The following is a 62,017-nucleotide window of genomic DNA, read 5'->3' as shown; positions in this document are numbered from 1 at the left end:
CTTATTAACAAAGAAAACATAATACCTTTCAGTTCCTTATTAACAAAATAATACACATCAGCAAAACAAACTCCTTCTTCTCAACACACACACCTTCCTTCTCTACCTTTCCTACAATTGAAATTGCACCACAAAGAAGTACAAAGTGCCATTCAAGCTTAGTGTATGGCATTCCCCGACAGTGGCCCCAAAAATGTGCGCGTTTATCGCATGTGTCAATGCAAGAGACTTGCCGATACACTGTGTGCGAGCCACAAATGGCTCCAAGCACGCAACTAGCCTAAACTAGTAAGCCCAAGAATCTCATGAGACCCGTTGAAGGCATGTTGATCCCCTTGTTCTGTCTCTCTAACTCAATGACCCTATGGATGACCTCACAAACTCTTTGTTGATCCTCCACATTAGTAGCACCCATTGTGGATTGTAGGACATCTAACCAACCCACGTGATAGGTGTGACCTGTGTATAGGTCTATAGAGTTTCCATTTGTAGTTCGTACTCCTAGTTCTCATTTAAGAACGCTCCATCTAGGATTGAGGTGCTAGGGGTGTCCTTTGAGCTAGATGCAATGTTGCTTTCTAGGGGTTGGCCCTTAGAGGTTGCTAAGTCAGGAGCACTCGATTGCTCTTCTAGCAAAGATATTGACATAGGAGCTTTTGCTTTTAACTCTCTTCGTTGCCCCGCCTTGCGTAAGCTCTTAATTTCCTTTTCCCTAGCCTCAATGATATATCGCTCAAACTCTTGCACTTCAGCAAGGCTTCTACCATCAGGTAATATAACCTCGAAGGCAAATAGCTCTGAAAAGTCAGGGGTTGCAGTGAATGGAGTATTCACGTGCACACTCTCTAAGGCCATAGGGTCTACGTTGGTCATGAATGGCGAATTTACTTCACCATCCCCCTCATTTACATCATTAGCTCCATGTTCGGAGTGAGTGGCTCTACTAAAGGTTTCCTTCAAGCGGCTAAGCACGCTCGGCCCAGACCGTGGACCCATGGCATATGCATGTCTTGGCTTGAGCTATCAGGATTAGGCATTGGGAAACCCTCCATGACGTCGTAGTCAGAGGAAGAGTCACTAGCCGCTATGTTTGGGTCTTGGTTTTGTACTACCTTGGGTCCCAGCCGAGGGCCCGAAACCTAAGGTAGGTGGATATTGAGAACTCACGTAAGTCGAAATTCTTTCTAGTTGCTCCGTCTCTAGCACACGACCAGAGCGTAGATGCAGGTGTCTTTGACACGCTACAAGCTTCAGCAAATAACCTCGAAGGTTAACCGCTTACTTTTTTAGGCGTGCGTTTTCACTCGTTTTTTGATATTTTTTAATGTGTTTTAATGATCGATTTTTGGATGAGAGCGTGTGATAGCTCAAAACGAGCGTATCACGCAAAGGGTCGTGGTGTGCTTTACAGCACAACGTTAGGTCACCTGAAGCTCCGTTGGTGTATGTGTATATATATTTATGTATTTATTTATTTATTTATGAGTATGTATTCACACACACACACACACACACACACACACACACACATATATATATATATATATATATATATATATATATATATATATATATATATATATATATATATATATAGCGAGAGAGAGAGAGAGAGAGAGAGATAGATAGATAGAGGGAGAGAGAGAGAGAGAGAGAGAGAGAGAGAGAGAGAGGGAGAAGTGAGAAAGCTCCCTCCTAAATCTCTCTCCACGCGAGGGAGCTTTTTGAGGGAGCTTTTTTGAATTTTTGCTACTACAAGTAAATATCTGAAAAAAAGCTCCCTAAAAAGCTCCCTCAAAAAGCTTTCTCAATTCCCATCCCCTGGGTTAGGGAGGATAAAAGAGAATGATAATTAGATTGGTTGAAAGAGAGTACAAAGAGGCTCATATATAGAGATAGAGAAGGCATCTCATATGGCATCATAAGACGATCCAAATCAGTTTAAATCCACTAGAGAACTCGTGGTTGCTCTTTTGAATTATTTTATGAACCCTTTTACTAAGTCGAAGTGAGTCCACACCATTTAGAAATTCCACTCATGGATACCTACGCACTTAGGTCTCTTTCCCATATGCTACCGTTGTGATTCACATAGGCATCCAATAGACTAGGGGTGATACATACAAAAGCATATGATATGTCATGCCAAGGTTAGGACTATAGGAGGGCACGGCCTTGGCCAACCAAGGGCCGACAGATACACATGCAGTACAGGGGCTATATATAGCTAAGAGCCAGGGGGCCAAGGGCCTATATATAGGTATGGTTCGGTGGTTATCGGCATGTCTATCTTCCCAGTCTCTCACACTGGTATCAGAGCTCATGTTAGGGAGGGTCTATGGAGGAAGGGGGAACCTTGCATGGTGTTGCAGGATCTCTCTCTCTCTCTCTCTCTCTCTCTCTCTCTCTCTCTCTCTCTCTCTCTCTCTCTCCCCCTCCCGAAGTTCCATGGAGACAGGCATGGGCAAGAGCCCTTAGAAGAAGGAGCAGTCAAGGTCAAAGACGATCGTGTGCAGAGCCGCTTAGGGCCGAGAGGGAGGAGGCATCAACCTCCACGGTTGTGTTTGCGTGAGGGCTTAACGAGTTTGCATGGACCTGCTAAGCAAGTCTCAACGCAGTGGCACGGGATGGGGAGCAAAGCATCGGCATCTCTCACTTGTTTTCCTTGCAACACAGACGACACCCTGCCATGGCTCAACTTTGAGCTTTTCTTTTCATACGCGGGCGCCTACTCTTGGCCATTTCATTAAACCATAAGCAAGCACGCATGTCCATCCGAGCCCACAACCCTTAAGATCTTAGGATCTTGATTAGCTCAAGGATACAAAGCCGTTGAGCTTCCAAATTACACGAAGCAGGTGCAACCACCTGAGGTTGCAGAATTTTTTTACCACAGGAATTATGTCAAGAAAAAGCCATCATTGTTGTTCTTTCAAATCGATTGCCATATGGGCTCACAATGACAAATTCTACCAATTGCATTCAACAAGGTTTTGAGCAAGGCTACTAGGCAACGACAATGTCGATGCTCTGTTCAAGGTTCATGGAAGCTCAAACATCCCAGCTAGGTGATCGAGATGGCACATTTATACAAGTACATTATGAGGTACGGAATCAATTTCGATTGTGTTGCCAAATTTTTCAAGTACATGCTGAATAGTTTGGCATGCAACGGCTCTGTGTGATGCCATGATTAAAAAACAAAAATTATCTCCTTGTGCAATATAAGCCCTCGTAATACAAGCAAGACTTGTGGCCGTTACTCGCATCAACGAGCAAAGATGGGTTTAATACCTACATTTCGGCAAGACACCCTTATGCAGGCTTCCTACAGTAAAGGAAGTACAAGCATGGCTTGTGGCTTGTCATATATAATTATTCGGCAAGGCCGATCGGTCCTTTTAATTCAAAAAGCCCCCAGATTCCTTCTCTCTAATTTGGAGTTCTAGATTTTCTCGAGCATGGCTCCTCAACAACTTTTTTGGACTTAGTGCATTCAGCACCGCCTATGGAGTAGGACTCTGTATGTGGCTACCCATGAGGAAGGCTTGTGTATTGCCTTACAATTTTCAAAATGTTTGAAGCTTAAATATATGGAAAAGAAAGGATTTCAAGAGCATGGCTTTGTCCCTCTATGTATGCATTGGGTGCACGGTCACTCCATCACCCTTCCAACTTGCCACAATGCGGGCACCACCCGTACATAAAGCCAATTGATTTCACCAGCTATGTTATGACTTCCAATGCCAAGGGTAGTGGTTACACAAATTAACTCATTTGACATTTGATGGCTAGCTTTTAGCCGATATCTTTTTCAATAGTGAGCAATCGCATGATTCTCAATACAATGCATTATTTGGCAAGGCCATTTTTCTATGCAAGCTCGACAAGGTTGACTCTCTTTGACATTTGTGCGTCAATAGAAGCATTGATTTTCTATAAGCACTCATGAGAGTTATGTCTCATCTTTCTGATGGACTTCTAGGAAGCAAGGCTTTATGTTAAGACATATTGCATAGTAGTTTTTTTACGTTTGGAATTTGCCATCAGCATACACACCTGTGGAAACTTTGCAACATGTTTGCATGTTTGTTCAATAGAGATCGGAATGAACCAAGCCAAGAGGGTATGCAAGAGACATCCGATAGCTCTCAAGGTATCCGCATACATGGCTATGAGCCAAATTCAAGTGAACTACCAGACACCTGGCCACAACTTGGCGACAAGGTTAGTAATTTTCAAGTTCTGTTTGTTTTTGTCTATGTTTTACTTTCGGAAAAGATCTCTTTGTTGTGCAAAGCAAAGTGCTTGGGTAGACTCCATAATGAAGCCTCTATACAAATCACAGTGCTTTCCCAATTTTTCATGCAAAGCAAGGCTTCTCTTATGTGCAAAGGTATTATCAATTGACTTTAGATCAACACTAATAGCACACATCTTTAGCACTACGTGGATATAAGCTCACAGTTTATGCAATGTTGCACTATGATGTATCCATACCAGTGTAATCGTGCAAGGCACGTATAACAAAGGCTCACATGGTTGAAACTGTCATTGACACCAAGAGCTTATTATTCTATTTTTTGCTTTGTATGCATGGCATACTAGTCAATGGCCTTTCATGGCATACGCTTCCACTATAGCACTAGCTACCCTGTCAAGTACGAGGTAAGTTGTTCAAGATGTGACTTATGGTACCTCTCTCTACAAGAGCATTGTACATGCACACTGTTGTATGCTTATCGGATAAGCTATGACACAGACATGGTCTGCACTCGAGTATATGCAAGGGGCATACAACACATTTGAATAAAGAGTTTTCCTCAGTCCAACATTCTCTCTCTCTCTCTCTCTCTCTCTCTCTCTCTCTCTCTCTCTCTCTCTCTCTCTCTCTCTCTCTCTCTCTCTCTCTCTCTCTCTCTCTCTTTCCAACTTCTATGCGGGAAAGGTGAAAGTAGGCATGATTTTATTGACATCTCTCTATGTCAATAGGGTAATAGGAAGGGCTAAGAGCCAACAGGAAGAGCTAAGCGCCATCTATTACCACCTATTTTGGAATGGCTAAGAGCCATCTGTTTGTGATCCATCAGTGATTGCTTACAAGATCAAACAATTCTATCCAGTTGAGTACCCATCGATTTTAATGGACAAGCAAGCGTCTTGCCATTACTTATTTTTTGGGCGTTATTTTAGCACTCCATATTGTACGTGTGGCGATCAAGTTGAGTTTTTGAACGTCTTAAACTCGTAATGGCTTATCTCTACGAAGGTGTATAGGTGAAGCCAGCATTTTTGATAGCATGGTTATTCACAAAACAACCCAAGATTATGGATTTTTGGATATCGAGAAGATCCAATTGTGAATACAATTCAAAGTTGAGTGAATCTCCTCTTTTATCTATAGCACTGAAAGTGTCTATACGAGTACCATTTTTGGGTAAGACCCCGGTCGTAATTACTAAATCACTTATTAAGTGTTGATGGTCAATTCTTGGAACCTTCACACTTGCACTTTCAAGAAAATAAGTCCACAAACTACCACAGCTAGTGGAAAAATTTCAACTTCAAAAGTAATGAATACGACGGGAAAACCCAAGGGGAGTCGCGGACATGGGCCAAGTGGCAGCTGCTAGTGGAGCAATTTTCCTGCAAACTTTCACCAAGGGGTTTGAAAACGTTGATTTTAACCAAGGGGTCTGGATTCCAAAGGCAACATCCAAGGTTACATGTGCAATACTACTTGCGTTTCACTAATTTTCAATTAGTGTTCCTAGGCCTTTGCAGGCGGGAACTTTGGGCAGGTGCCTTTCACTACGAATAAGTGAACACTATGTTCAACATCCAGGTACGCATTTGATTTGGTTTTATTTCTAACTAGGATGCATAAAATTCTATGTTTCCATCCATTTTTGCTCTTCAACGTGAAGACAAGGTCAGGTAAGAGCCAATGAATTTGGGCTGTAGTGTCCAAATTAAGTTTTTGCATTATGCAGTTATAGACCCACTTGTAGGGTTTATTTGGCACATGTTGTCACATGGGAAACAACATGGTCTAGGAAATCAAGGAGTTTGGTTTATCTAGTGTGGAGCAAAACTAATGAGGGTCCCTCTCACTCCCGTTGTATAGCGTTTGCAGTTACCTCCACACACAAGTACATCTTGTACTTGAAGGATGTTCTTTTTTCAGACACCCTTACATGAGACATATTCCACATATAGAGAATATGAGTCTTTGGGACTGACACTTGCGACCACGATTTCAAGTATGTGTTACGACAAAGTCCCTAGGTGTTGGTCGAATCCGTTTTATAGACCGTTTTCAGCACGATGTGTCAGGAACAATTTCATTGGCTAGAAATTGTTGGATACTCAGAATGACTTGTTACGGTACAAGTGCTACTAAACAAAATTAACGGATGGTTGTTTATTCATATAGCAAGGCTATGAGTTGTTAATGAAAAAGTTTCATTGTTTGTACCTAGAAGTGATTAATGTTTCACCTTCTATTATGGTTCAAACGTCATTTCAACAAGGCTTGCAAATGATTACAACAGAAGGTATTTAGTTTCTTTTCAGAACTTTTTACACTCCCCTTTTCATGTGTGCTAGGAGCATCACATTCGCCATAAGTATTGGCAAGTATGATCATGGATATGTAGGTTCGGATCTGTTTTTGCTAAATGCATGCACAGTAGGTGTTATGGGTCCTAGTGTTTAGCAAAGAATGATTTAGAGCAGCATGTATATTCATCACATTCGTGCTATGAGGCATTTTTCACTCTATGTACCGTATCTCTATGAGGTTATGTTTGGATCTACCAATCACCAATAGAGGTCATGGCTCGGTTTGGGTGCTTGTGGATCTTTTGAGTTAGCCACGATGGTTATTCATGACATTGTCATTTTCTTAGCAATGTTATTTGACATTGTGATCCCTATTTACTAGTCCTTTGGAGGAGTGTCTGTAAATCATATGGAATCCAAGACACTTCACTACTCTCAGTATCCAAGGGGATAGGCAAATTCCAATAGTTATGCTATTGTCAATATCCAAGGGGATAGGCAAATTAAGTAGATTACAAAGTGTAATCTTGTGCTAGAGGATATGCAAAGTGCGTACACTAGTACCAAGCAATCCAACTAGTAAGCATTTATTGCTCTACTTGGATTTTGCTTACCATCAGTTAAAGCATGTTTGCGACTAGGTTTAGTCTCTTCATGTATAAGTCAGGTTCTCAACCTTGAACATTAGTTATGGTGGGGTTGTTTACTGATGAAATTGGAGAACAAGTCAAGGACCTATACTTGACTGATGAGTTATGTCAGCAAGTTACTTTCATGAAAAGTGAAAAGAGGTACTCTTTCGGGTACATCTTTGTTGTGATAACATGTTTAGCATGCTCATGTGTGTTCTAAATGGAGTCTACACACTATGATGGATTGGAACCGGTAACACAAGATGGTTGCAAATGGACAACAATGTGCAAAATGAAGATGTTATTGGACCTCCTACTTAACCGTGTTTCGGTCAAACAGACAGCTGGATCCATGAGGGATACCACTCAAGAAAACATTAGTGTTCTTATGAAGATCCTACCACTTTTGTTTTTGCGGACAAAAACGCTTCTCCAGGGGGGGAGTAATGCAATGCCAAGGATGGGACTATAGGAGGGCACGGCCCTACCAAGGGCCGACGGATATACATGCAATATAGGTGCTATATATAGCTAAGAGCCAGAGGGCCTAGCGCCTATATATAGGTATGGTTGGGTGGTTATTGGCATGTCTATCTTCCTAGTCTCTCACATGATAAAGCTCATAGACCTAACACCATCATATTAGAGTAAGAGAAAAAGATGTATATAAAAAGGCTTTAAAGACAAGGTTTAGTCATTATGAGTATTTTAGTGATGCCTTTGGTTTTAGCTAATGCCTTGATACCTTTATGTTGTTTATGAAGGATGTTTTGCGATCATTTATGGGATATTTTGTTGTTGATTTATTGATGATCCACTTGCTTAGAGCAAGAATTTGCAAGAACATAAGCCACAATTTTTTCTATATTCCAAGCCTTATGAGAGAGACTAATTTGGATGCTATTGTGGGTAATTGAGATAGAGTACTTGGGTAATACTATTTTTGTAGAAGGGATCAAGATGGATTCCAATCACGTGACAAGTATTTTACCAAATGCCACAAAATATTATTGCTTTGAGATATTTTTTGGGTCTTTTTGGCTTCTATAAAAAAATTTGTGAGCTTATTCTTTGATAGTAGCACCTATGACAAAGATGTTGCAAGACAATGTTCCTTTGAGTGGACTAGTTTGCACCAAGAAAGGATTCAACAATTGAAGTAGATAATTTATTTTGCCTAGTGATCGTGGGGGCAAAGGTTGAGGTCAAAGTGGATGCCCAAGGCGAAATCTTGGGGGGTATTTCCAAGGGAAAGTGGGCAAGATGTGGACAAGGCCTAAAAATGCTTTCAAAGGGAGATAAAAGTGGGGAGTTAATTCTCATGCTTTCAAAGTTTTGTTCATTAGGAGAAGATTGACAAAGGGGGCATTGGGGGAAATTGAGCAACATTGATACTCAATTCAATGAATTCGACACTTATCACCCACAAATGGATATATTCAATGAATTCGACACTTAGATTTTCTAAAAGGAGGTGTCAAAAAGGCTATCAAAGAAATCAATGGGAAGAGTATCTATTGTTAGTAGAATATGCACGTAATACCATGGTGCATACCTCTATCAAAAAGTCTTCATTTGATATTGTCAAAGGAGGCCTGTAGAATTCTTCCCACCATTCTTAGAAAAATACTAAAATCTTCAAATATGATGTGTGTGTGATTTTCAAATGGCCTTCCAAAAGCTCAAAGATTCCATAAGCTACTCTGAGCAAAATATATCTACCTTTCCTCTCTCCCTCTAACCTCCCTCTCTCTCTCTCTCTCTCTCTCTCATATTCAAGTGAGTGCTAGTCTCTATCTCACTTGAATATGAGCTCGAGCATGAGAGAGAGAGAGAGAGTGCAAAATATGTGTGTGTGTGTGTGTGTGTGTGTTTACATATCTATGTTTACACACACACACACACACATTTCTCTCTCTCTCTCTCTCTCTCTCTCATATGCTTGAGCTCATATTCAAGTGAGAGAGAGACTAGCGCTCATTTGAATATGAGCTCGAGCATGAGAGAGAGAGAGAGAGAGGGAAGGTAGATATATATATATATATATATATATATATATATATATACACATACACACACACACACACACACACACATACATACATAATCATATAACCCTTGAAGGGGTTTGTATCCGACGGCACGCAGAGACAATGTAACTTCTTGTGGAATTTTCTCTACGTGCTGTTTGGCTACAAGTCCCTTTAAGGGGTTTATATATATATAAAGAAGATATATATATACATACAGATATATATATATACAAACATACATACATATATATATATATATATATATATATATATATATATATATTCATTCTTGCTCTCTCTCTCTCTCTCTCTCTCTCTCTCACACACACACACACACACATGTTCAAGTGAGCGCTAGCACTCACTTGAGAGAGAGAGAGAGAGAGAGAGAGAGAGAGAGAGAGAGAGGGTAGAGGGAGATAGCAAGAGAGAGCAAGAGGGACATATGTGTGTGTGTGTGTGTGTGTGTGTGTGTGTGAGAGAGAGAGAGAGAGAGAGAGAGAGAGAGAGAGAGATGGAGGGGAGGGAGGTACAAAGAGAGATAGAAAGATATAGATAGAGAGACGGAGGGAAAAGAGGGACACACACAGAGAGAGAGAGAGAGAGAGAAGGTTTTCTAAGGGAGCTTTCTAGAAAAAAAAAATCCTAGTGCAAGTAATTTTTTTTAAAAAAAAACCCTAAAAAGATTCTTCAAAAAGCTCTCTCCATACCTCTACTCTTACGAATGATATTCCACTTGCATGACTTCAGAATAGAATTTGTGTCAAGTGGCTCACACTTATTTTGAAAGAGTAACTCATTTCTGGACTGCCATGTAGTCCTCAATACTGTAGCTCTTATTATGCAGATGTCAGCCAATAGCTCCTCGTTGTCAATGTGTCTAGAGCCCATAGCAAGGTCGCATCTGAAGAAGGGAGTTTTTAAATGTATGAAAGCCCACCTATAGATAATACCCATGAAGATTTTGATTTTGGGACATCCCTAGAATAGGTGTGTGAAGGTTTCATTCGGATGCTTGCATCTAACACAAGAACCTTTGACTAGTCCTCTTGGTTTTGGCTTTATCTGTCTATCTATTGGAACTTTTGAGGAATAACGTTGGGTTTTCCTCAATTTATTAAAGACGAGCTTGCAACATACAATAGAAAAAAATTGGAACTTGGAGAGGAAATTGGCCGTTGACAATATTACACAAAGCTAGGCTTTGAATATTCATATTCTTGGTGATCAAGATTCGTGCAAAAATAAATGATATACCTTATAGGCTTAAGGTTCCATCTTATTGTAAGATAATGCTTTTCATGTAAGCCTATTCAAGGGTCCACCTGAATTTGATGAACTTCAATAAATGAAATGATCGAAGCAAAAATCAGCAACACAAAGACAACCTTACTCCATGGTGGTAAGGTTTTAGCCAAACCCAAAAATTGCTCTTTTGATGAACAATATTGTTTTAGCCAAACAATATGCTCCACTATTTCTTTAACTAAAGAAGTCAACGATTCCATTTCTTTAATATCTGTCTCTCCTTTGTCTTCACTTCATTCATTTATTTAAGTGTTTATACAATGCTTATACACTTGCAAGCAGCCTCTATTGTGTGTGTGTGTGTGTGTGTGTGTGTGTGTGTGTGTGTGTGTGTGAGAGAGAGAGAGAGAGAGAGAGAGAGAGAGAGAGAGAAAGAGACCCTATGAATGAAGAGTCAAAGTTTTACTTTTTTGAGAGAGAGAGAGAGAGAGAGAGAGAGAGAGGAAGGGACGTATCTCAGTGCGCAGCGACAGATGATTTAAGAAAACATGCGAGACAAACAACTTCTACACGATAGGGCCACTTGTAACAATTTAATGTATTGGGATGTTTAATAAGATGCATATGACCATTTTGTAAGTAGCTATAATACAAGAAAACAAGGGGGTGATCCTAGCCTTTGGAAAATGTAAGAACTTTGATGAATGGAATAGGTTAATTGAGACCACAGTATAACTGACTTTTATAGATAAGGGCCCTACGTGTGTCGCGGGGTGGCTTCCCTATTAGCAGATGTAACAGTGACCTCTTAGAGATGTCATGGCTTGGCACGAGCATATCAAGAATTTAATTTTTTTTGTGGTTGTCAGTATAATATACCCACCATTAGGAGTTTTGAAACAGAAGAAAGATGCATATGACCGTTTAGGAGTATAATATAACATACCCACCATTAGGAGTTTTGAAAAAGAAGCTTATATATTGTAGCACAACGTTCTCTTCTGCATAACCGTTCTGGACCACGAGGACAACCCTTTATCCCAATGTTTTTCTCTTTAAATATTTTTTGCGCTAGATTGTGTGATCGATAGTCAAGACTCCTTGATCCCGCGACTGTGACAACATGTAACTCTCTCTCTCTCTCTCTCTCTCTCTCTCTCTCTCTCTCTCTCTCTCTCTCTCTAAGGTTCTATGAGAAATAAGAGAAAATTGACTACGCTTGATTTGGAGTAATAAATAGACATGCTATTCTTTTTAAAAAGTTCATCAATGCCGTGAAATTGGACCATTTTACAGACAACTATAGAGGTAATCAATCATCACTGTATACGAAATTGTTTTCTAAACATTCATAAATGTGCTTTGTACTTTTTCTACTTCAATGCTAGATGCTTGACATCAATCTGCGTATGTCTTGTTAGGTTCTATAGCAATGCCCACCAAGGAAGACTAGTTTCCATCATACTAGTACCATATCTAGCTAGATAGTTTGGCCGGCATATTGGCAATACCCCAACTAGAAGCCCAATTTCAATTAGTTAAAGATTGGCAACAACCCAACCAGATACATATATTTAAGTAGCTAAAGATTGACATCAACAAATCTAGGTACCCAACTTCAAGTAGCTATGCATTATATCGGCAAGCCAGCTAGCCAAAATGGCTTCACTAAAAGCTCTCCTAACTCCTCTAAACACCTACTTTATCTTTGTCCTTGACTAGTTTCCTTGACTAATTGCCTTTTATAGCTAACTAATCAAAGTATGATTAACAAGCATGCTTATCTTGACCAACATTCTAGCTAGGATGACCAAAGTAAATTTAAAGAGCTGGTATAACTAACTAGCATTACCAAATAGAATTGCTAGCTAGTTACCTACAACTAATTCAACAGAGTAAGGTAGCCAAGTAGCTTGATTGGGCATGGTTTATCAGTTTGTTTTGGACAATCATCTTCTCCATTTAGGCCCTAATTTTCACAAAAAGCCTTCCTTTATGGAAACAAGCCATGCAATCCGTTCTTTGGATTTCTCCTTGTGGGATCAAAAGTGTATTGCCAATCATTTTGTAAAGGCAATTTGCATATCCCATTAATGATCTTATTCTCTTATCAAAGACAAAGTTGGGACTTGCTCGCAAATGTGATCACTATGAGCCATATCATTGTGTTCACATCTATGTTCGCAACTATACTTGCGTGGCGTTTGCATTTGTCAACCATATAAACAAAAAAAGAAAAAGGAAATAAATCCTTGGTTTTTTCAAGTCTTCTTAGTTGAGATGTGGCAAGATAAACATTTACTTCTGGCTCACATGGCCTGACTATAAGCTAGTAAAATTGTCTTCTTCTAGTGCTGCTAGCTAACAACACGTGAATTATGAGAAAGAGAACTTCAATAAGCCAAATGGTCTCTCTATTGTATTCTACTTCTACATGCAATAGCATAACCATGATGCTTCATGAAAAATTCTCTTGGTAGGGTGCCAACTACATGCGCTATGGCCCTCTTTGACGCGTGTTAATCTCTCTCTCTCTCTCTCTCTCTCTCTCTTCAAGTTTAATTGTTTCTATCCTCATTAACTTATAATTAATTTTTGGTTGTGCAATTATCAATGATCTTTAACATAGTAAATTAGCATAAATATGCATGAAATGGTTACAAAGCAATGTTAAATTAGAGACCGTTGCTAGTACCAAATCTCTATGATGGTGTCCCATTGTTGCTGTTAAAGCAATACTCGTGAGTCCCACTAATTGCTCACACACACACACACACACACACACACACACAAATAGAGTTCAGAATAATTGTATGTATGTATGTTGGCGTAGAGAGAGAGAGAGAATGCAACCGCACAATCATCGGCTAGATCTTTACAGGTTTTACAATTAGGGCTTTGCGTGTAGGGATTTTGCAATAACCAAATGTCAAACATTTACAGTTTATGGTTTAAAGGTTGAGTTGCATACCTTTGTGTTCTATCCATACAAGAGGATGAAGTATGAAGGATTTTGATCAATAGAATATTGATTGTTGTGCAAGCATACAATAACTTTGCCTTTTAGATGCCCTCAAATACCCTTTCCATTCATCTAAGGTCAAATGCAAACCCACCCCAATGTAATTTTGCTTTCTAACTTTATTACAAAAACACATGGTATGGCAAAAGATAAGTGAAAACAAAAAGCATGCATGCACACACAAGCACAATCAATCTAGGAAGAGATGCTACATTGCTTAATAGAAAACACATGGGTATGATACTTTATGTACAATTCTGATGAAAAGAATACAATTTTAACCGATAAAATAAAAAGTAAGGTTAAGCCTCAAGTGGGCATTCTAAAACAAAACGAACAGGACGCGAATGGAGGCCCTTAAATTGGATCCATTCCCTAGGTAGTAACAAGGTGAAATTGCTCTTGGTTGCGTATTGCTTAAGGTTGGGGTGGCATGTTAAAAATTAACACAATCAAAGTAAGCTGAGTGAATAGTGAGGTTAGCAGTGGGTGCCCCCCGATAAAAATCAAGCGTTTGCTGGTGAGGCCTGATAGGTTCATCATTATTGATGGAACACCGGCTATCAAGAATGTCGAAAACCACGCTACAATCCAAGGTGATGATCGATGCCGAGCAATATGGGCATTCATTAACCACCTAATTTCAAAAACAAAATCCCGTCAAAATACACACTAATCCCATATGTGAGACTTGACATACCTGATTTCAAAAACTTAATTCTGTCAAACAAATACTGATTGATTCTGTGCAAATATGTGCTATTATATTACTTGAGGGCGGTTTTGCATGAAGCTTACACTTTCAACAAATATAATGGAAGTCGTAGTGCTTAACATATATATTAATCATACACCTAATCCTTACATAGGCTTCAAAACAAAGAAACTCGGTACTAACATACCGCAAGGAAACTCTAAAGAGAAGAAAACCCTAAAGTAAAAGTAAAGAAAAAAAAGAATACCAATGTAAAACGACACACACATTGCATGCACGCTCGACCACCTCTTTACATAGGCATGCAAAGTCTTTTGACTTTCCCCTTTCACAAGGCTCTTCATTTCCAAAGACACACCCTTTCCTGATACATTTGTGATGTTTTGAAAGGAATTTTATTTTTCTGAAATTGTGGAGACTTTATAATTCCATACATAAGGCCGAACTACATATGAGAAAATTTGGAAGTAATTTGACTATATTTGAAGGTTTTCTCTGTGTTTTGCAGGGTTTCTCACCCTCAAATTTCAAATATGACGGTAAATTTCAAGAATTGTAGGTGGGATTACACTAAACTTAGGTTCTTTTCAAGCACTGGGGCCGACGGCATGTAATCCGATTAGTTAATTGTATAATAAATTCAAACTGTTTTGAATGACAATCATTTCTACCCATGCCCTTGAAAATGCAATGATAATTTCAAAAACAAAAACTCTCTCCTATGGATCTGAAGCTGACCTGAACGACCGATACATCAGTATCGATTGAACTCTTCTGTGTTACAGATTTGAGATGGCTGAGATCACATAATGTACCTCTATGTCCAGGACAACTACAATCATTCAGTTGCCCGTAGAAGTTTTTGGATAGGGAGTCACTAAATGGGTCATCCTTAAATTGGCCATCACTCCCTGTCAAAGTGGAACAATCATGTGTGAAGGAAACATGGGCTTAATTAGCAAGTTAATAGCAATTAATTAGCAGGCATATTTGTGTCATGATAGGGAAAAAGCAACGGTTTTGTATATGACAGAGTGCATACGAGAGTGTGTGTGTGTGTGTGTGTGTGTGTGTGTGCGCGTGCATGTATGCTTTGATGCAGAAACACGAGTATACATCATAATAGGGGAAAAGCAATGTGTGTGCATATGTGCAATGCATGCATGCGCATGCACGTATGCATATTGTAGGGTTTTGATGCAGAAATAGGAGTGTGCACGTGTTGTCTGTGTGTGTGCACGCGCATATTTTAGGGTTTTATTGCAGAAAAACGAGCATATGTCATGATAGGGGGAAAGCTGTGTGTGTGTTTGTGTGTGTGTGTGTGTGTGTGTGTGTGTGTGTTTGCATGGTGTCTGCGCATGCATACTGTAGGGGTTTGATGCACAAACAAGAGCAAGCCAAGGTGGGCGTGAGAAAAAGAAAACGCCTAGGCTGTTAGGGACTCACCCAGAGAAGAAAAGCGTGAACGTAACGCAGCCACGGACGAGCAGCAGCAGACGACGAGCCATAAAAACGCAGAGTGCCAAGCGCGTGCCTTCGTCTTCATCGTTGTCGAGACTCGACACAAGTATTACAATGTAGATGTCACAGACATGGAAAGATATGCATTTGATCCCGACACATCGTTCTTACAACTTCTTCTTACTAATATCCAATACAATACGATACTGCTTACACCCATACACCCTTTTTCATTACTAGTAGTAGCCTAAGGCCGGCCGCCTTTGGCGGTCTCTCTCTCTCTCTCTCTCTTTCTCTCGCCCTCTTTATCGTGTGCACACAGGCTTCTCTCAATTTTGGATTTTAGCCTTCATGTCGCAGATTTTGACATGTGTAAAGGGCTCTCCCTTCTACCATATTATGTTAGTTTAGAATTAGCTGGGGACTAAGGGTGAGCAAAAAAATAAACCTACGTCGAATATGGTTGAAACCATACCGAATTAAAAAGACTGCTATCACTTTTGTCTTCTAACGTTTGGATGCTCTAGAAGTGAGAGTTGCCACTACCATGCCGTCAGAAAGTTGCAGCTGCCACTCCCAACTTAGAAGAAGATGAGATTTTGTGGAGTGTGGATGGGTTTTTAACCGTTGCTTTGTACCGCCTCACCCTTCTTGCTTTATAAGCAATCCATATTGAGTTGAATGTTATGAAAACGATGGTAGGATTCAGATCCAGTTTCCTAAGTGTTACTGGGGGGGTTGCTTTGCTCGCTTTTCAGTGATGTTGAAGACCATGCTGCCCTATTTGTATCCTCCTCTTTGCCATCAAATTTGAGAGCTGCAAAATACAAAGCAAGAAAAGTTGACCTTGATTAGCTTTTATCTCTCTGGATGATTTCATCATTTAGTCACATTGGCTAATTTTTTTAGACTTTACGTTTGTACATTTGTCGAGTTAGGAGGAAGAATCTTGTTATTGACACTCCAAGAAGGAAGAACATACACAAGATGTGTCTAGTAGATGAGCAAGTTGTTGAAGGGGCAAAGATTGTTTGAATTTTCAAGATTTTGTTTTGAAAATTTATATTTTTGATATTTTATTTAACTCATGTTTTTTAGCTCAAGAAAATAGGAATATGTGACATATGAGGCTAAGTTACAATTGAAAGTACACTTTTGGAATTGCAATGGATACCCATGGAATGCGGGGATTGGCATGGATGAACTAACTAACAAAGCTGATGTTGTACTTCTTGTTGAAACTTAAGAGTATGATGCACAAAGGATTGATGGGAGCAAGGAATACAATGTACATTTATTGATGTTTTCAAATAATCTCAAGCAACTAAGAGGGCAAGGAGGGATAGCTTGTATGATTAATAAAGATTTGAAATATTTTGTACCAATTGTAATTCATGACAAGCACAAACGTTATATATGGCTGAAAATTATGACACCAACAAGAGCACCCATTTTGTAGCCAGTTGCTACATTCCTCACCATGATTACCCCCTTTATGTTTGCATGGATAGAGATCAACCATTTAGTGATTTGAAGGAGGACATTGCTTATTTTAAATACAATGGTGATGTTATTGCCATAGAATGTCTGCACAAAAACATAACAACATGACACACAACAATTTGATATGCCATACATTTTAAGGAAGATAAGGAAGTTTACTTGTATGATCGTACTTCGATGGATGAGAAAGATCCGGATCACTATTGAAAGCTACTTTTACACATGTGCAATAGTATGGGTGTGCTCATTGGCAATGGTATATCTTTATAGAGTGGAACCGATGGATTTACATGTACAAAACACAATGGGGATAGTGTGATTAGCCAACTATATGCTACTCTCCATAGCCATCGTGTATCACATAAAGAGTTTTACACTTGGTCAATGGACTCTAGAATCAGACAGACCATTAGACCTTATTTATTGAACTTGCATGTGGAGAAACAAATAAGCATGAAAATTTCAGCCAAAGTGAAGGAAAGTTATCTCTTTGTATGGATTTCAAATAGGCACCAATGTATATTGAAATGGTTAAGAAAAAGTTATAGATGACAAAGCTCCAATGCGATGCACCATTGGAAACTAAATGGAAAGCTTTTAAGAAAGTTATTTTTTCTTGTGCCGAAAAATGATTTGCCTTAAAGCATGTCCATGGTATCAACAAGGTAGATCACGCAAAAGGTGGTTTAGATAAAGAGTGAAAAGATGCTCAAAAGTCCTTGATAAAGCATTAAACTGATCATTTAATATGGTAAGATAAAAGGGGAACAAGATTTAGGATATAGACATGTGCTTCTAGACCTATCTCAACAAGGGACCAAAAGGAGCAATGGTTGCATCTCAATAGGGGTCCAAAAGGAGACGGTCTACCAAAGAGCAATGTGCAATAAGTGCTTCTAGATTTACCTCAGCAAGGGACCAAGAGAAGAGATGGTTACATTGATTGGGCTGAAGAGAATGACAAGCATGCAAAAGGACAAGTGGGTTTTTGTCGATGCCATAGCACCATTGATCATCTTATCACTCTTCGTGTTCTCACAGAGGAAAGTCGGTTAAAAGGCAAGAGATTGTATTTTTGTTTTGTGATGTAGTGCTTCTAGCACACACTTTAGAAGATGCACAAAAGCTTATGGTTGTCCTTGAGAACTTTTGCTTGCATAGTCGGCTGATTGTAAATGAATCCAAAACAAAGGTTATGCTTGTGAAAACCAACCATAAGGAGAAGCCATGCATTGTGTACAACAATGAGACACTTGAAGTTGTTGAGAGCTTTAAGTACCTTGGCCTTAAGGTTCCGTCCAATCACAAATGGCATGAATGTGCTATGCGTCGTTTGGAAGCGGGAAAGAGAGCATATTATGCATTTGAGAACATGTGTAATGCGGGAAACATCAAGTGTTAGGTTCTCAAGAAGTACCTTTTTGATGCATTGGTGACACCGGTTCTCCTTTATGGAGTTGAAGTGTGGGGCGGGAGCATCTCAAAGTCTACTTGGAAAGAGTTTGAGAATGTTCAAAAGTGTTTTCTTACGAACTTTCTCCAAGTTAAGACACAAACACCATATATGCTCCTACTTCTTGAGTCGGGATCTCTTCCAGTTGAGGTTATGGGCATGGAAAGGGTTGTGGAGTACATGATAAAGATGCGTCAAAACCCCTCACATCAACTTCATACAATTGCATGGGAAGCAAGCAAAAAAGTTCAAAAGACGCATAAAAGCAAGATCTTAAGCACAAGATGCACAAGATGGATGCAAGACATAAAGAAGTGGTTTGGGAGATGGGATGTATTACAATTGCTACATGGTGCTTCAATTGACTCCCAAGTGAATGAAGCTTTTCTACAACGCAAATGTATTACGGCTTGGAAGAAATCCGGTGGGTCACGCTTCATACATTACACCACCCATATTACCCTACACACTTTTCTCTCCCAACCACGGTGTGGGCTCTACATTGCGACTCTCATCACCATAATTTTGGAGCATCAAGAGTCACTCATCATCCATACACATACTCTCTCTCTCTCTCTCTCTCTCTCTCTCTCTCTCTCTCTCTCTCTCTCTCTCTCTCTCTCTCTCTCTCTCTCTCTCTCTCTCTGTGGTCAAGATGCCTGCGACTAAGGAGAAGAGCTTCAGAGCAACGAAACTGCACTAGAGGATTCGAGCCATACTATCTGGATGACATCCACAATGCAAATGAGGATAGGACCCATTATATCATCCTCTTGTACTTGGCACCCATTGTATCAATGATCACACATACCCGACCCAATTCCAGCTAATAGTACTCCTATATTCATTTTAACATCTCTTTTTTGTACCCAGACATAATATTAGATTCACCAGTTTGTAATATTTTGATCTCATAGGTCATTTTTGCCTCTTGAAGATGTCAATATACTATTTCATTCTCTGTCAACTCTCTCTCTCTCTCTCTCTCTCTCTCTCTCTCTCTCTCTCTCTCTCTCTCTCTCTCTCTCTCTCTCTCTCTCTCTCTCTCTCTCTCTCTCTCTCTATTATGCTCACTGCAAGTTCGAGAGTCTGAGTACCACACACTACTAGAGTGCTCAGCTTTTGATCACATCCGAACTTGCTTCTCTCACATTTTCAGCCATAACTTAGACCTACACACTTTCCTCTCCCAGCCAAAGTGTGGGCTCTCCATTGCGACTCTCATCACTACAATTTTGGAGCATTGAGAGTCACTCATCAGCCGTACACATACTACATCACATGTAACTTTGGTCCCATAGGTCATATTTGACCTCCGAGGACGATAATAAAATCTATCTATCTATCTATCTATCTCTCTCTCTCTCTTCCTAAAAAAAAGGGAAGCAACATTTGAAAAGTTGAAGTAGCATAGTGTAACCATCTCATATATTTTCTCGAAGACATATGTAGCAACTTTTACAATGAGGCTACCTTCCTCCATCCTGAGGGTCTTGTATTTCTTTTTTTTATCTTAGTAATTCACACTTCTACATTCCTTTAAATAAAAAAAAAAAACTTTTACAATGAGCCCTCGAGCTTTTAAAAGCTCATGGAAAGCTTGCTACAAAAGCTCATCCAATTATCACCCAAGTCACCCTGTTAGCAGTAAGCTAACCCATGTAACATTTTTCGGGAGCTTCATTGTAAAAACACTTATTCTTTTGATAAATAGGGAATATTGTAACTTCTATTGAACAAGTGGATATTGTAATCTATGAGCCACAGCTATAAGCTTCCATATTCTATCAGGTTATCCTTGGTTAGAGCTCCCAGATGATTAGTTTTTGACCTAAGAAACTTTGGCTAAGGTATAAAAGCTAATTTTGTAAAGTTATTATTAAGTTTTTGGATAAGAAATACACAGCGTGAGCTTATGGTGCTCTCTTCTCTCCTTCTCATGCTTCTATCTCCCTTGTTTGTCGTCACATTGCAGTGATGTCCGTTGCGTTGCAGTTACAGGTAAGAACTCTACGCGTTGACGTAAACATATCATGATAAATCATAGCATTTGACGTCGCCAACCTACGGCCTAATTTTATCATAAGCAAGAAAATCATGAAGTAAGTATAGGCGGGGTATTGGGGCATCATTGCTAAGCATTTAGATGCATTCGGAGTCAAAAACTACTAGGTCAAAATCTCACTGCTGTTAATAATCGTATTTTTTGCCACTCATTGAAAGTGAGATTTGAGACCATAAGCACAGTGTGCTTAGGTCTTATATACTTGTCCTAGAAGTTTCATAGCATTCGGATGATGTCGTTTGATGTTGTAACGATTATGGTTTGCTTGCCGATTAGCGACTAGCTTTTGATGACTTAGGTCATTTGAGTGTAGCTTGAGTTAGATGTGAGTTGTCTGTTGTTTTCCAAGAGATTGACACTCTCTTGTAGCCTCCAAGTTGAGTCAGCCTTGTCCCATGGATTGACAATTATATTCATGGTTCTCGCTATGTTTGCAATAAGATAAAAAACCCATCCACATTTGGCGTCATTGCCGAGTACAAGTAGACCTTAACTAGGGAAAACAAGAGCGTCTAGTGTAGTTGTCCTTTAGCTTCCTCTAGGATCACCTAGAGTTCAACTTTCTCTTTAAAATTACATAGCTTAAGAGTTTCGTCTTTTGCCGTGTAGAGGTAGCTTGGGAGTAGATTGTACTTACTAAGTACCTTGTAGGATTGTAGGATTAGGTTGGGATTGATGATTGATGGACAAGACAAGTCTTAAGATCAATGCTCAAGAAAATAGAAAAAAACAAGAAAACAAGTGTTTGTGGACACCTTCCATAACCCAATTGCAGCAGAACCTAAGAGTAGGGTAAGTAGAATCCAAGGTGGATCTCAAATCCTTGTTCACTTCAAAAGAAACATCTAGAGTTGTTTATGTGAAGTTACAGAATTTTAGGTCTACGACTTGAAACAGCATCAAAAGATTGTCAACCACTGGAATCGGTTGGAGATTATGCTCATAAAAGTTATATGAACCAGTGGGTAAGCATAAGGATGCAATTGAGGTAAATTTTCAAGAAATGACAAAAACTCAAATTATTTACATTTTCTTGAGAATTAAGGCCAAATTAAGTTTTGACTTGACTCGGAGGCTTAAAACATGTCACAGAAAGACTGAGTATTGAAAAAATTGTTGAGTTTAGGCCAAAAGTAAATAATTGCGATTATTTACATTTGGCTCAAATTGATCAAGGTTGATACCAGAGACTCTATGCATGGTTACAAACATCTTTTGTGAAGGCTCATAGAGTTTGGATCACAAAACATACCAAAAACTTGATAAAAACAGAGTTTGACTTGATAAATCTTGTTCAAATTTTATGAAACTTGACTCGGAGGCTTAGTTTAAAGAGTTTAACATGTGTGTATACTCAGATGATAAAAAATATGCTAAAAGTTTGACAATTGTAAATAATTATGATTATTTATTTTTGTCCAATTTTCAAGTATTTTTGGCCAACCAAGCATAACACAGGTTTTATCATATTGTATTGAACACTCACATCAAATTTGGTAAAATTTGGATTTGTAAAGTGAAAATTGTGGCCAGTTTTGTAAAGACAATCTGCGGACACAAAAGTATTGACAAATTGAGCAGGGTTTATCCAAACTTTGTGAAACTTTGCTAGGGAGATTAAGTTGAGATGCTTTACCTGTTTATATCATCATCTTGGCAAAAGAATGCTTTAAAATCCCATAAGTTACATCTACCCTAAATTTGAGAGTTTTTGCACAATTGAGTATGTCATAGGGTCAAGCATATCAAGTAGACTACTCATATCAAGTTTGGTGGAATTTGGATCACAAAAGTGAGACTTAAGCCAGATTCTTAAAAACTGAGACTGTGGACACTAAACAGTTGATAACTTTGACAAATCTTGCTCAAACTCATTGAAACTTGTCTAGAGACTACAACAAGGTGTCTATATGGCAAAACAAGTCTAAAAAGTAAGAAAAGTAAGAAAAGTAAATAATCTGATTATTTACTTTTGAGCCCCAGAGACAAGATTTTGGACTTTTGAGCTTGTACAGTGTTAGAGCAACAAAATACAAGGTCACTGGTCAAGTTTGGGTTCCATGGAATCCAAATTAGTACATGTTAACTTAGTTTCCACGTTGCAGATTAGTTCTTTAGGTCTTTGCAAGGGTAGAATTTGGAAATCTTATTTGTTGACTCACTTCGCTCAGATTGAAGTGATATACAGAGACCAATCACAATAGTTAGCAAAAATTGTACAATCTTTGAGAGAAAACAACTAACTTGGTTAAAACTGACAGAGGTAACAGGTTGCACATCCAAAAATGAGATGCAAATTTGATAAAAGTGAATTGACAAAAGCATAGCTTAATGAACAAATCATGGGCAAAAAAACTTGGAACGCATTGATTGATTGTTAAGTTAGATAAAAATGTATGAGTTACAATACAATTGCCATTATGCAAAAATGTAGAACTAAATTACATTGTTGTGAATCATTTACATCCTAAATATATATATATACACATACCATAAACCTAACCCTCAATCTAAACCCTAATCCTAAAGCTTAACCTAACCCTAAATCTAGATTTCTCATTCCCTCTATCTCTAGCTCTCTCGTTCTCTCTATCTCTATCTTTCTCTCTTTCTCGTTGTCTCTCTCTCTCTCTCTCTCTCTCTCTCTCTCTCTCTCTCTCTCTCTCTCTCTCTCTCTCTCTCTCTCTCACTCAGTGTGTGTGTGTGTGTGTGTGTGTGTGTGTGTGTGTGTGTGTGTGTGTGTGTGTTTTAAATCTACATATACTACCCACAAACGAACATTTATATGTTCAAAGACCGAGGAACTCATATTAAAACAAGGTTTTCTGTACAAATTACACTTAGATAGGAAATTTTGTACAAATGAATAATCTCAGGTTGGTATAAGTCACCGTTCTAGATAAGTACAAAACAACACAACATTCAGTTAGCATTGGCTCTATATACAGGTGATGCATGGGCATCCTAGTTGTTATCCATGTCACAAAGGTAAAACTTTTTAGTGAAAGTTATCTTTCATAAAAGACAAATTATATGACAACACGGCAAACATCTCAGCCAGTATTTCTCGAAAGCTCAACTCCTTATTGCAAATCTGTTACAATAACCTAATGAAAACGACACAGGATTTACAAATGAGGTATTCCTTTGCTAAAAATCTTTATAATTAATCTCCTTATTCTTGCAAACCCTTTTAAGATAGGCTCTTTTCCTAACATTTGCCACATTCTTGCCGCAAAGAAGGCCACATAGCCAGCTCTTGCTGCTTTAAGTTTTTTTGAGATCGGAGCCCTCTTGATAGGATCAAACACAATACTCATCCGTGCAGTTAGCTTATACTTCGGTTCTTCCTAGCATCAATAGACATTAGTTTTGAGTAAATAGAGTATTGTTGCCAAATAGTCACAACCCTTTTCTATATAAAAGATTGTTCAGACCCTACAGGCCTGGTTTTAGTAAAGAATCTTCAAATCATCTACTACTTAATTGAAGCAAACATCCTACCACCGCTAGATCACATGAAAGAAAATTGTTTGTATATAAACTTAGATACTACTTTGATAGCATGTCCTTAGTCAAGAGGACAACCAAGCTTCACTGCATTATCATACCCAAGCCACAACCCCATAAGGTATGTAGACCTCAACCTTTCTTATTAAGCCGAGTACAATTCAAACATGTGGCGGAATTGGATCCACCTCCCTGCCTTTAGAGAAGCTAAAGGTTGAAAGACGCATTATCACTCGGTGTGAACATAACCAATCCCATCAGACAAACCTTTATTGATGTCGAAGATTTAGCCTCATCATTTATCGAACCTTGTTTGCACTTATCCAACAACAACCAAGTATTAGCTTATGCATTCAATAAAAAACCATCCCACCCACTCAAACATGCCATTGATAACCATGGGCCAAAATCTCTCTAAGTACCTTTGGTGACAGAGTAGTGGAGACCCGACAAAAACACATGCGTTTTCTAAGATATGTCAAATCATTTCAAAGCATAATGAAACATTTACCATGCCAGCAATCCCAAGTAGATTCTATGTTAGCATAATACAGAGCAAGTTTGGGAGTACCATATCAGATACAAGAATGCATATGCAATCATTCATAGTTCCCTTAGTTGGAAACCAGCTCTACCATTCTACTATGTACCATGCATAAACCAATGAGTCCTAATGTGTTGAGTATGCCAGAACATGCCACCAGCCAAGTATTCTTCCAAAGTTTGCACATCCAGCAAGATCTCTGTTAGTCCTACACCTTAAGGAAAAACAACAAGTAATACCATCGAATCTTGCTAAATGTAGGTAGCAAAAATGGGTCTGCAGCTACACAGCCATACCTTTACCATGGTCCAAATTTTAAACTTTTAGTAGATTTGCATTAAGCATCCATAAACCCGAGAACATACCTTATAAAAAACCTCCTTTTCCATAACCATATAACAACCTAGTGTCATGCTGATACATTTGCCACAAAACCATGTTTACCAACTCTGGCAGGCAAATTTTAACCGAAACACTCTCAAACCCCATGGTAACTGAGTATAGGATTCCATGCACATCATCTGCCAAACTTTGAAAGGGTTCAACCATTATTAATGTACAGTGAACCCTTCCAGCAAGTCTATGTAGGATTCTAGCAAAAGTAAGAGAACACATGCTATCAGCAGCTTGATGATACATGCACTTATCATACATGCTTTAGTAGGAAACAATCAGTGGCATACCATAGTGTACCACACCCTACATAAGGAGTAATCAAGTATCAAGATTTTGTATTCATTATAGAAACATCTCACCCACTCAGGAAGGTCCTATAAAACCATGTAACAAAAATCCCTCTGAAAACGTGTGGTAACAAACTAACGGAGACTGAGAAAACACTCATGCATATTCTGAGATATGCTAGACCATGTCAATGTATATTAAATGATTTACCATGCTAGCAAGCACAAGCAAATTCCATGTTAAAGAGAAATTTGGGAGTACCATATCAGGAGTGAGAATGCATATGGGATCATTCATAGTTCCTTAGTAGGAAATCTATACCGCCATTCTACTACCATGCATTAACCAAAGAGTCCTATTACATTTAGTATTCCAAAACACGCCACCAGCCAAGTAATCAACCAAAGTCTGTTCATCCGGCAAGAATTATATTAGTCCTAATCAGAAAGGAAAACAAACCAAGGAACCCAAGTTATACCACTAAATCTTGCTAAGTGCAGGTATCAAAAAAGCCCCACGGCTCAACAGTCATACCTTTCCCTTGGTTCGAAAATCATCTAGTTAGTCAAATTGCATTAGGCATCCGTAAACCCAAGATCATACCTCATATCAAAATCGCGTTTTTCATAACCCTACAATTATCGAGTGTCAGGCTGATATATTTACCATTGAACATGTCTACCAACTCTGGCACGCATCTTTTTATTGAAACACTCTCAACCCCATGGTAATCAGGGTATAAGAGACCCTACAAAACATCATCAATACTCTATGAAAATGTTCACCATTAATAATGTCTAGTGAACCCTTCCTGCAAGTCTATGCGGATTCTCGACTAGAGTAATAGGGAGCAAATGTTATCGGCTACTACATTAAATATGCACTCATCCATACAAAGCTTTAGTAGGAACCGGTCAATGGCCTACTACAGAATACCAAACCGTAAAACAGGAGTCTTATTTCATTTAAACTGCCAGATCAATCCTTCCGCCAGGGATCTTGCCAAAGTTCACTCGTTGTGCCCATTCTGAGTCATCCTTAACCGGTAAGGAGAATACCCAAGAGAATAAGGAAAGTCAAAGAAACATGTTACGTACAAGTAGAAAAATTTGAATTAAATCCAGTAGCATACCCTTATATTGTATAAATTTAACAAATAATAGATTTTGCAACTATCATACAAGCTCCAAAAAAAGCATGATAGCCTATATTATTTGCATACATCACCTGGCTATCTAGTGCTTTGTTGGTACATGCACAACCAATTAATCTTTGCAGCATTAAACAAACAAAGTATAAACAGTCAACCGAATTTCAACCAAGATATACTTGGCCAAATGAGGCTCCACCCTACATCAGGTAGTTAAGGGCAACAATGAACTTGTATCTCAAGCAAACCCTCTCTGATTAGAGAAGGCACTCATCTAGTCGGGATTATACATGCAAAACAAGCACTCATTCTCTTAGATGCAAGTAAAACAATCGTGGCATCTCTCTAGTAAGTATTAAGTAACAAACTCATTTTTCACATCAAGCAGAATAGCCCATCTATCTCAGAAGAAGCCAGTGTTTGCACCTCCATAGTTGTTTGCTTATCCTTCCACTTTGCCATAATGTTACGCACACAGAGTATTGCCACCCACAATTCAAATGAAACAAAGCACAACAATTCATATGAAAACACATAAACCTACTAAATGAGGGGTATTGCTCGCCTTTAAGTAGTATTGTTTATGCAATCCCTTTCAATACAACTCAGACAATTCTTAGCATTCACAAGCCCCTCTTTGCCATCACGAGCCAGCTCATGTAGTCTCCGAAGTAGGTAGCTGGTCCCTGGTTGGCTTTAACGAGGCCCATGTGATTTGCCTAATACAGGGTTTTCACCTCTGTGTTAGTCAGATCCTCTTGTCAACTTACAGAAAAACAACCGAAATAAGGTAGATCGTAAGTGTGTAGTTATATTTAGACTAAAGCAAAAGTGGATCGGTGAAAAAAAGCTTTAAACCACATTCATCCCCGACTAACCAACCACAAGGATAATTTTACTTGAAACCTAGGGTATATCCCATTGGTTAATATTGAATGAACTATACACATTAGTGTGCTATTATGAGAGCAATACCTTAGGCCTAGGGCAAGTCAAAATTTCCAGAGTATTAGGCTAAGCATATGTGTGTGCCAAGCAAGATCAGTCTTGTGCTCACTGAGTGCTCACTATAAGAAGTCAAGGATGAAGCTTCTATTTTACCTCCGTCTGTTGTGTGTACACATGTGTGTGTGTGTGTGTGTGTGTGTGTGTGTGTGTGTGTGTGTGTGTGTGTGTGTGTGTGTGTGTGTGTGAGAGAGAGAGAGAGAGAGAGGGAGGTGAGAGCATATACTTGTTTTCGTCTTCGTTTATCCGAGAGCACCAAAACTCAGCACAGATCTAAGTTTTGGCGCTCTCTGGTTATTTTACCTCCAGAGTCACTATTGCTATAGTCGATGCTATGAGCGTCATATAGCGGCACCTATAGTGATGCTGATAGCATCACCTTGAGTTTTGAGCATCGCAGGATGAGCATCACTAAGATAACACCTCTTGTAGTGTATTTAGTGGATTCGAGATTTCACAATAATGAGGTCTTTATTTGTGATCGTGGATGGTATAAAGCTAATTTGGGAATCCAATCGTGCCTGGACTGTGGGTCTGGGGGACCTGGGGTCTCCTTGACAAGGGTTGAAAGCCCCCAAGGGAGATTTTAAGGGTATATTCCTAGAATATTCCCTATGATACTAGACAATCTATACATTCCATTAGTCATATGACCAGTGGTTGATGATTAGTGGCTAATGGCCGGTAACTACAGAGGGTGGGTTGGCATAGTCAATACCGCACATGCCACACACACACACACACTTTTATCTACCACCCACTGTAGCACTATATAAAGAGGCCATCTCCATAAACCATGACATCCTATATTGAAGGATAACCAATCTCTTGTATTCCTACTTACTAGCTCTAGTTGTCTCTATCTCCATCTAAGCTCTACCATGAGAGCGCATGGGTGGATGATGCCATCGCTTTGTTATAGTGCTTATCTAAATTTTGATTTTTTGCTAATCTACTTTGCATTGTATCTCTCTCTACTCTCCTTTCTACAAAATCCAATATTGTTCTACATTTCTTACAAATATTCTACTTGCATATTCTATTCAGGTTTGTAGTAGATTTGTTGTTGAGCCACTTGTAATGCATGGTATCTTCTTCAGCTTGTAATAAGATTCTATCCAAATCTTTGATCAGTGAGGTGCTTGTATGAACTTTGAAGCCAAGGAGTTTATCTCGTTTCCTATATGCACTTATTCACATCACATTGGTAGTAGGCAATGTACTAGTAATGCAGGAAAGAAACGTGTTTTCAAAATTTTGGCAAGAGAGTTTAAAAATGTAGCAAAATTAGAGGATTCTTTGTATGGTTGCTTTTGGAGTCCCATTACTCATAGGTGAACATGGGAGCAGTGTGTTGGTGGGTAATACAGTTTGGATGTCCATGTGTAAAGAAATAAAAGTGTATCCTTGGGCAATCTCTATTTCTTTGGTATTAGAAGATTAGTTTGTGTGTCCCTGCTAACAACAACATCCATCAAGTTTTTGTGGAGGCAGAGACTCCATCCATGGGCACGAAGAGTATTAGGAAGGCTATAGTTCAAATTTGGATTGCTCATCTAACATGTAGATTGCAATGAGCAAGTCAACCCTATTTTTAGTCTACACAAACATTCATGAACCAAAAAGTGGCTTACATGTAGCACATGATTAATCAAATTGTATAGGTGAGATGGACGAGGTAGTGCACTAGAAGCAGGAGATCTCAAGTTCGAATGCTCATTGCCTTCACAAATTTTTCAATATTTTTGTTTAATCCTAGTTGAGTCATCACACTTGGTCAAACACCCACTTGTCTGCTGGGGAACTAGATGGGCAACTACCATGATGACTGAGAAATGTAAGTATATCTCAACCCTATTTGGTGCACAAGTACCATGAACAATTGAAGAATTCTACCTCCAATAACAACCACATCATTGCATGTTGCAAGCTAGTGAAGATTGTTGTGACCTCTAGCCCATGAACTAGCGATCACTTGATATTCCTTACTATGTGAACCCTCACCATATCTAACCATGAAATAAGTTAGATTCTTTCATAAGGATCTTGACGTATCTTTAGAGGTAGAAGCGTACTAAATTTGACGGTGGCAACCATATTCTCTTACGACTAACTTGGATAAAGGCTTTCGATTATGCCTATGGATGGATCATTCTGGCATTGAAAAACTAATGTCAGATGCTACTCTACTGGCATAGGGTCCAAGAAAGTGTTCTTGTGTCCTTAGGAAAAATCTATAGTAGCAAATGATAATTTTTTGCCTTACATATTAGTCCCCAAAAAGATATGTAGAGCTTGTGGAAAATCTTGTCTCATTCGTGAACTAAAGGTTCATCTTATATATTTGCATTCCTTGGTTCCTTTTGCCATGTGCATAGGCAAGTTGAACATTTTATAATATTGTTGGTATTTTGACTTAGTCTACTTTCAACCACAACAAAGTTTAAAACATTGGTACTTGTGTGAAACTTTCCTCTTGCTATTAAATTTCTTGAGGTAAAGTACTTTAAATTTCTTATGAAAGCAAGGAGAAGGTTGCAAGAGTTATTTTAAAATGTTATCATGGGCTCACCAATGTCCTTGGCCTTTCCTTTTCTTTGTAGCAGAATTTTGGTGGTGAATTTTGGTGCATCATACTTTCTCTATTGAGTCCATTAATCAAGAAAATTCCTTGGCTCATGACTTAAACCCAAATAATTAGAAAGCTTGTATAATCCTTTTTATTTGTAATACATTCAATTAAGAACAACTTAATTTATCTGAGCACCATAAAACTCATTTACCATGAAGATTTCTCTTTTTTGTGATTTAAATCTTATAGGAGAATTCAATTCACTAGTGATCATGAAGACAGAATGGGAAGTCAATCACAATTTCAACATGACTCTTCCCAGAAATGAAAAATTAATCAGAAGTTCACTCACTCCTTTTCACACACATTATTGTGATAAGCCAAAGACAACAAGGATGGTAACAATGATAGAGACAACAAAACACAATAAGAAACTCAAGGAACTTGTTTTATTATATACAGAGTATTTACATATATGCTTCTTCTAACTAGACAATCAATCAAAACAAGAGACATTACGAACTTGAAGTTGTTCCTATTAAGAGTGTTTAAAAATCTACACATCTACGCGTTTAGCCTATTTAGCCAAGTCCATACAACTTCTTTGCATAGCAATGAGATATGATCTTCCAACTTGCAAAGTTGTACACAAGTAGCATTAACTCCGTATGTGTTGGCTGTAGCTTTCAATGTATCTATCACCTGAATGAAATCCGATCGATATAAGGGATGAATGATCACCTTGCACATTTTCAAACAACTCTCAAAATTTGTAATAGCACGTCTTCCACCCTTTCCAATTGAGGGTCTTTGATTTGGTCCAATGAATCATGTGGTTGTGTTTCATCTGCACCAACCAATTGATTATAGTCCTCTAGTCTTCGACTACAGAAATGTGAGCTAATCATTCGTCTGGTTATATCTAAGCAAAATAACACAAGATAAAAACCATGCAATCAACACATTTTCCTAAGCCACTTTTGTAACCCTGGTATGATGCAAAAATAGCAAGTATCGATCCCCTATATCAAGATGCTTCTCATCATTGTTCGGATCCTCATGCTCAACAATTCTAACCGACAGACTATTTGCAAAGGTGCTCATCAATTTATTGTTGGGAAGGCATGGCCAAGACATGGTCTCAAGTTAGCAACTATAGAAAATGGAATGGTGTTTCTAAACATACAACAACTCACCTTTTTGTTTCCTTTCAGCGAGAGTGGAACCAATCGGCCCATGGGTAGGAGTTGCCACATAGCTCATTGTTGACAAAAGTACTCACAATATCTTGGTAAGTGATCATTGGCAGGAATGCCATACACCTCCAAGAATCTTTGATTTTACTCACTAGCATTCCATGCCCTTGTGGTGGCGTTGTCCACGTAAGAGTTTCATGCTTTACCAAGGCCTTATGTAGGTTAAAAAGTGCACTTTTTTCAAAATTGAACCTTTCACCTACTATTTTAGTCTTAAAAAATGATTTGTGTGTAGTTGTTTTACTTATATAATAAGACATAAATGAACTTTTAAGCTCCAAAGATAGTTGGCTTTAGACAAGTGACAATGATTAGTACAAAAACAACTTAGTGTTAACCCTCACGGCACATGGACACCCTATGATCTATAAAGGTTGTATTATTTAGAGTCAGGTACCGGGCTTGTCGGACCAATAGGAACAGGGTAAGGGTGATCGCCGATGACAGGCGCACTCTAACTGGAATATTCAAGGAGTTAGTTGGCTAAGTATGGGCGCCCAAGTGTGAATGGGATGAGCTCATATAAAAGCCACTAAACCTAATTTTTACTCATTCTCTCATTGTGCAATAGAAGCTGCTCTTGCTCCATCTCCACCTTCTCCTTCACCATCTCCTTGTGTGTGTGCATGTGAGAGAGAGAGAGAGAGAGAGAGAGAGTGTGAGAGTGTGTGTGCGATTGAGCGTTGCGGCGGCACGACGGCGGCGAGGCGGTTGAGCGCGGCGTAGCGGCGTCTCCCTCTTCTTCGCGGCGCGGGAATCCTTCATTCGCAACTACGCAGGAAGGTGAGTGACACACCGTTCTTCCTTGTGAGCTTGTCTGTTGTATGACTGTGTGCTAGGAGCCTTTGTGGCTCGCACACGGCGCATAGCAAGTCCCAAGCCTTGACATTTTTGGCGCCGCTGCCGGGGAACTGCTGTGCGTGAAGCTCCAATGCCGACCTGTAAATTGTATTGAAGCTATTTTTTATGTAGGAAAGGCGCGGCTTAAGTTTGATTATTGTTGTTATGCAAAAACAATAGAGAAAGACACAATGTTGTTGACTGCATTCAAGTTTTCTGTGTTCTGTTAAGCTCTGTTTTGTTAGTTCTATTAAGCTCAGATTTCAGCTTACACAGTTAGCATTTCTTGCGTTTCTGCGTTTTCTGCATTTTTTGGTTTGCACTCCACAGCTATGTCAAGTTTCAATTTTCTGCATTTTCTGTGTTTTCTGGTTTGTGCACAGTTAGGCGCACAGTTAGTTAATTAAGCAGGTTAGTAATTAGGTGAACCACTGATTAGCAGGTCAGTAGGTAAGTGGGACAGTAAATAGTTAGGTGAGGTCAACGCGCACCAAAACGCGTACCAAATAATATCCCAAAAAAAATTAAAAAATTAAAAAAAAATCGGAAAAAAAAATTCGGGAAAAAAAAAATCGAAAACGTGAGTGAAAATTTCGAAAAAAAAAATCGAAAAATAAAAACGTGAGTGAGGGGGAGGTTATAAAAAAATCGAAAATATTTTAAGCGTGAGTGATTAGGGGGATCACTAAAATTTTGATCGGGATCGGACCTAAGCCCAGGCCCAGGCCTTAGTCTTATGATGTTTACTAGATTCACTCTTATATATATACCCTACCCCCTCAAGAGGGAATGAGAGCATGTGGGGCAAGTCCTCCACTCTCCTCCCTTCTCTTCCCACTTGCACCCTTAGACTTGCTATTTGGAGCCTAGTTCCCCGGCTAGGAAAAGACTGTTTCGGGCTTTTCTGGAGCAAAATAGAACCAAACGGTGGGCTGTAAAGCACAACGCGTCCCTCCTAGCGATACGCTCGTTTCGAGCTATCACACGGCCCATTCCACGACACGCTCTAAAAAATCTAGCAAAAAAACAAACAAAAAACACGCAAAAAACTAGTCACAAAGCCTCCTAGAGCAGCTTTTTGACACCTGAGGGTATCAAAAGCACATGCACTTACGCTCTGGGCGGGTGCTAGAACACGAGCATATTGAGGGTGCCTCTGTTCATACGGACACCCATTACCCATCCACGATAAGCTCTAGACCCTCAGCGGGGACACAAGGTAGCACCACCCAAGACCCTAAAATAGCCGCTAGTGATTCCTCCTCCGACTCAGAAATCATGGAAGCATACCCTACCCAAAACACTGAGAGAGAAGGCCATGCACCTCCCGAAGCTCCACAGCCTAGTACTAGTATGTTTAGCCGTTTCATGGAAACATTAGGTAGAGCTACTCGCTCGGAACCTGATGCAAATGAAGCACACGAAGGGGGTGGGGAAGTGGACTCTCCATTCACATCGCACGTGGACCCCACACCCCCAAAGAGTGTCCATGTGGATATCCTACCAACTTCTTACCAAGAAGGCCCTGTTGAGCTGCCTCCTTTAGAAGTTCCCTCTAGAGTACCGTTGGTGACAAGTAAAACCACGGGGAGCAACATTGCTTCTACCTCACAAGAAACCGTTAACACGTCGACTCTAGAAGGATTGTTCATTAATGATCATTGGACATACGACCTCCACACTGAGGTGTTGACGGATCTACACTCTGGCCACGCCTACCATGTAGGATGGATAGAGATTGTACAATCCACCTCTAGTGCCACGAGCATCGAAGATCAACAGAAAATGATCTGTAATGTTATCCATGGCATTATTCAATCAGAAAGGCAAAACCGAGGGGTAAATATACTCTCAACTGGCCCCATGAGATTTCTGGATACGAGCAAGGCTCAACAGCCTACTCTATCACAAATGGAGACTCCTCTAATGAGCCCCATGGACCCATCTTACGTCATTTCACCTGGGGTCTCTATGCAATCTGAGCCTCCGAGCGACAACTTTAGCTTCCCTAACTTGGCTCAACCCTCTATTAAGGAAAACACAGTGCTCACTCCAGGGATAAGCCTGACAGAGAATGTACCGATGACATTTACGGTTAGTGCAGTGCCACTACCTAGTGTCATAGTACCTAATATGGGGCCTCGACCGTATGTGCCTCTAGCCCCTTATGCACACATGGCCCCCACACCTCCAATTGTACCAGTTGTTTATGCTCCTCGAGTGCCGCTCCCTAGCCCTTATCCGAGTGGACCTATGCCCGGTTATGTTCCATATCCTGCATCATCCACACATATGCCAAGACCGGTACCCGTCCCTCTCCCATATATGATTCCAAGAGTACCTCCACCGGCCCTGCCTCCTCACATAGGTGACTTGGCAGCGTTTGCTCAAACCATAGGTCGATCTATCGCGGAAAATATACGTCATGCATCTGATAGAGAGCCTAGAAGTAAGGCAGTACAAATTGCCAAACTCACGCAAAAATTCAATGGGGACGAAGATGCTAGAAAACACATTGAAATGTTTGAACAAGTATGTGATTCCTTAGGGGAATGCAACGAACTACATAAGTGCAATGCCTTAAGCTTGACATTAAGTGGGAAGGCTGGAGATTGGTATAGAACCCTAAGGGTGGACGAGAAAATTATCTACCGTACCCTTCGAAGGTTGTTTCTAAAGGAGTACATACGAGAAGGTGTGCTTTGGGGTGTAGCATCTCAGCTACAGAAGGCCGAACGTAAGGAAGGAGAGTCAAAAAGGGACTTCATTAGTCGTCTAAAGCACTTAAACTCTCGCTGCCCTGTAAATGAGCGCTTCAACAATAACCAACTGCTTGATCGATTCATTCGAGGGTTGAGGAATGAAGGAATCTATAATGGACTAGTGATTAGAGGTATCACAACCTGGGAAGATGTCACTGCCAATGCAATCCAATTAGAGGACAACTTGATGATAGCAGGCATGAGGGTGTCTACTGACACGAGATCCACTAGCTCACAAGCCATTGAGTATGAACCCATGACTGCAAAGCCCATTTCCAATGAGCCAAAGGTATTTGAGACATTCTTGATAGACCTCACCAAGGCAATCCAAGAGTCTCTTAAGGATAATCGACCCCCTCAAAATAGTCACATGTATCCAAGAAGGGAGCAACAATGGTGTTCCATTTGCTTAGGTCCACATAGCACTAGTGAGTGCCCTACGTTTAGAGTAAAATTTAATGGAACTTGCAACGCATGTGGTAGGTATGGTCACCAAGCTAAGGATTGTTTAATGATCAAACGTATGATGGCAAATAGACCACCTGTAGCCTAGACGGATGCACCTCGAGCTCCTGTATTGATGCCTGCTCCACCTGTTGAGCAACTACCGCAACACATGGTCCCTAGATCTCAAAATGTTGTACAAGCTACACCACTACCACCTCCTGTGCTAGGACCGCAGCCCCCGCATCCAAGAGTCGTCCCTATGAACCAAGTGGGTTGCGAGCCATCTAATGCTTATGCAGATGGCTGTGAGGAGGAAATAGACACTAGTATTGCCTACGGACTTGATATATTGGAAGAGTGTCCTATATACTACATGGAAGATTGTTGGGGGCAAGTCAAGCCGGTTTATCAAGCTGCTGCTCTCGCATCCAGAGGTCAAAATATCAACACCCAGACTAGGAGGCCACCTCTTCAATGCTACGAGTGTGGTGGACCACATCGGGCAGCGGAGTGCCCTATTAGGCTCCAAAAGAATGCTGCACAGATGCAAATGAATCAAGGGAGCACGTCAGGAATGCCAATACTCACATGTAATCGTTGTGGCATAGATCACTTGATTGCCCAATGCCCCTATAACCCAAATGCGCTTAAAATCACACCCCTAAATTTGGTCGAAATTGCTAGAGTGACATCGCCAATACCACCCGTCGCACCCGCTTATGCGATTACACGGTCCATGCTTCAAGGGCCAGGCCATATCCTCGAAGAGAGAGATACCGCATCAGTTATCCAAGCAAAGAAAAAGAAGACACGAAGGAAGAGGTCGCAGAATACGGGAAATTCAAAGCCAAGTTCCAAAACAAACATAGGAACAGGAGATGACCCCGTGTATATGAATGACCTCGAGGATGATTTAGATTCAATCGAGACAATGGAGACTAGAACCAATACCACAAAGAGAAAGACCGACAAAAAAAACCGTAACATGGAACCAAATGAAAACCGAATAAGAGAAAACCATAAAGAGCCTCTGAAAACACCACAAGTGTTTCCAAATCCAATCCAAGACCCCCAAGATAAACTGCAGGGGCAAAAAGGGAAGAATCGTAAAAAGAAGATTGGGACGTACCCAAACCCAGTAGACGATATTCAGCAGGTGAAACATCTAAGAGGTTTAGTGGAGGAGACTCAAAGGAAACTAGAACCAGAACCCATGCATGTCAAAATTCATGACACAGTGTTTCCCACGCAAGTTCATCCACCCCACATGAACCATAGACCGTTAGCCATATCTAGTATCATCCAAGAAGGGAGTGAGGACGGGACATCAGAAAGTGAGCATACACCTTTCTTGTTGGAAAGGATGTTTAACGAAGGAATACCTAATCCCATTGAGGAATATGAGATTCCTTCCTCACCAGTTCCTAGTCAAGGACCTACACCCTGCAAAATGCGAATGAATGTTGCCAAACTAGTGGACTTCATGTCTTCTGAGGTCCGAACCACGATCATAGCAAAGCTGTATGGAGATCCTGAGTTATTCCTTGCACTTCGAGCATTCCTTAACGGAGAGCTACGAACGGGATTACCGCAGTTTGCGCAACCAAATAGGCCTGACTCGATTATGATTGATGAGGAAAATCATGTGCAATCACTTGACTTAGATGAACACGAGTCTGTGATCGAGGTACCCATTAATGAATTAGGGCAGTATTTTGAAGGAGACGAGTCTAATGCGACCCTACCCATCACTACCAAGGGATTAACTATAAAGGGGATTCTTGATGGTGGTGCGGGAGTTAGCATCGTTACAAAAGATTGTTGGGAGTCCATGGGAAAACCCCGCCTCAGTGTTACTAACATTGTGGTAAAGATGGCAAATGGTACCATAGCCAAACCTATGGGGATGCTCAAGGATCTTAGGATCAAAGTTCTAGGACACAAGGTACGACATACGTTCATTGTAATGGATTTCTCTAAACACCTTATGTCATATGAAATGATTTTAGGACGACCATTCATGAGGGAAGCACAAATGGTTCATGATTGGTCTAAAAATCATGTCTATTTTCAATTCCAAGACTCTGTCCTTAGAGTGGATTTGGTGACTGGTAAGGTACACCCCTTAGGGAGTAAAACCATTATTGATCATCGCTCTGACACCACAGTTCACTCGGCCCCACTACAATATTGTTACACTTGTAAGAAGGATACAGACATTGGCCAAGATTCTCCTTACATGGATGTGTTACCGGGTATGACGGAATCAGACAACGTAGACTGGGTACACCTAGCTGCAACCATAGATACCTGGGGAAATAGAGGAACCACTTGGGTCACACCAGAAGGGGAAGAGGTACCACAAATTGCACCTCTAAACATGATAAGTGCCATACAGGCATCTTCTAAGGGCAAGGCAATTGTAGACCAATCTGACAGTGACACCGATAGCTCAATAGAAGACTTTGACCAACACGACTCAGACACGGACTCCCAGAGTGAAACGGATTCTGAATCTCATGAATTAGAGAGTGGAGCAAGTTCATAGTCAAAGCATTCGGAAGGACCGAGCACATCAACCGATGATAGCTCCTCCGAGAGTGAAGAGGACACCAACGAGGACTCCTTTAATGAGCCAAATCTAAATGCAAATCAAAATCAGGTCTCAAATAAGAAAAAGAAAAACTTTAAGAGGCGTCGATATCGAGCCAATGTACGTGCTAGGATAAAAAAGAAGAGATCCTCAGCAGAATGGCTCAGTTATATAGGAGCATGTGATGCTCATCGTAAATTGGTAGACGATTGGGGTGAATATCTCCAAAATGTTATGTGGTGTAGACCACGACCCCATGACATAGCCCAATTAGAGATCATAGACAAGCCAAAGTTGAGCCGCACTGCAAGGAGGCGTCAAAACCAAGAGTTAGCTGGACAACACAAGAAAGCAGAAATGGAAGCACAGACCAAAGCACAACCAGAATCCACAGACTTGCATCCTGCACCAGAACATTTCAAATCTTACACCACAGGGGAAGCAAAGGTTGTGTACACAAAAGCCCAAAGAATACCTATCGATGGGAATAATGGAATCTATGATGGTCCGGCAATAGTTAAAGAAATAGAATTAGCCGACCCTGGTGAAGAATCAAAAACTGTTTTTATTGCCCAGGACCTCACAGAAGTTGAAGAGGCGGTCCTCAAAGAGCTTCTCAAGGAATTCAAGGAAATATTCGCTTGGACATACCATGATATGAAAGGTGTTCCACCTTCTGTGGTCCAACATACAATCCCTATGATTAGCACTGCGAAGCCCGTACAACAAAGACCCTACCCGATGAATCCTAAGTACGCAAGGATCATTCAAGAAGAACTAGAAAAGCTTATCAAATGTGGGTTCATATATCCTATTGAACACTCTGAATGGGTGTCTCCAATAGTTATCGTGCCAAAAAAGAATGGGAAACTCAGGGTGTGCGTGGACCTCAAAAAAGTTAATGCAGCTACTAGAAGAGACCATTACCCCCTACCATATTCCGAACATGTACTCGAAAGAGTTGCAGGCAAGCAAGCTTATAGCTTTCTAGATGGGTACTCAGGCTACAACCAAATCACGATAGCGCTAGAGGACCAAGCTAAAACTGCCTTCATCACAGAATTTGGCGTGTTTGCATTTCGTGTGATGGCTTTTGGCTTAACAAATGCCCCTGCTACATTCCAACGATTAATAAACACTGCTTTTAAGGAATATTTGAGAGAGTTTTGTGAAGCTTTCTTAGACGACCTTTGTGTTTACTCTTCTTGGAAAGAACATCTATCATGTTTGCGGAAGGTGTTTGAAAAGTGTAGGTTATATCGTATCTCATTGAACCCGTTCAAATGCCAATTTTGGGTCAAGCATGGAGTTATTTTAGGGCATATAGTATCTAAGAATGGTATCTCAACCGATGAGAGCAAAATTAAAGTGATTCTAGAGTTACCACCACCAACCAATTACAAGGGAGTTCAAAGGTTCATGGGACACATGGGTTATTATCGACGGTTTATTTTATTTTTTGTTGAGATAGCACGTCCTTTGTACAAGCTTCTCATTGAATTTAAATGGACTGAAGAGTGTGACCAGGCCTATGAACAATTGAAGAAAACACTAGCAAGTGCTCCGATTTTAAGGACACCTAATTGGGATGTCATTTTCCATGTGCATATTGATGCATCAAACTTTGCTATTGGGTGTGTTCTCACTCAACCAGGAGAACATAAATTGGACTATCCCATTAGCTTTGCAAGCCGTCAATTGAACGATGCTGAAAGGAACTACACCACTACAGAGCGAGAAGGTTTGGCAATGGTTTATGCAGTAAAGAAATTTCGCTACTACCTTCTGGCAAACAAGTTTGTATTTTATGTGGATCATCAAGCGTTGCTGTATCTGGTAAACAAGCCATGCTCCACAGGAAGAATCACACGATGGTTGTTAATTCTTCTGGAGTTTGATTTCACGATTGTAGTGAGACCCGGTAAAAGGCACGTCATGGCTGATCATTTGTCTCGCATACCCAATGGTGAAGCCCCTACAGGAGTTGATGATGAATTACCTGATACTTCCCTATTCATAGTTGAGACTATGCCTGAATGGAGTGAGAACATTGTTAACTTTTTAGTTAATGGTTTTCCACCCAAGGAACTTCGTAAGGATATCGCTCGAAGGCTAGTAAAAGAATGTGAACCCTATTGTTTGATTGCCGGAACTCTGTATAGACTAGGCAAGGACGATATTCTTAGGCGTTGTGCCCGCGAGGATGAATATTTGTATATCTTGCAAGAAGCACATATGGGCATAGCAGGAGGACATTTTTCAGGAGACCTGACTGTTAGAAAGGTGTTGCAATCAGGCTATTGGTGGCCAACTTTATTTAAGGATGCATCACTTTTTACAAAAGGGTGTGATGAGTGCCAACGTTACAAGACCACACAGCGCAAAGACAGAATGCCCTTACATCCTATTAAAGTAACCCAACCATTTGAAAAATGGGGCTTAGACTTTGTAGGTCCAATTAGTCCCGCAGCTCGCAACACTCAATCTCGATATATTCTAGTTGCTACGGACTATGTAACAAAGTGGGCTGAAGCTAAGGCTTCACAAAAAGCTGACACGAGGACAACAGCTAAGTTTCTTTTTGAGAACATTATCACAAGATTTGGTTGCCCTTTTGAAATTGTTAGTGATAATGGTACCCATTTTATAAATGAGGTAATAAGAGAGCTTGCCACGACCTTTATGATATCCCACCATAAGTCTACACCTTATTACCCGCAAGCTAATGGACAAGCCGAGAGCACCAACAAAACTCTAATCTCTATTTTAACCAAGACGGTAGAAGCTCATCGCACTGATTGGGATTTGAAGTTGACATCTGCTCTATGGGCTTATCATACTGCTTATAAAGTGGCTATTAATTGTACGCCATTCAAAATGGTATACGGCCAAGAAGAGGTTATGCCTTGGGAGTTTGTCATTCCTAGTCTTAGGGTAGCTTCGCAAGAAGGATGGAATGGTAACCCCTTAACCGAGCGTTTGTATATCTTAGAAAAACTAGACGAAGAGAGACAGTTGGCTGTGCAAAATGCTCTTGTGGAAAAGGATAGGAGAAAGAAGTGGTTTGATCGCCATGTGAAGGACAAGGACATCAAAGTTGGTGATAAAGTCCTTATGTATGGAGTACGTAAAGAGAAGAAAAAGTTGAAATATGCTGGTAAAGGACCGTATAGAGTATATGAAATTACCCCACAAGGTACCCTTCGTGTGGAAACTCTTGATGGAGTTGAAACCATTGGATTCCTCAATGGGAGTAAATTCAAAAGATATTATGATCCTTTAAGCCAAGAAGAACTACGGGCCGTTCATCAAAAGAAGGCCGCCAAAGCACAAACCGAGTTAAAGAAGATACAAGCTCAAGCTGAGGCTAAGGAGCGACAACAACATATAAGACAAAAACGAGAGGCTAACCTTGGAATCACAAATGCATTCCATGTGGAAATCGAAGAGGATTGGTTGGACTCTGACACACCTCTACGATACCCTATTGAGTTAAATAGTGCCTATGGAAAAGTGCTATATAACGCCTTATTAGAGACGAGTGCTAAATATAATCTGCTATCCTATGGGGTGTGGTGTCAGTTAGGGAAGCCACCTCTATCTGAGAGTATTATCCAAGTCAAGGGTGTCAACAAGAAAAAAACTACGGTTTTTGGAATCCGGCACACTTCTGTCAGTTATGACAATGGAATTATAGCTCAAGACTTTTTGGTCATGCCTACTGGAACTATGGAGGGTAATATAAACCTAGGACGCACGTGGATGATAGCCACCAAATGCACTATTGATTGGGGGACTGGGGGTGTCACAACGCAAAAACCAACTCTTATCCCTACCACTCAAGCCATAGTCCCTGAGATATTGCCTAAGGAAATAAAACCCAAGACATTGCATGTCCAGGAGGTTGAACCATACGTCCCCATAGCCCAACTCTCTAGATCTTCAACTGATGTAGTTGAAAGAAAGCTTGAGACAGACAAGAACCATCCTAATATAACAAAGAAAGCATACAAGTGGGTCCCTAAAGCTTCTTTAGTAACCATGGCTGATGCTAAAAAACGGAAGCCTCGTAAGAAACGTCCCACTCGCTCCAAGAAATGTAAGAAAACGTGGCGCTGGATTCCTAAACAACTATTAAAAGCCCAAGGATACTATGATGGAAATGAGAAAATTTGGGTACCTAAACGTAAGATGTGTCCTTCCCTATCGACAACAAACCCATATGAGTCAAACAGTGTAACGCTAAAGCCAATGGCAGACCGTGGGAAGGGAAAGATCACAGAATGCTACACACCTAGTCCAGAGCTAGTTTGCGCTCCAAGGCAAACCCAATTTATTCCACCTAGCTCAGGAAGGGGGGAGTTCCATGAAGCTTCTAGCTCCTCATGTAATACATCCATAGAGGTAAAAGCTTCTACACAGCCTCCATCTATAGTAATGAACCTCAATGAAGCTACAAAAGAATCCACACCTCCCAGTGTTCAAGAATCACCTGATAAATCACTTCAAGTTCGATCCTTGGAGAGTACCTTACCACCCTTGCAACTTGACAAGGCACCTAGGGTAATAGAAAACTACTGGCAAAAATCCTCACCTATTACCAATTGGAACAATTGGTTTCAAAGGGTAACAAGCTCATTTCAAACTGTATGATCTACCCAAGGAAGGGGAGTGTTTGTGGACATCCATCATTCACTTGCTTCCCTCTCAACCTTTCTCCCTGACCTCTTAATCTCCGATCTTAGGAAATGTACATATAAAGCCTTATACTCACAAAAACAAGATAAAAAAGTAAAAGAGCAAGAGCCATCACACAAATCATAAAAACAAATTATGCACAAAAACACGACCCTTGTAATATTTGCACTCTAACCATCATCTATTTGCGTGTACAAATATGGCTAGTACGCTAGAGTCATCCACTCCTACCTTGGGTGAGAGGTACCCTCGTTACTTTTCACAAATATTTCACATGGTCTTTCCAATGCTTGCATGTGAATGGGATTTGATAGGTACGCTAGCATGTGAGAGGAATTTTGAGGAGTTAGAATGGCTAATACGTCTCTTGACCACGTCTGATCCATACTTAATAGAGAGCGTTTCTCCCATTGCACAAGCCTACCCTTTTGACCAAGATGACTTAGGCGTCTAGTGACCTTTTTAGTAAACATGGGCACCTATTATGAAGAAGAAAATTTACATGACTACACGGATGGCACATATGGTCTCATGGATGATGACTTTGTTTATCTCGACGACGAGGATAGGGGTTTAGCTTTAAGGTTTCCCCCCAACCTCTACAATATCCTATTCCCTTGACTCTTTAGGGGGAGTGCAAATAATTAAGTTAGGGTTCCTTATGTTTTTTGTTGTGTTCAATAAGTGTTGGTACATTTTCCCACTAATGTGCCTTCTGGAGGTATTCCTTTTGTTTCCTAGTGTGTACAGGAGCGTGTTGCTATTGATAGTATTTGGACCTTCATGGAACCTTTCTCTCGTTCACACTTCAAATCAAGCGCGACCATCAACACAAACAGGTGTTTTATGTCCATTAGCATTGTCCTTATCTTTTTGCATCCATGTTTGTCTGCTTTGATTGTGATTGGTAGCATAATATTCAACGCATTTGCTTAGTATCAAACATTTAATTCAATGTAATGTTTTGTCATAATCACTTGTTTAGGTTTAAAAATCAAGCAATCCGACTAAGCTAGTTTGACCAAGCTAGGTATTAGAAATCTTCTCTTAATACCATGGGGAATGCCTTCCTAATAAGCAATGGTTACTTAAGTTCTTAATCCGATTTAGGCAGCATTGTGTGAAATGTACTAGGGCTTTCTAGTGGGCTTAACCCTATTAACCTTTAGCTTAAGTATTATAAAGGGAGTTTACTAATGTGATGAGCCTGGGGAGGGTAACAGTGTTATATGACCCCCCAAAGTTACAAAATAAAAATGCTGAAAATGAACAAACAAAAAATCAAAGTGCCACAATGTAAAATTTTAAGCTGAAAGAGACATCTCTGCTTAAATTGGTACTTCACTCACATGTATCGCCTATGGTACTACAGCCCTAGAGGTTCCCAGTGTGGGCGCTTTTCCTTGAAAAGCAAAAAACCCAAGGCATACAAAATAAGCATACACATCAAAATTGAATCAATGTGAAAAGACTTTGGGGGGTCAAAGAAAAGGTAATCAGTCAGGCGATGATTTCATGAGAAATTCCTTTTATCGTAGCTTAACTACAAGGTCTTCTAGGTATAGCCTCTAGTCAGCCCTCGAACATCAAATACTTGGCTCTCGCGATTAAACAACTTAATTGACCAGAAAAAATTGAGAAGTTACCCATGGTATTAATAGTCGAGCTCTAGTGCCTTTTGACCGTTAAATCAGCGACCCCCGACTTGTTTAATTTTTTACCTTTACATCTGTTTATGCATTTCATTATATTGCACTTTAATGTTTATTGCTGATAAATTGTCTAAAATTCTGTTACCAATCACCTTGTCTGTCTATTGCATATGATTTTTAATTGTATATGAGAATGCAATTACTGTGGCAATGTTGTTTGATTTTGCAGTGATTGAAGACGACTACGCACATCCATGTCGACTACTCTTTCATCTCGACGAACGAGCTTCAACTGGATAGCTTCCGAGGACGGAATCTACATCGGGAAGGGGGGCATGTTAACCCTCATGGCACAAGGACACCCTAAGATCTATAAAGGTTGTATTATTTAGAGTCAGGTACCGGGCTTGTCGGACCAATAGGAACAGGGTAAGGGTGATCGCCGATGACAGGCGCACTCTAACTGGAATATTCAAGGAGTTAGTTGGCTAAGTATGGGCGCCCAAGTGTGAATGGGGTGAGCTCATATAAAAGCCACTAAACCTAATTTTTACTCATTCTCTCATTGTGCAATAGAAGCTGCTCTTGCTCCATCTCCACCTTCTCCTTCACCATCTCCTTGTGTGTGTGCGTGTGAGAGAGAGAGAGAGAGAGAGAGAGAGAGAGAGAGAGTGTGTGTGTGCGATCGAGCGTTGCGGCGGCACGACGGCGGCGAGATGGTTGAGCGCGGCGTAGCGGCGTCTCCCTCTTCTTCGCGGCACGGGAATCCTTCATTTGCAACTACGCAGGAAGGTGAGTGACACACCGTTCTTCCTTGTGAGCTTGTCTGTTGTATGACTGTGTGCTAGGAGCCTTTGTGGCTCGCACACGGCGCGTAACAAGTCCCAAGCCTTGACACTTAGTCTTAGAATTACTTATGTACATGGCTATAAGAATGAGATCTCATTCTAGTGTAACAAGTGATAAAATCACCAGGCCTGCCAAACATAGTAGAAGTTTCTTTTTGGCATGCAATTTTTCAAGCCCCCTTTCATATGCTTTGTGTAATGCGATCAACTTATATAATTTTCCATAATTCAAAGAGAAAAATCTAGCACCATCATCTTTAATACTTAAAATGCACTTAAACTGCTTGAGATCTGGCATGTATGCATGTGTTGATGCAGATAGTAACCTCTGCCTATTCTATTGGGATGGAAGAGAACAATTTGTAGAGGCCAGTAGAAAAGATGTCCTGCAACTTCGTGAGATACTTGATGGAGCTCTGTGAAATGGTCTTTGTGTGTGTGGATAGAAAGGCCATGGAGAAGGTCTCAATGAATGGAGTAAATATCCTCTCTATTCAAAAACATCGGACACATCGACTTCAAGTTTCCATGCTTAAAGAGTTAGAAAATGACTTGAAGCTGCACAAAGGCTTCAATATTAAGCTTGATGCAAACCTATCCCATAACAATCAATTGGTCGGGCTTCCTCAAGGTCTGTACAAGTGTCTGTTCTTGACTGCTGCTCTCAATGTGCCAAAGCTAGTCTCAAGAAGAGACTCCAAAATAGACACACCTGCCAATCTTCACCCTTGGATTGCCTCTCAAGCTATTAACTTCTCCCTCGATTGTCGTCAGCTCGATGACAAAGATTTCTTGCTACTCCTGAAAGTGCTTGACAAGCACATCACAACCAAGCCGCGATTCTCATCCTAAGCATGACGCCAAGCTATGTTGTTTGTGGAGTAACCAAAATGATCCAGAACAGAGGTTTTTATATCCTGGTTCCATAGTGGAGATGGCTCATATGGAAAAGGATGGTGAAGAATATGAATCAGGTCTGGTCTTCTCTATTGAAGTGCTTCATACTCAGCACAAAATGGTAGGTGGGCCTCTTTACACTGATAAGTCTTTTACACCAACTGGAAAGGATACCTCCGCGTCTCACAAAATGGTTGGTGACCCTATTTGCTTTGGGCAGCATTTTGTGTTGAGTGTCAAGGATTCGGAGTCTCGTGCAGGTTGCATGCAACAATGCATAGCTTACTTTTCCCATCTATATGGGGTGGCCTTGTCTAATCATGAGCCAGTGATCTTGAACGGAGATACAAAGCTCATATTGAACCTATCAATAACAAATGAAGGTGAACTTGTTGTAGTCAGGCATGCTGGTGGTGGCGATACAGGTCTCCTAACATGGCTGGCAACATTATGCAATGAATCAAAAAACTGACAATAATGAGCAGAAACCTCCATTGTGTAGTCCAGCTCTTGATTACCTCTTCCACGTGTTTGACAAATACGAAGTGAGTGCTCCACTTCTCTCCACAGAGAGGGATCTTGGTTTCTGCGTCTTAATACACCCCCCTTTCCTAAGCTGACGATCACAGAGCCAAGAAGAACTGTGAAGACCTTATTGCACTCTCTCCGAAAGCTTAAAAAGAAGGGCAAAGTGTTTAATTTGCTGAAAATGCAAGTGTCAATTGCAACAATCTAGAATAGCTTCTATCTTGAGCAGTTTCTGGCAGTAAGGAATCCCAGAGAAAGAGGTTTGGGCGGATGGATGCAAAAGCTTCTATGTTTGGTGCCACTACAGATTGCACGAGCAGAAAACAGCACATTAAAGCCAATGGTGAATGGCCTTCAGATTCCATCAAATGCAACCTTGTGAGATGCTGTCTCATTGGCATCCCTGTTGCGCTTCGGACCCCATGATATTATTTTGGCTGGATAGAAGAGAGCGGTCAAAGTAATTTCCTCAATGGGTAAACAGATCAGTGGCAAGCCATACCTTCTTAACCACCTTTCCGGTAGCCTGTTGGATGTAGATGGAGGCAGATGCACAGATGGTGTGTGGATGACTGTGAGATGTGAATCTGATTGTCTTTATGTGGTTCTTCACTTTGAAGGACTGGGGAGTTTTGAGCGACGCGAACAAGAAGACAGGTTCCTGTCAATTCTCAATGCTTCAATTAGTAATAGCCAAGAAGCACATGTTCTACATACCGGACCCTAAGCTTTAAAAAATAAAATAAAAACGTGCTTGCCCTTCCCATGGCGCACAGAGGGACGACTGATCTGCACAAGTTGATGAGACAATGCAGTGAAGAGAAAGCTCTGCGAAATAGGTTATGGCTTTGAAGGCGAGGAAGGTTATGATGCAGTGAGGAGAAAGCTCACCGAGATAGGGTTAGCGCTTGGAAGGTGCCGACAGATCTGGAAGCCTGGAAGGGACGATGGATACCGTTATGGCTTTGAAGGTGAGGAAGCGGATGAAGTGAGGAGAAAGCTCAACAAGATAGGGCAAGGACTCGAGAGTCGGAAGGTGAGCAAGCTGTACGCCGCACACTAGCACCTGCATCTCTGTCCCAAAAATATCCCACCCTCTCTCTCTCTACCCTTTTGAAATTTACCCCTCTCTCTCCTACCTTTCTCGTTTGTTTTCCGATTAGAGGTCACTAGACAATTTGCTCACTCTCCCACACGATTCCCTTCTCTCTCTCTCTCTCTCTCTCTCTCCATGTGCCCTCCTGCTTCTCCTTCCCGACTCAATTCTTTACCACACCATAGCCAGGGTCTTGACTCTTCTCCACCCATCACCTCCCCATAACCAACCCCTACCATGTTAAGCATCAACCCACATGCTCGCAGGCAGACTCCTACGGTGCCCTTCAGTAGCCTCCATGGATAGAAATAAGCTTCTTACTGCCCCTCAATTCATAGCTCTCCCCCTATGCGCTTTGCAATCCCGTCCTTGCTCAACACTTCTTGAGTGCAGAACTGCCATTGTACCACTCTGCATCTCTCTCTCTCTCTCTCTCTCTCTCTCTCTCTCTCTCTAAAAAACAACAAGGCAACGCAACCCCAAACAGACATAGCATGGCAGGATGCACGGGCAAGAAGAGACAGAGAGAGAGAGAGAGAGAGAGAGGTTACAAAAAAATCTAAGAGAGCACTCAGATATATAATTATTTTGATGCGCCTTGGAAGTCGGGAGTCTTGGGAGATCGAGAAGTACTGACTCTTGAGTGCTCCTCATCCTCTAATCTAAACATACCACCACCTACTGGCTAAGCTTTGTAATAAGTATTTTCTATCCATTTCAACCAATAAAACATTATGTATTTAAAAATAATAATCTTCCCTTTTTCATTAGCAAAAAGGGAAACCATCACTAAGGCCTCCCCCCTTTGGGGCACGCCAAAAATACAATAGCTGATGTAAAAAGTATGTCCCAAGCAGTAGTAAGAGCCAGTGATATCAAGGACAGGCATTTGCTTCAAGGCGAAAAAAATTACAAGAAAGGATAGAGTCCTCACCTGCATCCATCCAAACAAGACAACACATATGTTAGCCTTGGATGTGTTTTACCCCAATTAGTATGCCAAATGAGATGAAGACCTCCTAAATCTAGTCAAGTTGGCCTTAACAAAGTTAAAAAACTATCACACCCTGGTATACAAACAGTAGCACCCATTAATACGTTGGTAGCTCACTACAAACTCAGCATCAAATGGAACAAGGGTTACTTCATGGTATGTAGTCAACAGACCACCAAGTGCACATAACAATCGCCCCTTGGGGCTAGTAGTACCAAATACACCATTACCACCCTATCATTTCTCTAAATAATAAATTTCAAGCAGCGTAGTGCTAGGATAGAGTTCCACCAGAATCACGGCACACACCAGTAAACTAATGCGCCATATTGGCTTGTAAGAAAATAGCCTTACATAGAGCCAGAACTTCATTTATGCAAGGGCTCCACCAAGTCAAAGGTGTAATACGGTTTTGCCCAAAAGCTTCCAGTGAAACTATTTAACACAATCATCAAGTCTGAAAGAGCCAGTTAATAATTAGTAGCGCAACCTATGTTAGAGGAAAAACGATACAGGCGTACTCAGTTTTATGGAATACTATTAATCCAAAATATACGGACGTAATCACCATTAGCTATCAAAAACCAAGGTATCTCAACAACTTAGCATGCTTTGAAGTGGTGCAGAGTACTGCAAAAACAAAAAAGAAAAAATAAAATCAACTTGAGATGCCTCCTTGTGTTCAACCATCTCCATAGCCACACAATAAGTGAGTGTTCAGGCCCTCAAAAACTCACTTTTCATGTACACACATAGAAAAAACGCAAGAGCCAAGGCTAAGTGAGCGGTAAAGATTATCCTCACCTGGTTATAAATACCCAATTAGATACATGTTCTGAGGAGCCACATTCAAGGCGAATTGTGAACGATTTGTTACCATGACAAGGAGAATACAATCCAACGACAGCCATCAGCCTTAATCCAATTGGGGGGGGGAGGGGTGTTTCTTGTTTGTTTTGTTTAGAAGTGAATGAGAGCAGAGTGCAGCGACACAGAGGAGTAGGAGTAGTAGGTGTTGCGCAGAGAGTGGGGCAAAAGGAGAATTATTGCACAACCTACTTCCCTAGGAGGAGAAAAGACCCCCCCCCCCCCCCCTGATTTTAATGAAGCCCAAGTCCCAAGGGCAACTACCAATTTAGGGAGAGCATCCCATGAAGGATGGGGAAGCTCCATGCCTTTTAATGTTTTCGGGGAGAATTTTGACCAATACCAAGCAGTGGTCTTGTACTTTTGTGTGTGTGTGTGGTCGATGAATTCGACTATCAAAGCATTAAAAAAGCCAATCATCCATAGTTTTAAAAAAAGTCCAAAAAATGTATATTTATCATGTATAACTTGGGCAATGTACAATCAAGGAAGAAAAAACTCCCATTAAACCATTTGCATGCAAGATATGGTAAGTCCTCCAAATGTTACCTGCCACCATCACAACCAACAATAGAAAGAGAGTTAGAAGTGGTAGGCAGGTGTCATCAATGAAGGACACTAGCTATCGATGTTTGCCATAGCTTAAGGCAAGAAATCTAAAGAGGAGGTAATCCTATGATGAAGGCCCAAACCTGCTTGGGGAGCTCCATATAGAGCTGGTTAGGGAAGTATGGTCCAATCAAAAAGTCTTGCAAACTCAAGCTCTCAATATCCCACATTGCTACCTTATATAGATTTGTAGATTTTCCATTTTGAAAAAGTAGGCGGGAGTGGTCTGCTCATGTAGAGTGGGGTGGTGGGAGTGTGGGGCGACATGGGAGAGGTGGTAGGGTCTCCTTCTTTGATAGCCCTAAATCGGTACACGCCATGCAAGGATGTATGCCAGCGTAGTGGTCTAGTGGAAGTGTGTGGAGGTGATTTGGTACTTCCCACCTGGCTAACAAGTATCACCCTTATGATGTCAAAGCCACTCACTTTAGCCTTAGGTTCCATAGGAAAAGAAATCCAATGTAATCAGGTATGTGTAGGAAACAACCTCCTCTTTTCACTAGGTCAATTATGTTTGTAGGAGAGTCCACTAATGGGGGCACTAGGCCCCCATTAGGGACCTAGTGCCCACCTCTTGAGGCATAAGTTGACTTTTTTTAAGTTTGTATATGATTGAAGGTTTTCTATGGCTTCCAAGTATTTGTAGATTATTCTCCATAATCTAATTCTTTCAAAGCCATTCTGACAAAAGGCTTGTAAAAGGGCTTTTATATCAAAGTAAGCTTGTTCTACAGAGTGGTTACAGATGATAATGGGTTTGATTTGGGATAATATGACTTTGCGAGACCAGTTAGAAGGTCTATTGCTGCATCTGTGGATAAATTTTAGAACATGGGCGGGCACCACCATACTTTTGTCTATCCTAGATCTATGTAGTTCCCCATGATGTACTTCAAGCTTCATACTAAGGAAAGTTGTGTTGGTACCTTTGCCTTCTTTAAAAATGGTGTTGCTGTCATTTATGGAGAGGCAGGGAGGATAAATGGGGTTGGTGATAGTGAAATACATGGGCTGCTCATTGTTAACCCAAAAAATATCATCAAAGAACCTGAAGGGAGTTTTGAGTTGGAGAAGGTGAAGCTAATGAAGAGGGTCTTTTAGGATTGAGTTGATGTAGTTGTATTCCAATGCATGTAGGTAGAGGTTACACCAAATGGGAGAGCATGCAAGTCCCATGGGGATCCCATTAATCTGCATGTAGAATTTCCCATATCACTGGATGTACATATTGTTAATCAGCCAGGAGTTCAGTTCTAGGACTTGTCTCTTGTCGAAGGATAACTGGTTTTTGTAAGGTTGTTGCGACCACTTTCCACTTGCACACTTACTTGGGAAATTTTTAAATGAGATGAAAGGTCCCTGCTGATCAAAGACATAGCTAATGAAGGAGTTCATAATGGTAATGATTCCGATATTGTCCTGATGAGGAATGTTCTCATAGCATTTCTTTACATTAGCCGAAAAATACAGAGGTTACTTCTCTTGGTAGATTTAGGATAGCCTCATGTAGCGAGTCTACACCACCCACCAAGATTGTAGCTTGATATTGCAACATAACAAGGCTTTTTGGTTGAGTGAGTGTGCCCTATTTTTTAGGCATGGGATACATGTTTTGAGAATACATGCTAAGAGTAAAGAAACCTCTGAAAAACAACAATTAGACCCACATGTGATCCACCTAAAGACATTTTTATGGGCTTTATAAATAGCGATTAGTTAGGGTAAATGAGAGAGGTTTTTTAATTGATATTTGGTGAGGAAATCACCAATTGTTTGCAAAATGTCAATTTGCGGTATATTAATGGGCAGAAAATTTGATTCTGCTAGCATCTTCTTGGCTTCCTGAGTCATGAAGGTTGGACATATGAAGACAAGGTTATTGGTAGCTTTGTCTAAGCATGCAATAAAATATTTACTTTTTAGGGCCTCAACTTCATTTTCAAGATGCAAACTAGACCTCATTATAGCATCAAGCTCACCCATAGTATCTACAAAAGAAACTTGTTCACACAAACCCAAAACATTTTCAGTAGGCTTTAGCAACCCACTCTTTTTCATGCCTATTTGTACATTATGCACATATTTCCTCTCATATCTCTTCAAATCTTCAAGTTTTGTAAAACATACTGATCCATTCCTTGTTACCAAGGAGCTCATCGAGAAAGTTTCACCTATTTTTGGATCAAGCGAGACCCTTTTTCTTTCTGTACCACTGCAATCCCGCTTTACAATGGTACTTGGCCAAAACCCATCATTTCTCTATGATCATGAAACTCTTTGCTTACCTTTGGTAGAGGATGTTCTCTGAGGTTGTCACGATTTCTTTCATGGTTTACACAGACTGTGAGAAATTGGACAGCTCGTTTACCATCTTTGCTACGTATTCTAGCATATGCTGAACCATCGTCCATTACCTTTGTTTCCATTCGAACTCCCACAATGTAGGGTTGTCCAAGGATGAGATGATATGAAGATGTATCCTGTACAAAGAAGTTTTGGTCAATCTTTACATCACCTATTGTTACCTTCACACCTGGACAGGCTGCATACAATTCATCGGATGAATTGTTTGCCACTTTTACCATCCAGCCATGATCTGTGTCCATCGGCCATTTGCACTTGTTGTAGAGACTCTTTGACATTATGTTTATTTCTGAACCATGGTCAATCAAGGCAACAAATGGCTCTTCAAGATCACCTACCTTGACCAAAGTTTCTGTAGTAGCCCTTACCCAATGACTTCGTGAATAGTAACTCCTAGGAATATCTTCAACTTCTTCATCATCATTTGAGAAATACACTTGCTTCACTCTCCCACTAGATTGGTAGCATCCTACCACAGCTCCATCATTCTCCTTATTTTGCAGTTGCATCCCTTGTGTCTTTGAGGTTTCCCCTTCAACCTGTGGACGAGAAACTTCAGCAAGGGTTTGCCTCTTTCTCTTGATGATGTCAATGATCTCCTCATGGAATTCACGCTTTGCAATGCCAAGAACTTCTCCCAGAGTAAACTCAATCTTGCTATTCAAGATCCTTTCCTCCAAGACTTTCTTTAAATCTGTAGCAACCTCAATATTAGATTGTAGTTTATAAGTTGGGCCTTTTGTCTTACCTTTCGTTGGCTCTTTCTTCTTTCCTGTTGTAGACTCCTCCATGAGTACTTCAGGTGGAGATGCTCCTTGTGTTGAGGGTGTTTGAGAAGGCATTGAGTCGCTTCTTCCCCCAGTTCTAGAAGCTCTTTTTGATGGTCCTTCATCGGCATTCTCACGTCTGCGCTTCTCTTCTACAATTGCCTCATTTTGTTGGCATTTTGTAATGTAGGCATGCACTGACAATGAGTCCACTGGATCATTCCATCCTGTTTCTAGACGTATGCAATCACCTGCTTCATGTAGAATCTCTTTTGTAAGCTTTCCCTTTTTAGCTAATTGCATGACATTTGGCCAAATTTGACCATGATGGTCACTCACCTCTTCATCACAAAAATGTTCAATTTTTACTCCATAAGTAGCTGCCTCAACTGAAGAGGTGGCATGCTTGGTTGCCATATCTTCAACTAAGGTTTGCATTCCCCCCTTCCCAAAGTTAGTTCTCAAGGGTAGACCTGTCTCTCTTAAGTGGATTTTTACCATCCTTAAAAAAGACAACATCTTTTGACAAAGCATCACTAAAATCATCACAATCCCTTCTTACATGGTCTGTACTATCACACCAAATACATCTATTAACAAACCCTTCTTTGGGCTGTTGTCTTTGCCTAGGAAGTGGCCCTGATGGTTGGCCTTTTTCTTCAATCTTTGCAAACTTCACCTTCAAGTCACGCATTCCCTTCACAAGCTCATCTAGCACGGACTCATCAAACTTAGGAGCGATAAAAGTAGGCTTTACCATTTTGTCAGAAGTTGAGGTGGAAGGACTTGTAGTGTTTACTACCATCTTGTCCCTTCTTCTTTGTCGTTTGGCAAGCAATGAGACAGCACCTTCAACCTCATTCTAGTTGGTCTTTAGTCCTTGCTCTGCATCTTTATCTTCAAGAAGAAGCTCCAAATTTTCTTGAAACTCTTTACCTGCAGCTTGTAAGAAAAGATCTATCTTCTCTACATCTAGTGTGGCCCTTTCTATCCTAGTGAGTTGTGCATAGCGCCGCTCAAATTCCCTAAGTAGCTCTGTTATTGATAGTCCTTGCTTTGGCTTGACTACCCATTCTAAGAATGTCCTTTTGGTCACTCTCTCCAAGTCCTCCATGAAATATTCCTCCTTTAAAGCTACTTTGAGTTCTTCCCAATTTCTCCCATGCCCATCTTTAATTGCCCTAACATGCTCCCTAATTTCTGGAGCAACAACTAGCTCAAAGCTTTTAATCATCTCACCTTCTGACACGCGATGCAGCTCCATCTCCTTCACATACTCGCGTAAGTACTTGGTTACATCTTTGCCATTGAACTGATCCATTCTGTTGACGACCGCTTGTATGGCCTTCGTTGCTGAAATCTCCCTTCTTTCAGTAGCATGTTGTTGTTGCATGAACATTGCAAATGCTTGAAACATTTGCATTGTTGCTGGGTCAAAATGCATACCCTGTTGCTCAACATGATCACCCATGGTTACCCACAAACTCTCACCCTAGCAGATTCGCGTCGGGTTCACCAAAAATATGTCGAAAAATTTGCGGTCTTGCCAGGAAAGCACCGGGCTTATAGCTGTGAGAGTTTGTGAGAGAACTCAACAAAAACTATATGAAGGAGTTAAACCATAGATGCCATGAAGACTAGGGTTTGGAAAGAAGTGCAATCAAAGAAGACTCACTCTTTCTCTCTTGCACTCACACACACAAAGAAAGAACACAAAAGAGAATGTCAAAACAATACGAAGATGAAAACATCAAGGCTATGGTCATATCGTATCATGGGTAATATGAAAGGGTCAATGGATGAGTTAATGGCATTCAATCTTGGCTGACCAAATAGGCCACGAATTGTTCTTTGGAATTGTAGTTTTGTGCTTAATACCATAATATATATATTTTGTATAGTGATTGGGATTAATTGTGTGTACAAATCCTCTTGGTTCATAGCAAGATAACTACGCTTACATCAAAAGAAAAATTATAGTCTATGAGAGGTAGTATGATGGGATCCGGTGATAGAAGTATTTCATTGAGCCTTTCAGGGCCGAAGAGAAACACTATACGTTGTTGAAAGTGTATTTTACGGCTAATCCATACGTTAATTCTAATAGATCGTACAGAGTGAAAGCGATAGAAATGATCATCATGTGGGTTATTCATCTAGGATAGTATGTGAGAAATGTAGATATGAGAGAAGTGAAGAGATGAGAAGTTTCCCTCCCAAGCCCTATTCTTGCCCGTAGGCAATAAGGATACTGCGGGGAGAGATGTACCTGTAGCAAGAGAACCTAGAGAGGATGAATTACTAAGAATGAGAGAGATAGGTTTGGTTAAGGAGATGAGATTAAATACATATATATACATATATATATATGTTGGATTAGAGATGAGAATGAAAACAACAAGAAATCAAGAAAACATCAATGTAGAACACATCTTACTTGAAACCCTTCGGCACCATTATTGATGGAAGAGAGAAGAAGAGTGGATAATTCCACTTTGATTGATACACCAAGTGCAAGACCTTCTTTGATTAGAGTTGATCTTCCAAGGTTAGCTTGTTGCAAGAATGGCTAGTCTTCCTCTAGGAGAAAGTGTAGGCTTGGGCTTATGTTAATGGCTAAGTACAATTAGGCATTACTACTCACTCCCTCAAGAATTCCTCTCATCAATGGCTTGAATGCTTGAGTTCTTCCAAGGAAGAAGAGGTCCCCTTTTATAGCTGAAGGGAACCCCCAAGGGTTTACACAAGAAGAGAGGAGCCAGTGTGAACGGGAATTGGAAAAGTTGGAAATGAGCTGTCCCTGCATGATGTGGGCAGACTGGGGTCCAATATTTTGATCATATCTCCTCAACCGTGGCTCCAAATAAAAAAGTAAAAATATGGGCAAAAACTTCAGCTCATTAGCTACGATTTTCATTTTAAAATCGTTTTCCAATTTGGATTGGAACCTTGTGTAAAAAATTCATCAAAATAGGGTCCATTTATGGCAGCAAAAGTCTTCATGTGGTCTCCTTAGCCTAGACTTTCATTTAATTCCAAAGGACACCTCATGCCATATGAAAGCATGACATTGCTCCTTGACAAAGTTTTGTAATCATGCTTGCAATAATGCATTAAAATAAGTGTATCTTTGAAATCATGCCACCTAGTGTCCCACTAGGATTTGATTCTCTCCTAGTAGCTATTTAAAAAGAAATATAAGAAAAGTATAAAAAATACATAGAATATATATATTGGAGTTTACCCTAGATATAGGATCTAGCTAGGGTGTGAGATGAGTAGAAATAAAGAATCAATGCTTTTTGCCCCAAGTTAAAGAGGCGGAGCTATTGATGCTTTTCCCATAGTATTTTCTGATGGTAAAGTAAGGATAGGTTACCCTTGAGAAAAATAATAGGATGAGATAGAAAGCTTATTATTATACTTAAATATGCATATGTACACTATAGGAAATATAATTATGTATCTAAAAAAAATACAAGATAGATTTTGTAGCATGCGTTCCCACTATGTACGTGTCACAGCACGACAGCGCTGGCGAGCTAGGCATTTTTCTCTTCTTCGCCAGGCTCATTTGAGGCTCATACAAGCCGGTGCGAGCTCGTTTCTTGTCCCCTGCTTTCCTGCACGCTATTGAACGCCATGGCCACCCTTTTTCTTTTTCTCCTTTCCCATTTGCCCTTATTTTACCCATTGAACGGGCGGCCTATCGACTCAATGTGGGCGGCCACACCTTGGGCGACCCTTTTGGGTTAATTTTTGGCGGCCCTTGGCCCTTGTTGGGCACCACATTTGGCATGCACTTGTCGACCAAAGCATCGCCAAGCATGTCCGCTCCGGTTCCCCTCAAGGATACCCCATTTGGCATACATATCGACTAAAGCATCTCCTTGAATTGGCTTTCATAAAAACACCATTTTTGGCATAAATATTGATCAAAGCATTGCCGAGTTTTGGCATACATCCCGGACAACTTCAATAAGCCATATCTCCGCACTCCGGATCCAGATTGACACGTTGTCAACTCCTGTTGACTCCATTCTTCACACACCTCTCATAAGAACATTGATAAGCACCCATAAATCTCCGATTGCAATATCTTCCAATCTGACCATTCCGCCCAGAACCTAGTTGAAGCTCAAAAATTACCAGATGAACAACTGAACAAGGCGACCAGAGTTGTACGGAACTGGCCCCCGGTGAAACTTAAACTGGCCATATCTTGACAACCGGAACCCCAATTGACGAACTGGAAAGACCAACACGCTCCTCAAAGTGAGCACTTCGGGCCCATGCATTCATATCATCTTTGACCCTTTATCAGAGGTTGCCCAATCCGGTACGGATCTGCTACTGACTCAACTTCAAACTGACATAACTTCCTATCTGTAGCTGCAATTGACGAGCCGTAAAGACAGGCCTATAGAGAACTTCAAGTACTAGAACTGTGATGAATAAAATCCCAGCTATGACCACTTCAAGCATACTCACTGTTAGCATTACCAAGACATCTTTTGGCCCTTAGAGCTGCATCTGGCATATTTTTAGCTTAAAATTGGCTTGTTAGCAAGCCCTTATTACTGTTGAATAATCATGTAGGATTCAAATAAACCTAATTGGCATCCCTTTGCTCATTTTGTTGTCATGGAAGCGGAGCTGCCAACATCCACCCCCTTTGAACCTGCACAGCCTCCGGTCTGTGCCAACCGGTCTTCAAGTTGCATCTGCTATAAACACCTTAAGCTACTTGTCATCAAGCTCACGTAATCGGTAAGGACATGTAAAACAAAATAAGGCTTAAATCGTATCATCAATAGTTTTGCTCAGTTATCTGGTAGCTGTCCCATCACAAATCTTTGAGCCGTAGTGGTCATATCTCCAAAGCATTCAATTATGAAAAATCTATTTAGTGAACCCCGCCTAACTCAAGTGCTCCAGTTAATTATGCACACGGCTTGACCATCAGGCTCGCTTTGGGAACCTTGTGAAGCTCAGGTATGCCTTACTCTGTCTACACACAGAATGGCCGTCAAGTCCTGTACTTCAAGTTCTGGTAGCAGAACCAACTCAAAAGATATGAAGATATTTTGTTAATTGTCCAAAGATGTCAACTGGAAGCTAGCCATGTAAGCTTATTGATCATATAACCAAAAAATCTTCTGACTAAGCAAAAATTCAAAAGCAAAACTTAGTGCCAAGTAACCTGCTACAAGAAAATAATTGATATCCTTGAATCTGCAAGTTGCCCTTCAATAGCCCCAGGATCAAATGGGATAATAAGAAATTGCCCCAATAGTGGAGCAGCATAATATCCACATGAGCATACATTTCTTGTATCTATCAACTTCGAGCATTTTTGCTCCAAGTATGCTATTCGTGGATATAGCAGAAAGAAACCACAATGTATACCCAAAAATACCCATCCATAGTGAACGTGCTTTTGAAGATCTTTCGAATCTCCTGGATCAAATACCATTAAGATCACATAGCATTGATGGGCTCCACAATATACTAGAGCTTCACCTGAAGCATAGTGCAGCACCCACATCTCATAAACTTTTGGCAACTTAAGTTCATTACGAGCAAGAATTAAAGAATTCTGACTCCCTTTTATGGGTAGCCAAGACATCACTGACATAAGCATTATTAGGAATAACATCCAAATCCAGCCACATTTGGCACATTGTCCAAGGAAATGAAAAACCTTGTGCACTTTTTGAAGTATCAAGGATGATTTAACATCATCACCCCCTCTAGCTTCATAGCCATTACGAAAAACCTGGGGACTCTAGGAATTTTTACTTGCTGGAATTTCAGCTTGATCATGGAAAACAAATTTAGCCTGTAAATCTCAATCCATATCTTCCTTGGAAAAATCACCATGTAAAATATCAACATTCATCAAAATTGTAGGAGTTATCTCCTCATGAAACCCATGTATAAGTATAGATGTAAAATCCCTTTCAATAATTTGCTCACAATCAGCATGATCTAGGCAATCTTTAAACTCATCAATATCGTCCTCTGCTTCCTCATTTGCATCCATGCTACTTAGCAAGCCCTTATAACTTTGTAAAGGTTCATCTGGCACCCCCTCTGAAGGGGTACATGCATCACAAAGCTCTCCTATACTGTTATAACCTTCTCCTTCAAATCGGGCCAAAAAACCATCAGTTATGGAATCTTCTTCTGTGATAATTGAATCGGCAAACATATTGTTAGGAGCAACCATAGGTTCACTGGCATTATCAGGTCCACAATCTCGGCCACTTCATCAGCTATTGTGTATATAATAGCTTTATTTATGCAATCATCGGTAGTAAACCTATTTTCATGCCCAACTATAGTGTCGATAAATCCATTAGAAACTTGTAGTGGCTCATCTTCTTGATAGACTTTTTGAGAGCATCCCATGCCAAGGTCAGTAGCTTGTAAAATTTTTGTTGTACAGTCTAGTCTTCACTAGAACCATTATCCGAGGTAGCTTCCATGTGAGAAATCTTTGAAAAAAATCATATATTTTTATTTCAGCATTAAATACATTATTTACCTTTGCTAGGTTGCTCAAAATATGGTCCTTTGAAGTTGAATCTGCTACTTCCAAAGCTGTATTTTCCTTGGCTTTACTCCTTGGAAAAATATGTTCCCAAAATTGATCATAATTAAGGAACTGCATCTGATCCCCTTCTTCTTTATAGAAAACAATCTAGCTTCGTTCGTTAATCTCCTTCATTGCCAACTCGATAATCTTTGAGCTTTTGTGAACAAAACCATCTGCAAAATAGTCCCACTGTGTGCGATATGTTTCTGCCAGTTCTCTAACCTTATCTTTAAATTCAGAGATTACAACTTCTTCAAAAGTCGAAATCATCTAATCTTCTAAAATTCCTTGGCTCTTCATCTCCGCTTTATAGCATGCAAGGAGTCCATCTGGATCATGTCCTTGAAAAAATTCACATTGTTCATGTACGGCATTAAATGCCATCTCCACTGCATCATCAATATGCTTTTTTCTCTTCATAGCTTTTACTTCTTGCAAACATCCTTGAACTAAGCCCAACATTTTTGGCAGATCTGCAGCTGCTAGATTTTTATCAAATCTATTGAAATTGTAATCTTCAATAAACTGCATCAACTCTTCTGGAATCTCCATCTTTACCTCCCACCCCGGCTCGTTTTGCGTAGGGTTCACCAAGAATGTCGGGGGATTTGTGTTCGAAAGGTGAGCCGGGAAGGCACGGGGCCTCTATCTGTATGAGGTGCGAGGAAAAGAGTTGCAGCAGACACAATCAATGTAGACAAAGCGTGAAATAGACAGCTTGGACCACCGAAACTTGAATACCCAAAAAATGATAATGAACAATACCACTGCTTAAGTTAAATGTTAATTATGGAGTTTTAAGCTCCTTACATCGGCTTCACCTGCCTTAATTGGTCTACCAAGATTATCTTGATGATTTTTCTCTCCTTCATTCATCCTTTGCTGCTTCAAAGCCGAGAGAAAGAGCCTGTTCTTCTCTTCGGCTATGGATGGTTATGGAGTTTAGCTTAGGAGCGGCTTATTACGATGGATATCAAGCTTTGGCTTAGGATTATGATAAATCGGCTTAGGATTAATGGGCTGAATGGGATTCAAATTGCTAGAGAGGTTTAGCTTAGGATTATGATGGTTAATAAGCTTTAGTTTAGGATTATCATGGGTCATGGAAGGTTTGAATGGAATTCAATTGGCTTTGGAGGTTTAGTTTTCGGATTCGAATGGGCTTAGGAGACGTAGTATAGATTATGGGGTTCTTTCTTAGAAGCGGCTATGGAGTTTCGGATTACGATGGGCTTACCAAGCTTAAGCTTTCAATGGTTAAGGGTTTTGGCTTGTATCCATCCGAAGAAGAAGAGAAATGAGAAACCTCCTAATCCTTTTTATACAAGCCGGCTTTGGAAGACTCTCCTTTTGCATGAGTAACTACTCTTTCTAATTACGGCCAACCCATTAGCGATATCGCTAATGGGCACGGCCTCGATGACCTGGCAATCCGCGGAAATGGCGCGCCCGAAACTCGCTGAAACTAGGACCGAACTGGATCGCGTTGGCGAGCTAGACATTTTTCTCTTCTTTGCCAGGCTCATCCGAGGCTGATACAGGCCGGCGCGAGCTCGTTTCTTGTCCCATGCTTTCTTGCGCGCTATTGAACGCCATGGCCACCCCTTTTTCTTTTTCTCCTTTCCCATTTGCCCTTATTTTACCCACTGAGCGGGCGGCCTACCGACTCAATGTAGGCGGCCACACCTTGGGCGACCCTTTTGGGTTAACTTTTGGCAGCTCTTGGTCCTTGTTGGGCACCACATTTGGCATGCACTTGTCGACCAAAGCATCGCCAAGCATGTCCGCTCTAGTTCCCCTCAAGGATACCCCATTTGGCATGCATATCGACTAAAGCATCTCCTGGAAGTGGCTTTCATAAAAACACCATATTTGGCATAAATACCAATCAAAGCATTGCCGAGTTTTGGCATACATCTCGGCCAACTTCAATAAGCCATATCTCCGCACTCCGGATCCCGATTGACACGCTGTCAACTTATGTTGACTCCATTCTTCACACACCTCTCATAAGAACATTGATAAGCACCCATA

The 62,017-nt window shown here is 40.5% G+C and overlaps 2 protein-coding genes across 7 annotated transcripts; both read right to left on the bottom strand.

The window, feature by feature from the left end:
• Positions 1 to 13,716: 13,716 nt before the first annotated feature.
• LOC147450360 (uncharacterized) lies at positions 13,717 to 15,864 on the bottom strand. 2 transcript variants are annotated; one of them, XM_086520705.1, is made up of 3 exons: positions 15,664 to 15,850; positions 14,953 to 15,125; positions 13,717 to 14,136 (listed from the first exon to the last, which is right to left on the bottom strand). In XM_086520705.1, the coding sequence occupies exons 1-3, from the start codon at positions 15,761 to 15,763 to the stop codon at positions 13,936 to 13,938; spliced, it is 474 nt and encodes a 157-aa protein (XP_086376831.1). In that variant the 5' UTR covers positions 15,764 to 15,850; the 3' UTR covers positions 13,717 to 13,935. The 2 variants fall into 2 exon arrangements, with proteins under 2 accessions (XP_086376831.1, XP_086376832.1); XM_086520706.1 differs by having other exon boundaries at positions 13,999 to 14,136; positions 15,030 to 15,125; positions 15,664 to 15,864.
• Positions 15,865 to 30,609: 14,745 nt separating this feature from the next.
• LOC147450359 (uncharacterized) lies at positions 30,610 to 48,118 on the bottom strand. Of its 5 annotated transcripts, XM_086519600.1 has the most exons (5): positions 47,957 to 48,118; positions 47,577 to 47,620; positions 47,188 to 47,346; positions 46,676 to 46,773; positions 46,337 to 46,596 (listed from the first exon to the last, which is right to left on the bottom strand). In XM_086519600.1, exons 1-5 carry the CDS (start codon positions 48,027 to 48,029, stop codon positions 46,476 to 46,478), a joined length of 495 nt encoding a protein of 164 aa, XP_086375726.1. In that variant the 5' UTR covers positions 48,030 to 48,118; the 3' UTR covers positions 46,337 to 46,475. The 5 variants fall into 5 exon arrangements, 1 of the variants encoding a protein (XP_086375726.1); XR_015189110.1 differs by lacking the exons at positions 46,337 to 46,596; positions 46,676 to 46,773; positions 47,957 to 48,118 and adding an exon at positions 30,610 to 31,011 and having other exon boundaries at positions 47,188 to 47,871; XR_015189111.1 differs by lacking the exons at positions 46,337 to 46,596; positions 46,676 to 46,773; positions 47,957 to 48,118 and adding an exon at positions 31,034 to 32,359 and having other exon boundaries at positions 47,188 to 47,871.
• Positions 48,119 to 62,017: the final 13,899 nt, after the last annotated feature.

Source organism: Adiantum capillus-veneris, chromosome 9 (assembly GCF_014529385.1).
Source record: "Adiantum capillus-veneris isolate H3 chromosome 9, ASM1452938v2, whole genome shotgun sequence".
Classification (NCBI taxonomy): domain Eukaryota; kingdom Viridiplantae; phylum Streptophyta; class Polypodiopsida; order Polypodiales; family Pteridaceae; genus Adiantum; species Adiantum capillus-veneris.
This window is presented reverse-complemented; position numbering and strand designations above follow the sequence as displayed.

What these genes read in the sequence shown, in the direction of transcription:
- LOC147450360 (XM_086520705.1), bottom strand. Translation starts at nt 15,763, where the DNA reads ATGAAGACGAAGGCACGCGCTTGGCACTCTGCGTTTTTATGGCTCGTC. An exon ending in TTCACGCTTTTCTTCTCTGG is followed by an intron (nt 15,126 to 15,663) that starts GTGAGTCCCTAA and finishes CCACTTTGACAG; the next exon opens with GGAGTGATGGCCAATTTAAG. An exon ending in CTGATGTATCGGTCGTTCAG is followed by an intron (nt 14,137 to 14,952) that starts GTCAGCTTCAGA and finishes TTTTGAAATTAG; the next exon opens with GTGGTTAATGAATGCCCATA.
- LOC147450359 (XM_086519600.1), bottom strand. Translation starts at nt 48,029, where the DNA reads ATGCTTAACATGGTAGGGGTTGGTTATGGGGAGGTGATGGGTGGAGAA. An exon ending in CAAGCGCTAACCCTATCTCG is followed by an intron (nt 47,347 to 47,576) that starts GTGAGCTTTCTC and finishes GAGAATTGACAG; the next exon opens with GAACCTGTCTTCTTGTTCGC. An exon ending in TTGTCAAACACGTGGAAGAG is followed by an intron (nt 46,597 to 46,675) that starts GTAATCAAGAGC and finishes TAATGTTGCCAG; the next exon opens with CCATGTTAGGAGACCTGTAT.